This window comes from Manacus vitellinus, unplaced genomic scaffold, assembly GCF_001715985.3.
Source record: "Manacus vitellinus isolate BGI_N305 unplaced genomic scaffold, ASM171598v3 scaffold_15_pilon, whole genome shotgun sequence".
NCBI classification, from domain to species: domain Eukaryota; kingdom Metazoa; phylum Chordata; class Aves; order Passeriformes; family Pipridae; genus Manacus; species Manacus vitellinus.
Genome location: NW_021939122.1, coordinates 10,085,594 through 10,157,682, shown reverse-complemented (window position 1 = coordinate 10,157,682; position 72,089 = coordinate 10,085,594). Strand labels below are relative to the sequence as shown.

The window sequence follows — 72,089 nt, the reverse complement described above, 5'->3', positions numbered from 1 at the left end:
AGATTTCTAATGGGCTTCTATCCCTCATGTAGCACCAACTCTTACATCATGAACAGGTGGTAAGATTTCCCAGCCATAAAAGGAAGGGTCACACCCTCCTCCACCAAAAATCAATTTAGGCAGGCTGAGAAAAATCAAACAGCCTTGGAAAGTGCAGAGGTCAGCTCCTCCCTGGAGCCGCTGAACACTGCCACAGTAACTGGCACATGCTTCCCCATCGTAAGAAAACAGACTTTAAGACAGCTTGGTTTAAATGCAGGCAAAATTAAATACTTAACATGGGAACAATAGGGTTCTTTGTGGCAAGGAAAGATGTTTTTTCCTCTGAGTGCTGGCAGATTAGCCCCGGTCTATTCTGCTTCTCTTTTGCTCCGAGTGCTTTTCATTACTAATTTTTTTATACGCTGTTTCAAAGAACGGTCTGGAATTCAGGGAAAAGCATTACCTACCGCTGTGACACAGGCCTGCCTAGCTTTATGAAATAGGAAAATGCATTTTCCCAGAGTAACCTTTCACTTGAACTTATCAAGCTCCTAGAATTTCGGGAGGGGGTAGGGGGCTGGGTGGGCTACATGAGTATGTACAAACACAAACACTGCCAACCTCAAGCTGTTAGTCTTTTCTTGCATAGTTTCCATTCCCATCCTTCAGCTCCTGCCTCAGCAATATTTTTTCTTTCATTTTTTTAATGTTTCACTTTCCTTTGCTCCCTTCCCCCATCTGTTGGTTGCTCTTTCTCTTTTAAGTGCTCCCTTCTCTCATTTTCTAGTAGTCCTTTCCTACTGAAAATATTGCCTCCTTTCATATTTTTACATCAGGCTTTTTTTCACCTGAAGTTTTAATCTGTTTCTTTTCTCTGGAGAGGATTTTGGACTCTTTCAAAATCCTGCAGGTATTTAATATACTTATTTTTTTAAACATAATGATAACAGCAATGGACAGCTATGCCAAGCTGAAGATCTACTACATGATGCACCCATTTATGAAAAGTGTTGTTTGCCTGGATTTCTTATATAGCAAGACTTATAACAAAAATAATTTAATAGCTGCTTTGATAAAATGATTTATTTGTCACCTGCAGAAATATGGCATGTACAATCTTTAGTTTTTAGAGTATTTGCTAAGATTCTAATAACTGTAGTCATTTAAGCTACAGAATACTGTTCATATTCTCACTCGTAATTAATTCTTTATTTGCAGGAGACAACTGCAGCTTTTGACTTCTTCCCCCCTCTTTTTTCTCATCCTTTTTTCTCACCCCAAAGTATGAATCCAAAAGTTCTGCAGATTGACCCTATTTTCATCTTACTGCAGTACAGGAATAACAAAATGCAGGAATACAGTACTTACCTTAAAATTATATATTTAGACTCACATCTGTACAAGTTTCCCAATAAATGATAACTCTACTAGGATTTTTCCAGGTAATTTTCATCTTCTAGTGGAAGTTGGAAATTATGGTCCATCCCTTTAGTCTGATTTAATAAGGACAACTTAACCCTACCATTAATATATAGCCAGGAGGACAAGTCTCCTCACCAGTAATTAGTATCACCTCTCCAGACTCACCCAGTTCTGCTCACTGTTCCTTTTTTTACCTTCTTGATCTCATTTCATCACCCTTTTCCATGTAGTCTTCTGTACCTTTAGCATCTTCATGAATCTATCAGCCAAGCTTCTCTTGAATAAACCATCTTCCTTGAGTCCTTTCCTCAATTACCCTTTTAATAAGAAGATCTATAACCCTACACTGTTACATGACTACAAAGCAATAAAGGCAAGGATAAGACAAGCAACAAAAGTCCTGCAACACCAAATCCTAATGCCAACCAGCTGAACGCCACCCCTCAGGAACTGCTGCCCAAGTCCTGATCTTACACCCTCAACTGCAATTCAAAAAAACTGAGTTCAAGAGGAATTCAGGACTTCAGCCAAAATTCAGCACAAGAGTAAAATAATACTGGTCATTCAGGCTGCAGTTGGAAACTCAAAACAAATGGCAGCCACTCTGTGAGTGCCACAGCATTAGGATACTGACCACACAAACTGTGCTGCTGCCTGGGCACTGGGGGCTAGGCAGCTGCCCCTGGATTACTGTTGAAACAAGCATCTAAAAGCTGTGAGATTCATTAAGAATTCATTTATGTGGAAAAAAAAAATTCCTGCTGTAATATTCAAGATTCTTAAATATAGCAAAAAAAAAAAAAAAAAAAAGACTCAAACCCAAACAAACTAGGATTAAGCTGGTTTTGTAATTGCCTGTTTCTTTAGTTTACTAGTTCAGGGTATATATAGGTCTTTTAGTTTTTCTGCAGAAAAGATAAATAAATACAAAAAAAGCATTGCTGAAGTGCAGCTGAATGTTGTGAGTTCTTGTGACAAGACCACATGCGTCTATTGGGCCTTTTACAAACTGATTAGGTGGGATGGTACTTGAGAAGCATCTCCAAAGCATAGTGCTCTTCAGGATTGCCTGTGTCTCCTTCAGTTTTCCACAGATTTTTAAATCCTCACCGTAACAAAAATATTCTTTGTTTTTATCGGAGTAGCATTTTTGCAGTTTCTTGGAAAGAAACAAGTGTCTCATTGGAATTTAAATCACCTAGCAGAGAAACTCAGAGACAGGGGCTTGCAGGGGCTGTACAAATATATATTCTAAAGAGCTGCAATTATGCAATATACTGATATGAGCTGTATTGGTGGGGACAGCAAGGGCTGTATGGCTCATCCACTGCAAGCACTGTGTCCGTCGCTAACAGGCTACTCCAGTCAGACCTCATCTTTGGACAGTGAGCATGGGTGGGTTAACAGACAGCTGCAGTTCCCTGTTTTACTGCAGTGTAGGTATAGTCGGTCCCAAACTTGGCATCCCAGAAGCGATCTGGTCCCTGTCCTTGGGCATCTTCATGCTGCAAAACTCTCCTAGGCTGAGGGCTGCCCTGCAGGCTGCCCACCACTGGCCAGGCAAGCAGTGCAAATGATCAGAAATGCATGGAGAGATCTATCCAGACATTGTCTGTCTTAGTTTGTGCCATTGCCTGCTTCTGAAAGAACTGTCCCGTATAAATAGCTCCTAGATGTTTTGGTGTGTAAATACTTTCTGATGGGCTTTTACTTTAAGTCCCATGGCAAAGCAGCAAGAGTTTCCTCCATGCTGCTCAACACAGCCAGCACCAGCACAGCAGCATCAGTGAGGACATGACACTCTTGCCCCTTAGTATGCATTTCCTGAGTTAAATTTGGGTCTGTAGGAGCTCTGGAAACACTCAGGGTGTGCTGCTGCTTCAGTTTAGTTCACTCCAATAGCCTGCACTGAAATACATCACTTAAAGTTATGTAGATTAAAACTGGCCAACCAGATGTGTGATATTGGGCTTAGTGTTTTCAAGTGTGGAAATTACGCAGCAGCACAAAAGAGAAACAAAACACAAACTTGTTTGAACTGCTCAGATGTACTTGCGGAAAGCAACTTGCATGGATTACACGTGCACTGTTATGATCACATTTCAGAGCTGCATTTGATAGTTCCTAAAAGGCCTATTGCTTTTATGGAACAGACTGAGAATTACTTATTTATCCTGTTATCCTCAAGTACCTCATAAAAATAAAATTGCTTCTTAAGCTCGCTGCCTGACTTGAAAGGAATCCAAGTGATAGATGCTTCCCCACCCTGCTTCTTGCAGTGAAGTAAAAAAAGGTAGAGTTGCAGATGCAAGCAAATTAGAAATATTTCAAGAATTTTACTGTTAATATAATCCTATTTTCTTCAAGATGACGGCAAAAGTAAACAAAAAAGCTCTTGCAGATAGATAGGTCAGGAAGCAGTTTCAAACTGAAATATCTGAGATGACTTAGGACTCCGAGAAGTGGTTAAGCAGAAACTTTTCCAAATAAAGCATTTCTAACTATAGTGAAAGCCAATATTTTGAGATATTTAAAAAACATGGTGGTAGTTGAATGCTGACTTAGCAGTCTGTGTGCTGCAATGTTTAACTCATAATATTCTAAACTTCTTTGATGTGTGCTATGCCAAAATATTAATTCTCCGTGACAAGAGAAGCTAAAATGAATTGTGTGCACTTATATCACCCAGCAGAAACAGGAACATAAGCATTCATAGTTCTCCTTTTTCCATTCTGGAAACTAAAATATGAACATTGCAGGTTGAATACGATAGCATATCTCACAAAGTATGTGAACATCTATGCATGTTCACATAAGATTGTCAAAACTGAGGCAGTGATTTAGAGTGCCATGGTGATACTGGGCATGTCAGATAAAAATAATAACTACTCCACATAAGCTAATTTTTCAGCCATAATTTTTTGTCTTAAAAAATTAAATTATTTCACCAATGTATTAATTTGAACCATGTAAGGTTTTATCAAAATGTTTGCTCTAGCAAGTAATTTTATAATTACTTGATGTGCTAGGAACCCTCCCACCTCCAGCAGAGAGCTCTCCTAGTATGGTAGCACTGGGCACAACTCTGCCAGTACCGTGATAAGAAGGCTTTGTGATCTTTAGGCTTTTAAGTGCATGTGGTATACTAATAATTCCAGTGTTTAAACACAAACTGGTCAGCATAAACAGGACTGGTGCTTGCAACACTTTGCTTATGTAGTGCACAAATGTAGAAATATTGCTAAAGACTTGGTTTAAAGCTGATGTTATAAACAAATATTAATTATATGCAATTTTTTTTAACCCTAATGTTATTCCCAGCCTGTTCCCTTGGGCTTGTGAAAGTTTCCACTACACAACTTAGAGGGCTTTTTTTTAACGCCAGTATGCCATGCTTACCTTGACCTATAGCAGCAAAGTACTGCATTGGGTTTGACTTCAATTAATATTTGGAATTTTTTTTAATCACAGTAACAAATTTATTCCAGTTTGGGAAAGGTCTTAAAATAAACCATCTATGCAACACAAAGCAAGTATATATCTAAAGTTTAACAGTAGTTGTTTAAAAGTCAATATTTGACAGTATTTGAGCAAATAAATAGCTCCCCTAACTTTCATGTGTAAGTTTCTTTACAGGGGTTAAAGTTCTTGGAGTGTTTCCAGTTCTGTTTCTTTGAAATTTCTCTTACACTAAATCACTGAAGATAGTGACCTATACAAATCCCTGAAAACTCAGTGTGTCATATTTTCCCTGTTCATGTTAATTATACCAACTTCCTTATTTCCAATATTAATAATTGTCTCAAATTCTTTTCAAAATAAAACAGCGCCAGTGCACTGTTTCATTCCATATGAACTCTCTTAAGCATATATTAGAAAAGAACCTAATTTTATTACATCACTGATATCATGGAAAGAAATTATTCTCAAATAAAATTAGTTTTGTGGTGGAGCTTCTGTGTTTAGCAGTTTCATTTCACATGACACTCATTAAAATCTAAATGATGGAATTAGTTTTCCTTGTAGCTTAGGCAGTCTTTTCTTAATACAGACAGAAAGAATGAAAAGAAATGAAATTAATCTAAGTCAAAGCAAGTTTTAACAACATGTTAGCTGCTTGTACTGCATAAGTAAGCCAGAGTTTCCTATAGAGTTTACAAAGATAGAAATCCCACTCTGAACTACCCGAACACTCATCAACATTCAAACAAGCAGGATTATTTATGCAATACAGAGGTCTAATTAGATAAGTGGTATCTAAACACATCTACGAGGAAATACTTATAGTTACATAAAGCTCCTCCCTGAAACAAATCACTACACCTGTAACATTGGCTATGGACTGAACTACATTCAATACAGTAGGGGGAAGATTCAAATTTTACATTGCTCTACATATTTTCAACATCAGTTCATAGTTATTAAAACAACTTTGCGCCAGTAGCTTGTCATCTGTCCCGCTCCTGCAGGTGAATCAACCATTTTAAACTAAGGCGTGGTGGTGTTTCATACGAGCTGTGCCCATTACCTGAGCTGGTTACATGTGCCAGCACGCTGACCTCCAGCTCCTCATGCCTACCAAGTCAGCAAAACCCTTATACCCACCAGCTCCACAGGAAAGGAGTTTTCTTAAAAAACTAACATGGTTAATCTTTTTCTGGGCTTGGAATGACCATCCCTGGCAATGATAATGCTCACACTACCTGCCTTGGCCAATCTTTCATTAAAAACTCATTTTTTTATGGTTATTTACAGATATTGCCGTATGCACCTCACCTGGATCAGGCCTCCTTATATGATCTTTTTAAGGACTGTGAGCCCCGATCCCGGACTAGGAGAGCGCAGGATGACGCAGGTTTGCCCTCCGAAGTCCGGAGGCTGCTGAAGCAGCAGAGGGTTTCCCGGAGTTTGAGGACGGCACCACACTGCCACCCTCTGCAGGAGCGAAGTACCGTCCTAACAAAAACCTTTTCCTCCTTCCAAAAGGGAAGGATGAAATGAACTTGAATTAGATTTCAGTGAGTAATAAACCCACCTGCCATCCACTCTGTGTGTCACTGCCATGAGCAGGACTTTTTCTTAGGGAATGAAAACATTAAGTACCTGCACCAGTAAAGTTTACCATGCTCTGCTCAGGCTCCTCTTGGATGTGGGAAGACAATAGGTACTGAGGAACTGATAAACAACTACAGCAGTAAGTAATCTAAATTACTAAAAACCAGCTTTCATATATCTTATTCATAGATATACAGTGATTGAAAGTAAGCCAGAACTGAGTGATTCTTCTTTTCCCATTGTATAATCATATGGAAACACATACATCCAGAAAAAACAATTTTTGATACTATATAGCTGATATTAAAATATTACACTAGATATTCTGCTGACACAATGGACACCTTAGAAGTCCTTATCTTCTGTTCTTTAAATATTATGCATAATCTTACTTTTAAGATAACGCTCAAAGCAGTTCAGAAGAGCACATATTTTAATTATTGGAGTCAACTGTGTTTTCTCATTCACTGAAGTGTATGTCAACATCTGTAAAGATCAAAACCTGCAATTTCAGAAATGTTAAGTAATAGCTTACACTTATTTCAAGCCCAGATCCTTTTTCCTCCCTGCAGGCTCTTTCTCTAATCAGTTATTACATTTCAGGGCACAAAATAGCATCTGTACAGACTTTTCTGTCCACACTTAGGCCTGTACCAAATTCTTTGCTGACTACATTAAAAGAGACATTGGAGATAATTCATTCCCATCTCATCAATAACTGTATGATTTTGAATCAATGTGGCATTTAAGACCACTGTAGATGTTGACTTGCATTAACTTTTGCTAGAAGATTTTCATGTCATGTACATCTAAAACTCCTTGGACTGCCTTTGGCATTTCTGTTCTCAGAATTATTTTTTCTTCTAGTTTAATAGAAAGATATTATCTCTTTTGAATTACAGCAAGTCCCCCTGCACTCCTGAGGAAAACAAAAAATGATTTGAGCATTACCACACACTTCTCATATGGTCTTTCTGCAATTTAAAACTCTGTAGCCCCCAGAATAATCTAGATAGCAGTTTTTCTGTGAAAAAAAGGTCTGTTTAGACCTTTAGATTAGAATTTTACTCCTGACTTACATAGGAACATGAGAAAATCCTTTTTCATGACCCAAATTGCAGACATGTTAAGGTATGACAGCTATCTGTCAACCTCTTGTGAAGTTTTTAGAACATGGATATTTAGGCTTAAGCCTGGAAACCTAGTTCAATAGTCTATTGATTTCATTTTCTTGCTAATTAGCTCTATAATCTGCAATTCCAAAGTCAAAATCACAGGTACTGAGACACATGTTCTCCACCCATTGCACAAGATTCAGCATGAGGAAGGCCAGAACATCAGGTTATTCATTTCTTTACGGGGACCTGAGGTTTTGCCACTGTTGTGTTCCTCTAACCTTGTCTGGACTCCTGCTTACTGCAAACTGTGGGAGGCATTTAATGCTGAGTGGATTGTTTGTGTCCTCGAAAGGACTGCTGAGGCAGCTGGTGGAAAATGCCCAGATGCTTCCAATTTTCCCCTTGTAATACTCCTAGAAAAGGCCACATAGCTTATATCGAGTGCACAGTTTCTCAAAGTAAAAATTCCTTTTTTTTTCCTGTGAATTTTTGCTCCAAATATGACAGTCTTATGAAGAGGTATTCTCAATCAAAAATTAATGTTGTCATCATGTACTTAAAATGAGCTTGTAGAAATTTTAGTTTCACCAGCTACTGGTTTAAATACTTATGGGTTCATATTTCTACATAATGAGGTTCCTACCCAGTGTATTCATAAAACTGACAGAAGTGGATATTGCATTTTAATTTGATAAATTTAAGAGATCATAATTCAAATGACATAAAAAAGGCTATTATCCCTTGCTATTATTCTCCTTGCATAATTTTACAGTAAGTGAGAGCCTGACAAGTGCCTGTTAGAAATACTCTCTCCATGTTAGTACCTAAATTTTAAAGAAATATTGGTGAATCTTTTTTGTGTTTATAAGTAGCTACTAAGCCTTAATAAATTGCACATTGAAGCCTACATTTAATATAAGTAGGAGTTAGATTATGGGGTAGTGCAAAGCCAACTACAGAAACAGACTTAGTGTTAATTTCCTCAGCAAACTTTAAAGCTGCTAAAAGTACATTAACAGCAGAAAACTCTTTTGTGTAAAAAATGTAGCATGTAAAATTAAAGGAAGAATCAAAATAAGTTATTTCTTTAACAAATAAAATAAACGTTTTTGTTTGTTTGTTTTACAAGTTCTTCCTAAGCTTTAGCTCTGTAATATGATGTAGTATACTGGTATATAGTATAGTGGAAGAAATTAAACCATAAACAGGTGAAGCCATGCAGTTTATGTTCACAGCACTGTGCAATCCCATTTGGGCTGGAAAAAACCATATTTTCTGAAAAAGCAGATTTTTGGTATTATGTCATCAATTCTTTTAGTCTTGCTCAGATCACACAGCAGGTAGGGCTTAAGAAAAAAACTGTGATATATTAGTTCTTACCATTTCAGTATATCTGTGAGTTGATGATGAGAAGATAATCATTACATTCATGAACACTGGTGGCATCTTCACGCAAACTGAACATGGACAGGAAAAAGTGGCACTTTTCCAAGAATCATTTCTTTCATGAGGAAATGTAGGAAAGGTCTAGTCAACCCACTGGCTTCTCTTTGAGGAAGACAAGTCAACCTTTTCCCAGCATTTCAGCTTTATCTCTAGGACTACACAACAGCAACTCAAGTTTGTTGGGATGGACAGTTAAAGTGAGCTCGGTGCCTCACAGCTTTTCCTGGTCCTGCTTAAAACTGGGACGTGCTAACCATTGCCAGTGTATTTTTCTTACCCCATGTAATACCCACGTGTGATGTGATCACAGCACATACCATTAATGTCTGTACAGTTCCCTGTGGCAATGGGGATTGTGAAAACTGCTTTTTGATGTCTCAGTAGCACACTTGTTGAAAGCTTTTTTTAATTGATAGCTGAAGAGGTACATGTTGAAAAGTAAGCATTTTAGGCCAGTAAAAAACCCAAACCAAATCCTATCAAACCAAGTCTTCTAAAACAACAGGAGACATCCCAGCTGTAGGCTTACACATTTCCACTGTGCTACTGAAAATAAACTGGAAAATTTTATATGATGCAGGACTAGCACAAGCCTGCCTGTTCTTGACAGACTCAGTTAATCCACCTGGCCTTTCAGACACTGACAGCATCATGCAAAGAAAATCAATTACCCAAGATAATCAAATCCACTCTCTTCATCTCAGCTTTATCATTCATTTAATCTAGTTCTTGAGTATTGACATTATTCCAGGCATAATGGAAACAAAAGTGCTTCATTAAAGGCAACACTTGGACCTATTCAATAGTGTAGCAAGAGCTAACAAAGCTATGACAAGGGCAGCCATGGTGTTATGAGTCAACTGACAAGTGATACAATCAAAAATATGTGCTTCTCAAAACAACCTTTAAAGAAATAGTGGTTTCAGATGAAGATGCCTTGCTCCCAGGGAGGTTTCATCCTGAAGTGCTTTGTCATTACATGGGAAGAGTAAAGGCTAGCACAGTGCCCAAAAGTATGGTCTGAGCTGAAGATGTTTAGGTGCAAGGTGCAACCTGCAGCTCTCAAGGTAACAGAGCCACAGTGCTCCAAACTGAGAGGTGGTGTAGGAGGCCTCAATTTCATTAAGAATATGCTTTGATTTTGGCATGAGTAATCCTACAAAAGGTCAGATGAACATTAAAATAATTCACTGAGCTTCAGTTACTTCAGTGAAAAAAGGAGCAAGTAGTGATATAAGAAGTTCACTTGGCAAGTAAAGGCTTATCAAGAGGAGAAAAAATTCAAAAAAGACATCAAATAATTAATCAAAATTATTATATTTTAAGTGTGACTCTTGCTACAGTTAATTTTCAAAGAATTTGTTGTGTGACTAGGCAACAAGATGCAAAAAGGAAAGATATGAACCTTAAATTTGAGCCATTTTATATGCTTATTATCTTCCACTCAAATAATCTGCAAGGGCTGCTGAGTATGTAGCCCCCAGGTCACTGACTATTATTATAATAATTTAAAATGCAACTATTCACTATTTTTATATACATATATACATGTAGATTTTCATGGACAAACATTCGTATTTGAAAGTAGACCGTACCATGTATTAGAATGCTAATTGAGTCACCCTCTGCTTCCCACATAATTTATAGTAATCAGAAAACTTTATTTCCTAAAGGATTCTAGAGATGGAGCATATTTTATTGTGTTATTTTCTTTCTTTTCTTTACATTCAACTGGACCACTGAAAAATGAAATAGAATTGTCTATAGTAATTTCAAATCAATACTCCTCTATTAGCAGATTTTGAAAGGCCTCAACATTAGTATTACCTGTTACTTCATTAAAATTAGAAGATTTAAATCAAAACAATAGATCAGTAGGTATTTTCTCATTCTTTCTTTGCCTTTTGCTTAGATACAAACTGTATTAATTGGTCTAAATTTCAGGTCCTCACTCAATACTACATTTATTCAGTACTCATTTGGTCAGTATTCCAAGCATTTTTGATTACCTTAATATGTCCAAAATAGTATCCATTAAGTGTCAATGTAATCAAATTAAAAATGGGGGCATTTTGATTTATTGTACCTTATTTTATGTATTAATATAATATGTAAGTGATAATGCTAATGTTGGCTGATTTATAAAGGTTATAAATTGGGCAAAAGGTTATACTTGGGCAAACGGTTCAAGCACCAAATAATCTCACAGGCAGACTGCTGATCAGAATTTAACATATCTCCAGGTATCTCTGGAATACCAAAAGCTCAATGTGCTTTCTGTTTTTCTTGGCATTGCAGCTGTTGAAAGACTTTACAGAATACAATGCTGTTTAATCAGTGCTGCAATTGTTACAGCAACACTCTGAGATTACAAACTGTAAGGAAAGTCTACTAAAAAAGCCAGCCTACCCAGTATGGGCTCCAATACAGATGAAGAGGACTAAAGGCACAGAGGAGTTAAATGATTTCTTTACAGTGGACGTCTAAATGTTTTGTGTTCAAGAAGTCTTTTCTGCAAGTTGTTCTCTAGAACAATTTCATTACTCTTTACCAGCCTGAGGATGGAGTCAGCTGAGTTTCCCACCTGATGAATGGCTCTATTCAAAGACTTAAGATTTGGGTTAATAATTGAGCTGTCCTCTTCTGGGACTAGCTTAAAGGCAGGATGTGCATTTGGTACCTCAGAGCTCCTACTGCTGCAGGGAGCACAAAGGGGACATGGGCTTGCCAGGTGAGTTAGCTCCTAACCTAACATACTCCTTGCTGAGGATGCAACAGCCCCAACAGAAAATTAATAAACTGAGAAGCACAGGCACTCTGAAGGACTAGTATAAGCTTTACAAGAAACCACTACAAATTTTAGTTTTATATTAATTAGTTTTTCTGACAGCCTTAATATTACAGGCCACAGCAATTAAATTTTAATGTTGTCTTTTACTTGCTTGTCTCCAGCAGTCGTGACACAGGTGTTGCTTCAGATGATCTGGAGTCTCAGTGACCACTACAGCTCAGGGCTCCTGTATGAAGAGGAGAATGTGTGCTGCCCAAGACTTTCAAATGCATCACAGCTGCCTTAGAGCCTTGAAATACAGACAGGTGCTGAAAAAATAGTATCTTAAAGTGGGAATTCAGAATTCTCCATTTGAGCGCTGTGAACCGAAACAGGCAACAGCTCATTGGTGCTTTGAGTTTTCAAACAGAATATTTTCATTCTGTTTAGATTATGAGTTTGCAATTAGTGGGAACTTGAAAGAGGTTTTTAAGAAGCAAGTAGAAAGAGATCCCTAGAAATTTAAGGATTTCTAATACTGTCCATTATATGTAACCTGTGCTTGGAGTTCTGTTGGGAATAACAATCAGCACTGATTCTACTCCAGTTGCTAACAGAATTATCTTTAAAGCTGTTTTCTCAGTTCTAATACTATGAAATGCCACAAGAGACCAAACCTTCCGATTCTCTCACAACTGTTCTGCAATAGAAACAGTCAGGGATTTTTTTTTTTCCAGTAGGTTTCAAGCTTCTTTCTACTTGGTAGATGAATAAAAGATAAACACTACATATTTCATACAGTAGACAGACTGTTCAAGTGAGATGGGGGGGGAAAGTACCCCAGAACAGGCACACTCAGCACATATTCTTGGCTCATAATTGGATCAACATTCAGGAAAGAATGGTTTTTACATTCCTTTAAATTCTCTCACAGATGTAGTAACAAATAAGAGCTTTAAAAATAATTATAGCGGAAAGGCAAGCAGCAGTAGCGAAACCTGCTCTGCTTTTTGCCATGGAGAGATGTGTTCTTCCTCTCCTATTTTGGGTCTCAGACCTCATGTTCTGTAGCCTAGGGGGAGCTTCCAGTGCAGTCACAGCAGGTACATGATGTCAAAATAGCACCTTAGGACAACGTGTCAGTAACTAGTTTTAAAATAAAGTTAAGGAAAAGGACAAACTACAAGGAGGTAGATTCAGACTAGATAAGGAAGAAATTTCTTACAACCAATGGTGGTGAAACACTGGCACAAGTTTCCCAGAGAGGTGGTGGATGCCCCATCCCTGGAAGTGCTGAAGGCCAGGAAGGATAGGGCTCTGAGTAACCTGATATGCAGAAGATATCCTTGCCCATGGCAGAGGAGTTGGACTAGATGACTTCTAAAGATCCCTTCCAACCAAAATAGTTTTGTAACTCTGTGAAGAAGCAAACAACACATGCTTACTCCTGACATAAACTGCAACTAGCATGTTCTAGGAAGTCAAATAGGAGGGTTTTCATTAGAAGATACAGGATTGGTATCTCTCAGACTTTGCCTTCCTCAACAGTTAACAAATCTTTAATCCCCAAAACAGCACCAGGAGTTAAAACTGAAATAGTGGAAATCATCTTCTTTCTTCTCCTTCACACCTTTGACCAGTTATACCATATTTTACTACTGGCAACAGCGTCAGGAAGGGTTTGGTGTGTTCCTGGGGGTGTGTGCGTTGTCCCCCTGCCCCAATACTTTAGTTACAGGCAATGATTTCTGACAGCAGATCATAAATTCTGTCAGAAGTTGCTTTTCCTAACGCTGGTAATCCCCTAAGCCATCTCCTTTATCTTGTGTTGTGTGGAATGCTGTTTCCTTAGAGAAACTGGTACTTCCATCTCCCTGCAAACTGCCAACAGCTCCTGAAGTGAGAGGTCAGAAAGGAAGCAACATTTGCAAAACTAACACTTTTCTTCCAGCCACTCCTAGAAAGACTCGAATTATCTTACCTAAAGATGTCCAGAACATTTCCACAACAAATAGAGATCAAGGGTGGAAGTTTCTACCCTGGGTAGCTGGGATGTGCCAATTGCAAGAAGAAAACCAAGGCAATAAGCAGGAAGTTTCATGCAAGCTCTGCTACAGAGGCATGGCAAACAAAGAAGCCGTGGGGGAGACTTTTATCTGTCAGGGATCCCTCACCACTTCTCTGCCCAGCATCCTTTCCCCCAAACACACTGCAAACTGAAAACGGATGGAAGCGAGATTAAGCAAAGGAGGAGGGGCAGGGAAGGGGCAATGCTGCTTAGAGGCACCTATGGGGGCTTGAGCTACAATGACAGGGGGGCCTTCTCCCTCTGCCGCCCACTCCCGGCCGTGGGCGGGCTCGAACCCGCGTCGCGGCGGCCCCGCAGTGCTCGGCCGGCTGCCAGGCTGCGCGGAGCTCCCGCCGCGGGGCCGCGGCCCCGGCTCAGGTAAGGCGCGCTGGGCTCGGGAACGCGGCACCTCCCGCCGGGAGCCTGTCCCCTGCACCGCTCCTCTCCCGGGGCACTCCTGCCTTCCCTTCTGATCCATCCCCCTCCGCTCAGTTGTGTCTGTTTTGGTTTTGTTGTTGTGGTTTTTTTTTTTTTTTTTTTTTTTTTTTTTTTTTTTTTTAAATTTTTAATTTATTTTTTCCTCTCTGAGGTATGGTTATTTTGCTGGATTAAAATAACTCAGAATAACTCAAATGTCTATTAGTGAAATAGGTCAAATCGAAGAAGAGAGTGTCTCCCCAAAAGCCTTCAAAATCTCCTTTTTTAAGAACAGTGAATGGCACTTGGAGAAACTTCTCCCAGAAAGATAATGTAAGAGCCAGCTCCCATTTCCCCCCTTCTCCAATTCCCTAGCAAGTCTGCACATCTCACCTCAAATGAATATGTGGATGAACAATGTGCTAGTACTTAAAAAGATGTATAATATTTAAATGAAAGCAGATCATGTTGATTAAGCCTGTTGTTGGGCACCAAGTAATGAAGAAAGGGAATACTTGAATTGAATGAGAGCATTTTATTTCTCTAGCAGGCTTTTTTTTTTTTCTAATTATATAAAAAATCAACTGCCTATATACACAATGTCTATTGAAACTTTATAAATATGGTTCTTAAAGGTTGTTCTTCATCATGACAACTCCAAGTAGTTCTAATGACCTGTCATAGAATAAAGCTAAAGAAGTTTGTACTTAAAGGAAAGGAAGATCCTGCAACAGTCACACACTTACCACATGGGAAGATTAGTTAAATCTGTATCAGTGGAAAAAATATCAAATACATATTTTATTGGAAAATGCTATTTGCTTTCAAAGCTGCTTGTGTGATTTCCTCTTAGACTGAATTCCTGATTACTTTGAGCTCAGTTCCACATTTTAGTCAGAATAACTCCTCTGACTTCAACTTTAACGGTACAAAAGTGTGCAGCTGAGCCCAGGATATTTAACTTTGACAACATTCACATTTTTGTGTGGTCGTACAATTAAAAGCATTTTTTCCTGGGATTATAATTTGCTAAAATATATGATTCTTCTGAGTAGTTTTAATTATATTCATTTGTAATTTCAAATACAAGAGCTTCCTTGATTGTAAAAACCCTAAACTGCTTTGAAAATGGATTTTCTCCTTTCTGGTCTTTCATCCTGTTTCACTGCTGAGAATGGTTAGTTTGTAAATCTGGTTACAGGACATTTACCAACTCAGTGATGAATTAGACCTTGGACTCAAACTGAGAAGCGTTCGTTTCAGGACTCAGAAAAATAAAACTTTTTCTAGAAGGTTTCAGACATGCATAACAATAGGAAAACCAGAAAAATCTATGGTTCAAATTCACAACTTGCATGGAAAAAAAAAGGCATCACTGGGGTAGATTCCCTCCTTTCTTCCCCTTTCCCCCCAAACTAACAAGTCTTTGCAACTGCAAACAAAATTAATTGCAGACCAAGGGACTGATTTTCTGTCGTACATCTCAAAGGCACATTGCAAAATATTCAGTGAGGAGAGGAGATGGATATGATTGAGCCTAATCTGCTACCGCAGGGCTATTATTTTTCCCTCACGGTCTCGAGCATGTGTTCAGTGACATAAATTGACATGACCCTCATTCTCCCATGCCAGAGGCTGCATGGAAGGAAGCTGCAGGCACAATAGTTGGGTCCTGGATAGTTTCTGCAATTTGAGACTGTGAGCTTTGCTTAGGCATTCATCAGGGTCTACGTGGGGAGACTCTCCTCCAGGTTAAGGGTTAGAATATTCTAGATCTGTTAACTTTCATAAGGAACAATAATTTAAGCTGACATCAGAAAGACAGGATTTCATCTGTCTTTTCAAATCAAGTTGTTATTTTCTTAATCCCAACCAGCATATTCTGTCCAATCTTCTGGATTTTCAAATATTTATATTAATCATGTCTGTTTTGATAGTGCCCAAACAGAACTGTCTCCATGTTTGCTACAGGCTATAAAACCACGTTGCCCTGCTCTGTGTCAGTAGTGAAGTCTGGTATCAGTGCTGCAGTAGCTCTATATCTGCTCTCAGCCCACACTTGTGGGTAAGCTTTAGAAACCTAGTGACCTAAAGTGCTCACCTAGACAGCTGTGAGGTCTCAGATGGTTGATGGAAGACCACCCAAGCCATCAGTGTGAGCCACAGTGTTTGCACCTCCCTGCACAGTCAAAACCTTTGTAAAGGTGCCTTTGAGGTTTCATTCATCATTTGCAGCCTCTGAAGGTTACCTACCTCTGACTCAACCCAAACCCACTCATCCATTAAACTGCAGGAAAACAGCCTCTCTGCTCTATTGAAGCCACATGGGTGGGCTGTGACTTGTGACTGTCAGACTAGTGTGGCAGAAGATAATCCCTGTCTACAGGATTGGGTGTGGGGGTATCTGAAAGTATTGGCATACACCTTAAAAAGGCAGTGAAAGTCTCAGATTTTAGAGACCTGTAGTTTGGTACAAGAAGACCCAAACATTTGCAGAGTTATGTAGAGGTCCAGCTGCCCAGACAACAGAACTGTGATGTACAGAGCAAAAGATTTAAGTAACAAAGTCTACATACACGTCTAAACAACCATTAAGAACCCCATACACTTATGATTTGTTTGGATAATTACAAACGGCAGTAAACATCAGCCATGACTCAAACACCACTAATCTGCTAAACTTTTGATTGTGAGCTCCCTAATACCATGTTTAGGAACAAAGTGGAGATAGTTCACTGCCTTTTTTAACTAGAAAATAGCCTGTATAACACATTTGCTATAGATTTGTTAATAGATATAAGCAGAGTTCATAATGAGCACTAGCTTTAAACAGTTATATGAACACATTTGTTTCTTAAAATCTATTCTGTGAATGCTTATTACCACATCCATTTCTGTACATTGTTGAAACCTTTCAGTTCAGTGTTATGCTGGTTGGAAATAGGACATCTGGCACTTGCCTCATGAAGGTAACTCCTAGAATTGTATTGTCATCCTAAACACCCAGTTGTTATGCATCTGAAATTCATTTTCCAGAAAAACCGCATAACACTAACAGCATCTTTGCCAGTTATTTCCCAGCTAATCCACAATATGTAATCTGTTCAAAATGCACGGAGTGAAAACAACAGATAAACATATAAAATAATCCTATTATAGGGTATGCAAGTTACTCTAAGGCTTTGATGTTCATGAAATTGATAGTGCAGGGAACTTGGCAAGAAATACAGAGCTCAATCTAGAGCACCAAATGTCTCTAACAATTAGACAGTACTCATATACTTAATTATGTAAATATTAATGGCTAGTCCTTACTCCTTTTGTGGTTAGACGTGCTGATACTAAAAAAAAAATTTAAAATGGCTGCAACAAAAGATTTGTTTGACTTTGATTCTGACCTTCCAGAAGGTGTATTTTGAGGACAGTGATTTTACAAATAATGTAACTTGTACATTATTTGTGACATTGAAATAAGTGAGTTGTTGCTGATACAGCCTGAAATCTTGCTGTACTATTTTTTTTTTTAATAAACAAACATATTTGTGATACAGATTTATTTGGGAAAGTTTTAGACTCTCATGAAATGCCTTATACATATATAAATGATTTTTAATTATGGAGTTTCACTTACAGGCCATTTTACTACATCAGAGAAGCAGTTTTCATTTCTGGTAAATCTTAAATTCATTCTACTTATTTTAACAATATGACCTTCTGTTGTTGAACAATATCTTTGACAAAACATCGCAGAGCATAGAACTTGAGAACATGCTTTCAGATTGGAGTAACTTCCCAAGTGTTTCCTTGAGAAAGTGACACTTTCTATTACCTGGCACATGTGCCAATTGTATTGATCAGAACATTATAGCATAACTAGAATCCAGTATTTCACTTTGAACTATTGCCAGATACAGCACCAGTAGAGACCTAACATCCATCCAATTGCTAACATAACACTGTCATAACAGATGGCTCCTGTACTGCCTGTCTGTTAAGAAAACATGACAAGACAGCTACTTTCCAATCCTACTTTGATTACTTCCCCAAGGAGACCTACATGGTTTATGCCTATGCTAGGCAAGGTCAGATGTGCCTAAGGTTTAGAAACAAGCTAGCTGGTATGCCAAAAGCCAGTTTGTCAGCCAAATAAGAGGGTGCCCCTTGTAATAGGATGCACACACATGCATTTGTCCACTTTCATCAGTCAATTCTCCAGTTAGACCTGGAGTTTTGCTGCTGCTGTGTTTTATTCCTTCTTTCTAATTTGCCCCATTAAAAAAACTCTCTTGTTACTTTTTACTCAAGCTGCAGACTCTGCAGTATTAATCCTAAAAAGAAAAATTATTTTCATGTGTGAAAATTTTGCATTTCCTTCTCTTTCATGATCTGTATATTTCAGGGACACTTAGGAAGTATCACGAAACTACAGCTATTATAAACAGGCATCCAGATTAACAAAGACAGATAGCACAGCACTTTATTCCAGAAAGTGCTTTCTGTTAGTGGCTACTGTCAGTCTGTTGTATGCAGTTGACTTTTCCAAGCCGTGGTGGTTTTGGCTGGGGTAGATTTACTTTTCTCCACAATAGCTGGTATGGGGCTGTGTTTTGAATTTGTGCTGAAAACAGTCCTGATATTACAGGGAAGTTTTAGTTATTGCTGAGCAGGGCTTGCACAGAGCCTTTTGTGCTTTTCACATCACCCCACCAGTGAGGAGGCTGGAGGTGCACAAGAAGTTGGGAGGGAAAACAACTGGGACAGCTGACCCCCAACTGACCCAAGGGATATTCCATGCCATATGGTGTCATGCTCAGAATATTATGTTGGGGGAATAAGGGGTGGGAGATGGGTGGCACTCAGAGTGACGGCGTTTGTCTTCTCTAGTCACCATCACACATGATGGAGCCCTGTTTTCCTGGGGATGGCTGAACACCTGCCTGCACCCATGGCTTTTGCTTTACCTGTTAGATTCTCTTTATCTCAACCAATGAGTTTTCTCACTTTTATTCTTCCAGTTCTCTCCCCACAAGGCAGTAGTGAGTGAGAAACTGTGTGGGGCTTAGTTGCCAGCTGAAGGGAAATAAATTGTTTTCTGTGTAACTTGGAAATTAAAATAGTAAGGAAGACCGATCAGAACAAGAGAAGCCAATGAAAACGGCAATACAGTGTCAAGTGCCAATTTAATAAAAGCAAGGGTAGGAGTGAAGAATGATAGAAGAATCTGCAAGTGACAGTGGCATTTTGGGGCCATATCCTGTAGGTGTTTTTCCTTTTTTTTGTCTGCCTCTCTACTTTTAATCTTATCTTGTAGCTGCCTTCCATTTCCCCACTACCTTTCTCCCACTGAGTCCTCAGTATTTCCAGCTTTCCATCATTTCCCTGCCAGTTGGTTCATATTGATCTAACAAACAGAGGATGAAGTAAAGAATATAAAATCTCACTGGTTACATTGCAGTTCTAGTAGACAGTGCAAGTAGGAGAATCCAAAGCAGGGGAGGTAGTTGTACTTCCCTGGCACTGTGGGTGAATTGCTTCTGACTTCCTAGCTGCTTTTCAGTCAAGCATTTAAAGGCACTATCATTCAACAGTTTGGATCAGGAAGTAAAATGCAACTGCAATGCTAATTCAGCTGATATTCTAAAACCCACCATCTGCTTTTTATTTTAAGATAATTCTACACACGGTTTTAGATGCCTGCAGTAACAGCCATGGGAATTCAGGCATATGGCTACTACCATATGACAAAGTGTATTATCTAATAATTTTTAGTCTTTCCCATGCATCCACTTGCACATAAGATATTTTGGTATAACAGGCATCTCATCCTTTGATTCATTCACACAAAATTCACTTCCAGTGAAATTTTAGGATACTACTACTACCTCTGCCAGCTGTCTGCCTCATCCCATTTCAATCTCAAAGGTTTGTGAAACTTGCATAATTCACTTTTCCTGTCATGCTGAAGATAATAAATACTGAATTCCCAAGAGAAATGCCAAAACATTAGATAGCATTTACAGTCCTAATCTGATGTGATTAAAAGTAGAAAAGTGTTGTTGTCTAATGGTATGAGAAACTGGGGCAGATTTTTTACCTTCACCTCAATTCTTAATGATATGTTTAGAACATGAAGATGTGTCAATATATGTATAATAGTCTGGACATCATGAAGTCTGTCTAGTTAAACCAAATGGCTCAATATTCTTTGCAGAAAACAAGTTGTGTCTTTTTCTAGGCTCTGTGAGAGAGGAAAATATTATGGGTTCTGCTGAACTAGTTTTAAATACCAGTAGTTACATAGGTACACATAAGCAAGAAGTAATCCTGCTGTGAATGTATAGTATTTGACAAAGAAATGCATGACAGGAAAGGTCCAGATGTGCAAACATGCCAAGAGGCAGGCTTTTCAACAGAACAAACCAGCTCAGTAAGCCCCATAAAAAAGGGGCAGCAGAGAAAATGTGTGCGTGCATGCAAGCGTGTACACACATGCAGCAGAGATTTATATATCCAGGTTAAGTATTAGCTGTGAAACCTCTTAAGACTTCAATAGCTGCCCAGTCCTCTTCCGTGACTGGCATGCAGTGTCTCTTTGCAGTGATGCGATGCCAGTTGACATGGCAATTAGATCTCTTGATTAGTATTTCTTGTATAGAAATTACAGATGCTGTCCTTCCTGTTATTTCCACGCTCTCTCTTCCTGAGCATACAAAAGTAATCCATGCACTGTAGTATGGATTTGACCTTTCATATGTTAAAGACCAAAATTCTCCACCCCATCCTCCCATAAAATTGCTGTACTGGATGTTGGTAAAGATCTAAAGGTAAACCAGCTGCTTTAGAAAGAAATCAGTAATCAGCCCACTCCTTTTGATCTTCAGTACTGTAAAAGCTAAAATCAAATAAGTACGGAAATATCCATAGGTTCCCTTAATCTCTTTATAAAGGATCTTCAGACATATTAGGAGCTCATAGTAGCAATTTAAAAGCTAAATGTAAAAGCAGCTTTATGAAGTACTTATAAAGTCGGTAAGAGGCTTTTTATTTTTAGCGTATTTTCCTGTGAGATAAACGTAATGAATGTAGAAAGCATCCAAGCCCAAAATGAGACACACAAAAGAGATCCCACGATCTGCACCAGGAGTGTTACAGAATCAGCATGTAGAGAGCCATGTTCTGACAACACCATCTGCCCATTTGTGCTGTTTTTTCCTATTACCAGCTCTCTTCACGTCTCATGCGTGATTTTCTGTGGAAGTCAGGAGGAGTATATGATTTATTTTGACATTAATATTTATCAGGCTGGTGTATGCCTAAAGTATCAAAGATGCTGAGAATGTTTACTCGTTTTAAAAGCCATTTAAATGGCTTTCCTTTTTCTTTGGAGACATTAACAACTCATTTTGTCACTTCACTGTTACGTAAAAGTCATGTACCATTCACGTGGCATTAATTTAAGTAAATACCACTAGTATTACTCTTACTAGAACTACAGACTGAATGGAAAATTACTTTGGGGTTAAAAAAGTTTGCTAACATTTTGCATTGGTTACTAAAGGATGGTGAAACAAAGCTTCAAGTTGCGAAGCTTCAAATTCTTTACTAGTAGCAATTTATTGGGAAATTAAACTGCAAGATACTCCTGCAAAACTCATTCTGGACACTGAAAACATTATGTTTGATTGTCCCTTCCTAAAACCTGCAACAGATATTTCATTTTTATTTATTAACATTTAAATATTATTTTGCAGATTCTCGGTAGGTAACATTCCTGTCATGTGGGGTTTTTTAGAGTTTTGAAGCAAGTCTGAAAAATAACATTTCTCTGCTCCGATGAAATATAGCAAAAGTGTGCACAGTCTGTGAATTTCAGATCTGTTGCATGACTGCATTAAACTATGGATTGATACTCTTTTCAAGCAGAAGTGGATTACAGAGCTGACAGATTACTTAAAATAACCATTCTGGATGTGAATCACACTGACAAAAGCAAAGAAATCCCATTCAGAAGAAAACATCTTGCCTCAGCCAAACATTCTCAGAATGTGGATGCTTATATATGATTATTTATATAGGGTCAAAGGATTTTTTTTTTTTAATAGCTAGAGGTAGAAGCGTGTCATTTCATTTTTTCTTGTAAACAAAAGGATTAGCAAAGTTACATATCATAGGTATGGATACTACCCATGAACCTGAGATGTTGCTCTTAAACAGCTCTGTGTTCTGTGATGGGGTTATGTGTTTCCATTACAAGGAGTGCACTGACGTGCCAGAGATGCACTCATTTACAAGCATGAATAGGAAAGAAAAAATTCAGTGTTTGCAATTCTCCTGCACATGATTACATTATTTTTTATATATTTATGTATAATATATATATTTATATTTTTAGCAATTTTCTTAATATTTAAAGGACAGAGGCAAAAATGAAAGAGCTATAGGTTACTGGAATGCATGTTCTATTGGTAAGTTAAATAAATCCTGATGCCATCTCTTTTTTTTAAGTTTTGAGAGTTTTCTAATCGATGTGGATATTTACCAATACATTTATAGTAGAAGCCATTCAAGATACAAGTGTTGAAAACCTTGGGAAATTAGTGTATTTGGAAAGCAAATACGTTGTAGAACATTACCTCTGTACCTTTTGTTTTTAGGAGCCACAAGAACTTCTGAAACAACTTGTGACAATGTATAGTCTTAAGTGCTGCAGTCTGAGAGCCCTTTTTCTATTGATCCTCTATAGGTAAGAATTATTTGCTAAAAAATATTATTTCTTCAATTTATAATATTATCTGTTATTTTATAATAAATTTACCTATAATTAGAAAGATATCTGACCGGGTAACAAAGTTAAATCCTCTTGACAGTTGAATCTTGTCTCTTACAAATATTAAAGAACCAGGGTATTAATAACAGAAATACAGGACTGAACTTCATGAATCTCAGCTGCCTGGATTGAGTTACAGATTTTTTTAATTGGAAACATGGATAGGGAAAAAAAGAATGAAATTTAACTTAAACAAATGATCCATTGGATGGAGGATGACTGGGTAGAGAGTGTGAATAGCATTTCAGATGCTAAACAAATTTAGACGAGCACAAGGTCCTTGCCTGTAGCATAGTACCTTGCCCAAGGACAGAAGCACACCGTCCACCTGGATTTACTACAAGCTTGAGATAGTAAAGTCATCATTGTGCACTAAAAGGAGAGTATCTTAGAAAGAATTACCTCTGTAAAATACTGTTTTCTTAGTCTCTGTCGATGAAATTGTGAAGTCTTGAGGAAATCTGAGTTGTGTTAAGCTGGAAAGTGAAAATGATCCCTTCTGTGTACAAGCAACCCTTCTAAAAGTGTAGTTGCCATGACAAAAAAACTTAAGATAGAAATGGAGCACTTAAAATATATTGCTGATATAAAAATGGGGAAAAGTATTCTTTATAAGTAATTCTAATAAGAAAATGTAAGCATGGATGGTTAAACATTGTCACCATCAGCTTCAACTGAAGTATTTAAAGCCTGTGAGCCAATTCTCTATCTAGAATTGCCTAACCTACTTCATGTCTCACTAAATTCCTCAATATAAGATTCAGCCTGAGCTTTAGCTCAAGTGGGTGTGCAAACAGACTTTCACTCAGTTGTAGGGGCAGGTGGAACAGTCTGCTGAAAGGGAGTTTAAAGCATCTACTTCCCCCACCTTTTTCAGTACTATAAAGAGGTCTTTGTCCAGAACACACTTGCTCTAATTCCACTTTCCTTCCTCATCAGCTGAGACTCGCCACATTCTGTAATAACTAGATGACTTATGGCTTAGCAATAATAAAACATTGCTAGGAGATTAACAAAATTTCAGAAGCATCTAAGTAATAAGGAGGCAAAATTCCCCCAGAAGCTCAGCCTGTGGTATATAGTTGCCTTCATTATTATCAGACAGACTTTATGAATTTTCTTACAGCTTCATATGGCTCTGAGTATCCAGAAGCACAGAGTTCATTCCTGTGTAGTATCCATGGGAGTCACCTGAATGCACAACACCTGTTTAGCTTAGATACACGTGCACTGCACTGAGCTGATGTCGTCCTGTTGCACCCAAATCCAAACACAGGCCGAGAAGCAGCTCTGTCCCTTGGTTATCTCACAGACAAGATGATGCTTAGGTATACAAATGCATTTTTCCAGTGCAGAGGTGTTTGTGAAAGTGCTGTTTAAAACAAAAACGATCCTGCTTGGCACTAAAACACAGAAATATTTCTGAGCAATATCCAAGGGCTGAGGTGCACCCAAAGCAAGGAACATGATTTCTCCCCAAGTGGTCCCTTAGATAACCCACCTGTATAAGCTCTGGTTAATGTGTGAAGAGAGTTTCCTCTAGTGAGTACTTTATAATCAGTAATGGTGTGGGGTTGTTTTTTTTCCCTCTCTGTCTCTCCCTTCCTGAATGAGACTTCTTAACTTCACTTTCAGCACTTGACATTAAATTACATTACAATCACATCAAGGGCCTATTTTTAGTATTAAAATCTATATCTGGGGAGTAGCCCAGAAGTATTTTTAATTTTTTTTAAGTAGAAATGAAAAAATTGAGGCAAATTTATCTGAGTAGTCAATAGAACACGCAGTTCAAATCATTATCAGGAATCAGCTTAAGTAAATGTATGCTATGTAGTCCTAAGAAGGGCTCTCATTTGTTTCAGAAAGAGTGTTTTCAAATTAAAGAATGTTAGCCTGGGTTTATGGAGCCAGAGATAGAAAATTCTGTGGGATGTTTACTTCTTTTTTGTTTTTTGACTGAGTTTAAGAGCACATATGTCACTTCAGTGTTTGTTCCTGTATCTGGTAGGTGGTAGCATAATACTACAGTTTCAACCTCACCATTTAACAAAAAAATGGTGACAGTACTGTCTGTTTTGCAGAGAATTAATCAGTGATGTAGTAGATTTTGCTACAGTTTATCTATAAAGACCATAAAAAAACCTTATCGTTGAGCACAAGTATGAAACCAGAAGTAACACCTTTATTTACATCTGTAAACCCTTTTCCTGACAGTGAATTGCCTGAAATAAAGCTTTTTTTATTCTTGTTTTCCTGAGGGGAGTGCTTCAAAAGCTTGCTCAGACTGTATCTGGCATTTTGTTTATCTTCCCTCAGTTCTAAGGTGTTTCTGTCTCTTTCATGATACATAACTTCTGACAAAAAATAGCCAGGAAAAATATTCTCGTACACATGTCTAGACTGTACTTTTGTTTAAAGTGGTGATATATACTATGGTTTACAGCAAATGTTCCCTCTTTCCCCTCCAGTTACCCCATTCTGTTAAGACTCTAACTTGAAAGTGTCTTAAATAACAAGCAGTTGTTGTACCTTCCAAGTTTAGCCAAGCCCATAAAAATACTAAGTTTTTGAGCCATAAGAATAACTAGGGAAAATAAATAATTGCAATTCAGATTTTATGAAAGCAAGCATAGGTCATTGAACCTGATGAGTTAAAGCATTTAAAGCACTGACAGCCCAGAACAGATAGATATTCCCAGCTGACAAATATACGCAGTTTGGTTCTGTAAAAGCATGTTCTCTCCTCAGTGGCTGGAACAGCTGTTTCAAGGCAATTCCATACTTAAATGCATGCCAGTGTATCTCACATACATTAAGAAAATGAAGGAACTAAAACATCATCTGCATTTAACTATAAAACATATAGTTAAATATAACAACAGAAATACTGGGTAAAAGAGAAGCTTAGATGAATTGATGAGAAGATGCACATGCATAAGTGGAATCAATCTCAGCTTTTACTTCTATCCTTTGTGAATGTTTGGAGCTGTGAGCTCACTCTTGCTTAGCAATGAAGAGAGGACATGAATCAAAGAGCGCTTTAAAGGAAACAGAGCATCATCCCTTAAAACACAGAAAAGCCAAACCCCTTAAGGCACATAACTTCTGTAGATTCCTTGTCTTTCAACACTGACAATCTGCTTCTGAGCATCCCCAAAGTTACCAGGATGGTAACACCACACACATTTAGGAGGCATCAGGTTCCACTCACACCTATTGGCTTATAGGTCTTCTCAAAGGTTGTAGCACACAAGGGACAGTGCCTTGTTAATTCAGAGCCTCAATTACTGCACAACATCTTTCCCAGGCCAACAAGTTCTTACTTAACCATAACATTCAAAAGACCAGTGATACAAAGCTACACATCATGTTTTAATGAGGAGAATCATGAATTATCTCAAGTAATTTAAGGGAAGGACTTTCATAAAAAGTTTTAAAGCTATATTTCAGAAAATAGCTGTTAACGGTAATGAATCAGAGCTCTCTACAATTGCATACTGATCAGCAGAATAATATTATACCCTTGCAGTGGAAAAGAAACAAGTTTTCCTTTATGTTTCACAGTGTGTAAGACTTATTCAAGAACAATCCAGTTCTGCTGTGAAATTAAACTCATGCAGGTCACTAAACACTCAGCTAAAATCTATATGTAAATTACAAAAGCCTATATATCAATTAGAAGTACAGTATTTAAGAAATCAATTACATTCAAGTACATTTCCAATTTTAACACCTTTGTGCAACATAAAACAGGTGTCTTTAGATTCATATTTCAACTCAATTTGAGGTGTGTTTGTTTCTTTAGGACAAAACTTACAGGAGAAACTTCCCTTATTTCAATGCTGGCATTACTCAAGACCACTCTTAAGATTGAGTAAAGTAATAACATAGTTCTCTAGCAATACAGAAATAAAAAAAACAGGGACAAAATAAGGGAGAATATAGGACTTCAAATATCTAAACTATATGTATTACAAGGCAGCTAATGAAAAACAGCTACTTCTGTGGGAATAGGGTCTGGTGAGCAGAAAATTACACAGCAATAGCAGCACTTCAGGCCAGTGGACACCACATCTAAAACCACAGTGTGATTTGGCCACGCGCATTCAGTGAGATCATCTTAGCATTTAAGCTTTGCCAGTTTAAGATACTGGATTATTCCTAGTGGATGAAAACCACAGTTTCCTGACAGAACAACTCAAACTTTCTCAGAAACAGAACAAAATTAAAAACAAAAGATCAAACTTTGGCAAGCTACAGAAGACCGAGAACTATAATGCAGAAGAACAAGCAGAGTTTTCAGGAGTAGCTCTAAGAAAAGCTGGGAATAAGAAATTCAGTGAGGATTTAGCAGTATTAAGAAAGACCACAAAATACTGGTATCCCCTTACCTATTTGTTTCTTCTCCCCAGGGCCAAACCACCACAGCTACAGCTCTTGATACCTACTGTAGGAGAGCTAAGGGGCAGAGCTAGTCACTTTTAGTGACCACTCAGTTCTCATGCAAGGAAGTAAAAAACAGAGATCCCCTCTCCTGATAAATATATAGGTCTCTCCATCAGCAGAGACAATGCCTCTGCTTGCAGCCAGCTGAGCCTCAGTGAGTCAATCAGTTGTCTGCTTCTCACCTTCATAATTCGTACCCCACTTTTCTCAAATCATTGGCAACAAGTGGTCAGTACCATTTGTGTTTTAATTAATGAAGAGCACAGCCTGAATCTGTGATGGGTGAGCACACCCTGCTCACAGTCTTGGGGTGCTCACCTTAGGGGTTAGGTAGAAATTAAGAGCAAGGTTATAATATCTTTTACTGTGGGACTGCTTCATCATCAGCATCACGGCTGGGCTTTGTGAACGAAGATTTGGGAAGGGCTTTACCCACATTTGCTACAAGTGCGCTGGTGGCTAAAGAGGCCAATGTGAGATAGACAGGTCTGGTTGCAAAAGGCTGTGGGACTGCTACCTAGAGTGTAACAGCCCCTAATGGCCACAAGTGTCCCCCCACAGCTGCTAACCATTAAGGCCTATAAAAGGTGAAGAGGGATATACAAAAATGAATCCTGAGGGAGTCTGAGTAAAGAGTTGTAATTTTGGTATATATCCTCCTTAGACTCTTAATTCATCTAACGACTGTCATGTCCTGAACCCCCCATGGGACCATTGCAGGGACCCCAGGGTAAAAATGGGGTTCGTAATTCTTTATATTTACTTCTATGGATTGTATTTGTAGCTGTTTCTGAACAAACAAGGTATTTGAATTCTTACTATGCTTCGCTGACTTTGCCCAAAAGGATTATTTCTATAACCTATTTAAAAATTGTGTTGTGAAAGCAGAATTTTAAGAGTGTTTTTATGCACTAGTCTCTGACGTTGGTTTCTCTCTCTCTCTGAGAGCTAAATGTAATGTATTTCATTACGTAAAAAGAAGCTTAATTTTAAATACTGAAATAAACAGTCATTATCTCTTCCACATTCCTAGATTATAACAATAATGCTCTGTTTACAGATAAAGTATTAAAGTAGATTGTTTCTCAGGTGAAGAGTTAAGAAATAATAAAATTTAAAGAAGCTATAGACTTTAAGCTATGAAAGTGATATTTTTTTCCTATAAGAGACTAATGTAGATTATGAAATCTGATATTTTCTGGAATTTTTATTTTACAGTGCTGCAAAATGCTAACATGCATCTACTTCATAATATGTTGTCTGATGGACAGTAGTCAACAGTACCCTTGAAACTAATACAGCATTTTCTTGGAATGTCATCTCTGCTATAGTTGATAATGTCTTTTTAAAACATCCTCATTTTCAATTGCTTTTAGGTCAATGCAAGTTCCTGAAGCTGAAGGAAAAAGTGAAATTCTACCTCCAACTATACAAAAAATAATAAAAGGATACAACAAGTATCTACGTCCATTTTTTGATAGTAAGTAGAAAAGCTCTTTCAATAAGACTGAGCCATAACATAATGTGGTGTCTAAAACTCAGCAGTGAGAGCAAATGGTTTTTTTCTGTACTTTTTTCTTTCTCTGTGTTTTACAGTGACTGGTCTGATTATACATGTTCTATGATATAAGTGTAATAGAAGTGTAATAGCTTTTGTGACTTAAGGTGAAACTTATATATTCCAGGCATTCACAAGCTAAACTTCCAGACCCTGTTAGAAACCTGTCTATCATTCTACGTTTCTTTATGAAGTAGCTGTAACATCTTGCCTATTTAAAAGCATAATTTCCTCTGAATTCCTAAACAATAACTATAAAAATCTTTGATTAAAGATTAGAAAGCTTTATATATCAAACTGTTTCACAATAGCAAAGGCAAATCTTGTTGCTATGTGAAGTATGACATGCGTCAACTATAAGATCGCAAGAGAATTATTTAATAAATGATTCTTGCCTCAGGTCGTAAAGGTCACTGGACAGATATACTGCAAAACTATGGGGGAAAATGAATTGAAAATGTCAGTTCCCTGCATCAGAAGGCGATGGTCACCAAATTGGAAGACCCACATAGTCCACTGCACCAAGGCTGTTTTTACTGCCCTGCAGTGCAGTCAGCTGGACACCTGAAATCTCAGTGACAAACATCTTCCTTGCTTGAGTCAGGCTGTTGCATACACCAGAAATACTGAAGAGTTGTGAGGTGGCATGAAGATCTCTTTCTGGAGAAACTGCAGAACTCTGAAGAAGAAAATATTCTGAATGTTGAAAAGACGCTCAACAGCATGTGTCTGTCAGAAAATAAACTTGCAGGCTGAATGCTAGGCAATAGTTTTTAAGCTAGATATTCAGAAGTGTTCGAGGTTTCAAATGAAGATTTTTACATCCCTCTATATATTGCTTAAAATAATTGACTAAAGAGTTTCTCAAACCATACTGTTACCTCTTGCTATCTAAATACCTGGTTCCATAAAGGTACTCTACATCATGTGCAACTTCTGAATTTGTTTCATAAAAATATTAAGATACATCTATATTTTAGGATAAATGAAAACTATTTCATCTCTTTGTTTTTATGGTAATTGTCTCAGCTGAGGATACAACTGCTATAAAATATTTAATGCTCTAAGGAGATTTTCAGAAATATAAAAGTAACTCTAATAAATAAACTAACCCTTTCTCACTGGAGATAATTCATAATGTAAAATAACTGTGTTTGGTGGCCATTAATATATTTTATTCATTACTTAATGTTAGTACTAGAAATTCATTGGCACTGCTGTGATTCACGTGCTTCGGTAGACAGGAGAGTTTCATTGCAAAATCCTAGGATAGCAATTAAGACCAACAGTAAAGCACTTTTGAGTTACAAATCTCCCTTTCCTCAGGTTTTTTTTTTCCCCCCAACTGTTTTATTGCAGCAAGGCTGTAGTTCCTTTTTTCTGGCTGGGTGCTTTGTTCAGAGAGATGCTAAGGACACTGTTTGCCTGGAAATCCCAGAGGGGCTCAAGCACTGATCAAGTCTTAGTCACACACAGAGCCAGTCTAGCACCTCCAGACAGTGCCAGCGTTGCTGCATATGCTCACTGCAGCTCAGGCATGCAAACACTGCCTCAGAAATCTTTGATGGATCTTTATTAGCCCTAGTGCTGAAGGAGTGAGATGACACTGAAAAAATACATTTTATTGATGCCATTTCTAAATGCACGGTTGTTGGTTTTGTGAGAAATAAGTTTGTAGGAATAATTTAGGTTAAGTCAGGAAATGCTCATCCTAGTTTTTGAACCTGTAGCTTTTTGCAAGATCATTTGGGATCACTTTCCACGTGATAGAGGCATGTGCTTGGGCTGGGAAGTGTATCTATCCAGCCCTAGCCCCTCTCTGTTACTGGCAAGGTGGGCTGCACCTCTCATGAGATTCAGGTCCAGAAGCAGAGCTAGTGAACTACCCAAATCCTCAGTTTAACAAGCCTGCAGATCGTACTTGTCTGTGTGACTACAGCTATGCTACCTTTGTTCCATGTAATGTTTTCCTTCTTTATATGGATATGGTTATTTGCCTGCAGCTGGTGTACCTTGTGTCTGTTCTTTGTTAGAAAGATTTCAATAGAACTGTCTTTACTCAGAATTATATCAATGGCTACAGCACAGCTGTCAAAGAGTTGTTGAAGCCAGAGTATCAATTTAGTCACTGATATCTCTTCTGTAACTTCCCCCTGTCCTATTCTCCCCAAATCCTTAATTTCTTTGGTATGATATTTGCATGTTAATAGTAAGAGACTGACCAATTAGAGATGGATCTTAAGATCAAACTGCTGGTTAGACTTGAGTAGGCTAGTGAACAAGTACATGGTAAAAACATAGAGTGGGGTATTCTGGTGGAGATCATCAGCTACTGTAAAAGCCTGCAGAGTCCTGATATACTCTTAGAAGCAAACTTGTGTTTCTAGAAATATGAACAGAAAAGGATTGATATGCATATTAATCTGGAGATGTGTGTTTGCTGCCTGCAATGCATGAAGGGATTTATATATATGGGAAACTAATATGTGTATGTTGATATGCAGAAATATCCAAAAACAATATGCTAAAATCAGCCTTCTTAAGACACTTGATTTCCTTTTTTAAAATTTATTTTAGGCCAAGATCCCTTTGCTTTCAAAAATATGCATATTTCTGTTTATTTGTGCGTTAGATACGCGCTCATAAATATGCATGAAGAAATTTGTCATAAAACTAGATGATATTATTTGTTGGCATCTACAGTGCTTTGAGCTTACCATTAGCTAATCATAGTGGAACTATGAAATGTGATTTTTATCAAGTGTGAGAGGGCCAGGGGTTAGCTTGAATTTTAGAATAACATAATTCAAAGTAATTTCAAAGTTATTTGTCCTTGAAAATTTTCTTCAGTCAGGAAATGGGAATTTTAGAATCGATGCTTGCTGCCAAGATACAATCATACTCTTACAAAATCAGTGACACTTAACTCCTTAATATTTAGCAAAATGGGGGTTTAGTCCTGAAAAGAAAGCTTTAGGTATAAACAAATGATCATAAAATGAAACTTCATTTCTCCTAAAGCCAGAACAAACATAAATATTTACTAGTCAAGGCAATTTTATGACAGCTCATAAATTCTTAGTTTAATAAACCCTCCGTTTGCCTATTTGTTTGTGTTTGGTCCTTTTGTGCTGAGATTGGCAGATGACTGGAAATTACCCAAGCACATACAACTCAGCTAGTGTCATTAGCAAGGGGACCATGAAGATATGTTTCATTTGAATCCAGTGACTGTGCAAAACAACATAAAAACTGTCTTCTTCTCTCCTTGCATGAATTGAAACTAATGCTTTTCTAGATTTTGAGTCTGGATTAATCTCACCTTATTTTAGTCATCTCCTTCCTTGGCGGTCACCCTTCAGGCTGTTGCTACCCAAGTATTCCAATTTTTGCATAACACAGACTGTCATTTCCATCTTTAAGCACCTAAATTAGGTGCCCAAAGTTGGATTAGTTGAAGCCAGTCTTAGTATGACAGAGGTTTGCAAGTAAAGTTGGCTGAGAGCTTTATGTTTGTCCATGGTGGGTGGCACACACCAGTTGCCAAATCACTGTTTAGTACAGAGGAATCTCAGCTGACCTGGTTATTTAGCTCTGCCATCATCTGAATGTTACTATTAAAAATGTTCTCTTTCCTTATCTATAGCATTTAGTGTCATTCTTAGAGCTGGTTCATCAAGCAAGTCTTCATAAACTGAACACATAGTTCTAATAGTGAAATTTAAAAAAATTACCTATCTAGAATGATTTTAGCCATTCTTTTGACTGGAATGTGACATACACCTATACTAGATATTGCTCCTCAATATAATATCCATCCTATCCTTTTAGACATATATGTAATGCTTCTATAGAAAAGTTGGTGTAAGGGATTTAAGAATGTGCAGTTATTTCCCTTAAATATGCTACATAACCCTAACATTTTATCTCAGCCATACAAGTTGATTTCAACCTCAGGTTTTCTGCTGAAACTGTGTAGACCAATTTTATAACTTTAGCTGCTGTGCCAAGCCTCTCTGAATTAATGAGTAATTCCTGCTGACTTCAGTGAGCCTTGGATGAGGTTCATAGAGTTGTTAAAGGATGCATAAAATGTTGTAAATAATTTTATACAAATAGATTTTGTTCTGTGATTGAACGTGATAATTTAAGTGTTCTAATTAAAAAGAGAGCCTAGGAAAAGGTCACAGCTAAGTACATTTGAATATAGAAGCTGCTTTCAAGTGGTGTAGAAAGGTGTCATGCTTAAATCAGTTATTCTAAATCACATTTAAAAGATTATTTTCCTTAGCTTTGTAATGAGTAATACATTTCATGGTCTTAAGTTTTAAATGAAAGCAAATCAAATCTACGAGTCCAATCTTCTGTGTAAGGTCAGTCATCATGGGGTTTTTTCCTCAAATGCTGTTTATATTAAGTTCTATGAATTTATTTAGATGAAGTCTTCAGAAGTGTACAGTTTACCCCCAAAGAGACCCAGAGATATCACAATGTTAGCTGTGTCTAACACCCTTTGATTTATTGAGGCAAACTGACAGGATATGTGAGAAAGAAATACCAAAAAAATCATCATTTAAAGATGATTTAAATGATTTAAAGAGCATTTTATGTCCCACTTAGCCAATGTCTAATCCTTCAGAGAAAGGCAAAAAGCCCAGAATATGTAAACTTCAGCATGCAGATGTTAACGTAGATTTTCCTTCCTTTTCCATGAAACTAAGAGACACTATGAGACTCACTGCCACCAAACCCAGCTTCCTGCATACAGGACAGTTTGGATTTTGGTTTGGGATTTTTCCACCCCCCAGCCCCTAAATACAAAGTTCTAGAGGCTCTAACTTTCCAACAGTGATTAAGTTCAGTTAGAAAAAGAATCAATTTATTTGAAATTTCATGTTGTGTCTTGCTTCCATCAACTGTCATCTTGCTTTGCTTTGCCAAAGAATGTGCACGACTTAGTACTAGATCCATTTTGTGACATTGGACAAATCACTTCTCTGGCTTCTCTTTGAGGAGCCGAGTAAATGATGTTCCTTGATTTTTATGTTATATGCTCTGATATTAAGCTTCCAAATTTTTTGTCTTCTGGAATATTTCTTTCTATCACATAAACTCTGTCTGCTGTTTGCATATTTTTTTTTTCAAATGTGGAAAACGAATTGTGTCACTGTCATCCCATAACAGTCTTGCCAATACAGAATAGATTGCAAGATAGCTTAATTTTGTGCATTACTCCCCATTGCCAAAGCACAAGATGGAAAGAGCATGTTGAAATGATTATCTGTGACAACCTCTAAATCCTTTTCAAAGGCACTGCTTGCCAAGATAGTTTCTTATCCATTATGTACTGCCTGCATTATTTGTCTCCACATTAATTGCTTGCATTTGGCTATATTGAAATGTGTTTTTTGACAAGTGATTTAACAAGTCTCCACCAATTTTTGTCTTGTCCACAAACTGTACCAGTGAAGCAACATCACTGTCTAAAGGTTATTGATGTGAACAAATAGGATTGAAGCTGATTCCTGCTAGAAATGGGTCTGTCTTTTGATGTCTTTATATCAAGAATTACAGTTGAGATCTGTCAGAAGGCCTCTCTTAATCTGTCCAGTTTCTTAATGTAAATATTTGTCAAGAAAAATATCTTGTGGTGGGAAGTTTAATGCACTGGAAAGGGTCTAAGCATAATGTATCTCTTTATGTAAGTGTTCCATAATACTCTAAACCAAAGCAAAGCTGGCGATCAGAGAGAAAAAAAATCAATTTTTAGGAACCTATAATGAATTATTCTAGTGATAATTTTCCTTCTAATTCTCTGCTAGAGTTGCAGTATTTTATCCAGTGTTGCTGAAAAGATGAGATGTTCTTACAAAAAGCCACTTCTCTTGAGGTGTTTCTGAATGTCAGAATTGCTTTATGTTTTCTTAAACTGAATGAAAAAGAGCTCACACAAACAGCTCAGCACTGCAAGTTATTGATAGTGCCCATCCATTTCAGTGGTAGGTACACGCATGAGGCAGTGAGGGTTACTTTGTTACTACCAAGTGTAACAGGCTGGGATCTTTGCAGTGCTCCAAACTTAATTTTTAGGTATGCTGTCTGCCACTCTTCTGACTGCTTTCCCATATGAGATCACTATGAATACCTATAAAGTGCATAAAGGAACAGTCCCTGTACATAAATTACAGGGAAATTTAAAGTTAAAATGTATGTTGCTTAGATTGCACAGCCATTGCTTAACAAGGCACTCCCTTTGGCAAGCCTTTGCCATGCATTGAAGATTTCCTTCGCTAATGCAGGACAGACTGACTTTAGTTTTTTTCTGAAGGTCAGTAGATTTCTTCTGAAGTTGTCATTGTACATACAACTTCTGCCAAACATATGGAAATGTAGGAACTGGCTGCCTCATCTGGTCTCCTGCCCAGTTCTTGACACTGTCAACAGGAGACCATTCAGAGGAAGTTCAGGGAAAACCCTGGTGAATAATTATGGGCAGACTCATTCTGTTATTAATACTTTACAATTTATAGTGCCTTTCTAAAAAAGCATTTAGCCTCACATGCAAAAAAAGAAATCAGCATTTTACTATTAATGTTGTTCTGATTTGACTAACCGTTGTAGCAAATCAGTTCTCAGCAGCTTGTATGCTATTAATAAAGATCCTTTTCATAGTTATTTTTCTGTGGAACTCCTCCCATACAGCATGTTGCTGTATCTTAGGTGATATAATTTTCTGCTGAGATTTCAGGAGTGCTGGGCTTGACAGACTAGAGCACTTGGCCTGTGCAAGCTGTCAGCTGGGGCTAGTGGAACTGGATGGTTTTGCCCTGACTGGACTACCACTCCTTAGCACTTGAACTTCAAGGCAAGTCTGTGCTAGCACAATGTTTGAGCTTGAAGTACCTCTTAACCTGAGCTAGAGGTCTTGTGGTGTTTGGGAGTCACCCAACACTCTTTACAACTACCTGAAAGGAGCTTGTAGCCAGGTGGATATTGGTCTCTTCTCCCAGGCAACTAGCAGTAGGACAAGAGGATAAAGTCTTAAACTGCACCAGAGGAGGTTTGGGTTAGACATTAGGAAGAAGTTCTTCACAGAAAGAGTGGAGAAGAGCATTGGAATGAGCTGCCCAGGGAGGTGGTGGAGTCACCATCTCTGGAGGTGTTTAAGAAAAGACTGGATGTGGCTCTTAGTGCCATGGTGTAGTTGACAAAGTGGTGTTAGGTCATAGGTTGGACTGACTCCATGATCTCAGAAGTCTTTTCCAACTTAGTTGATTCTGTGATTCTCTAACACAGAGAATCACTGTAATACTGTTGTGTTACTCAGGACTATTTTGAAAAATACTTCAACAGGAAAGAAAGAAGGAAGAGATCTACAAGTTCCTGTTTGTGTGATTCCAGAAGAATTAAACCCTACTTAATTTCAGTAATCTTCTGGGAAAATCAGCTTTTCCTCTCATATGTGTAACAATAGCACTGATGATACTGTAATGCTGTTAGTGAACATTTCCCCATATCTGTATTACCTTACTAGGCAAGGATCAGGTGTTGTTCCAGCCAATAAAATATGATATAATAAAAAGAGTCTGATTATTCCCAGCCATGATTCCCACATAACCATCTGAACAGTGCATTGTCCTCTCATTAGGATGGTTGATCATTAGGCATATGTCTTGCAGGATGAGGCTCCCCCCAAATAATTGTGTGACAGTTGGTAACACTATGCTCTGCTACAGTCATACATGAGAATCTGTAGGAAGACTTGAAAAAATCAGAAAATGGATTATTTTAAAATTTAATGAATTTTGAGGGTCTGACATATGTTCTGGGGCTGGCAACATGGTACCTGTAATAATGATATAGTACAATGGTAAGCATAAGTATTAATTGTCTCTGTTGCTGTTGCACCCCAGGAAGTTGGGCTGAGTTTCCTGGAGGCTTGAGCTTTTAATCCTAGAGGGAGAAAACATAAATGTATTATTGGAGTATCAAAACCTGAAAAGAATGGAAAGAAACAGAAGAACAAGCTGTCAGTGATCTGAGAGATTTTCAGTTGCTTTCATTCCAGAGTCATCTTCTAATAGATAAACAATTTCTTCTAAATCCTATATAAAATTTTATAGTATATAATAAACACACGGGTTACCATCTGGGCATGCTGCAAACCTACAGTCCTACTTTAAGCTGGAGCTTTATATTTAAACTTTCAACTGAGCCCAAAACAAAGGATTTATAGATTTTTTCAGGAGTGATAGGTGCTTAATGACTTTAACATATGCATTGCAAATAGAAACTATTTTGGAAAAAATAAAAATACTAGTACAGTTATGTGACTTAGAATGATATATTTTTATCTTAGAGTTACTCAGGGCAGGTAGAGTTCTACTCCATCTTCCTCTGGGTGCCATTTGGGGCCATATAGGAGCTTTGCATATAATGCATTACAAGGAGCCATGAGGGGCTTTCAGCAGTGTGCCTGTAATATATGGGCACTATCAGTTATGTAGACCTTACCTAAAATATTTCTCCATTTCTCAGTACTGTATCCTTTGCTTCTCAATTGCTTGGAAAGATGCATTTATTTAATATTAATTTCCTTGTACAAGTGCTCTGTTAATTATTCTGCACATACGCAACCAGGAATAATGTTTCTGTGAAAGCTCTGCACAAATTCTGCCTTTTAAAATGCACAGCTGGTGATCTTCCTTCCAATACTGTGAAATGCATGTTCAGAAGGAAACAACAATCTGAGCATACTAACATTACAATAACAGCTACTTAGGTAAGGTATTAATCACACTGAATAAGCCTTCAGTTCATATTAATATTAAAAGGAAAATTAAATTACTAGTTTTCCTTTAGAAATGCAAATATCCCAAGTTTACTGCTAGTGGTTGAAAGCAAAATGTTAAAATGCAATGGCACAATATATACAATAATTTCCTAAATGGGCAGTTAATAAAGTCACTCAGCTGTGCCATCTGGATATTAACCATGTGACATGGCCAGGTGAAACTTCTTAGTCTACAAACATCTGATGGACCAGATGTTGCAACTGGAAGAATTCTTTCCACTGCTCTGCACCTCAGAGTAGAAGAGTGTGATGTATCATGGGGATTTTGCCTTCCACACCTTATTGTGTAACACTTTCCCCAGCTCATTTTTTCTGGGGAAAAATCATATAAACTGGGAAGTATTTAAGAAATAAAGCCTGTTTATTAAAACTAAGACACTGTTAGCCTGAAAGTATTACATTTTAATTACAAATATTAGAATTCTTGCATAATTTAAGTTTGAGAAATATTTCCTTTCTTAAGAAAGCTTCTAAACATTTAGAAAAAAAACTGGAAGATTTTGTAGCCAGTTCTCCTGAAAACTGAGTATGAAAGAACTATGAGCTACATTCTGACTTCCTCTTTTTTTTGCAGATGGTCCTGTGTCAGTTGGAATGAGTATGGATATTGCAAGCATTGATACAATATCAGAAATAAATATGGTATTGTAGCTTTTGCAGTCTTTTTTTGTTCTGCTTGATAAGCTAATGTCTTGTGCTTACAGCTGCTGGCAATGTGACTTGGGGCTTGTCTCCTTGTGAAGTCAAAGTGGGTTAGGAGCTGGAATCTTATTTTTTACTACAGATATAGTTTATAGCTCTATAATAAATATAGAAATGCAGCTGCAAATTACACCTCTCACAGATACAAACAGAACTTTGCTACTGAGTATTAATCTTAATGAAAGGCATGTGGATCAGTATTTATTTTCCAGATTAAATGTCTAAATCTTTATGCATTTTAGAAAAATGAAGATGTATTCATGAGCCTTTGAAGTCACTGTCTTTTCTTATGATTAGACACAGCTGAACTTAGACTGTTTTTCTCTTCTATTTTTACTGTCACACATTAATTTATTCCAGCTGTGTTTCATGAAATTTGTATAATTTGTTTTTGAACAAACTATGAAATGGAATATATTTTCTAATTAAAGATCTTCCATTTGTACCTAAAATAAAAACCAAAATTCATTAATCAGCTATTAAATATTAGTGTATTAGTAATTATTAGTTACTATTTAGAAAGGGGGAAGTAAGGTTAGAACTTCAGATGAATTTATAATATTGATAAAAACACTCCATAAAATCAAAAGTTGATTTAAAACATGTTAGGAAATAGTGTTATTTTAATGCAGGACTGCAAGGCATATCTCAATTGAAGGGGAATTGGCTGAACGTTATATTCAAGGTCTTGATAAATTTGGTACCACTGTTTCCTTTGTGATGCGGAAAGGATAAATTGTGCTAAAAGATGATGATTCTTGTTTCACTAACCTCTTTTGTCTATCTGAATTTATTCAATTTTTTCCAAAGTGTTCTTAAAAAAAATCATTATTTATTTAGTAGTTTATGCGAACAAAATTATGTTTGGAACCACTTACATAAATAATTCTAAAATTTAAAGATTTACAGAGCCAGATTATCTGCTTACAAAGTTCCAATGACTTCAGCTGATTTATAGCCCCAGACTCAGTCCATCAGCTTTTACTGTAAGAACAAAATCTACCACCTCACATTGAGTGCTAGTAAATTTGTCAGTATGAGAGTCAGTACAGCTGCTGTTGGACATGGAGAGTCACAGCTTATTTGTGCACAACAGCTGTTTCTTTATATTTCTGTAACACGGAATACAACACAGGCTTCCTTTATATGATAATTTTGGTTTTTTCTCTTTCAGGACTACACAGCTACCATATTTCTAAGGCAGCGATGGACTGATGAGAGACTTTGTTTCGATGGTAATAAGAGTTTAAGCTTAGATGGTCGGCTTGTGGAAATGCTTTGGGTACCAGATACATTCATAGTGGATTCAAAAAGGTCTTTTCTTCATGATGTCACTGTTGAGAATCGTCTTATAAGAATATACCCTAATGGAACAGTCTTGTATGCTATACGGTGTGTATATCCATGTGTCAGCCTTTATAATTGGCATCTACTTACATTTTAAACTTTCCGGGTTAGCGTATTTTTTGCTTAAGAAAATGGTTCTATTTGTAAAAGTAGAATATGCATGGCCTTGTAGTTCTATGAATAATAATATTATTGGCCAATATGAATAAATTATTAAATGTAATAATAGATCTTCTCTTCTTCCCTAATTAGACCCTTTTGCTTTCATGTAGACCAAATACAGGAATTGGATGTTGCAATTCCAGTTGTTTGCAATGAAGGAGAAGGCAAGCTGTGATGATTGACTTGCATTACTTATTGTGGATTATTCTTTATAATAGGTTTTGATAAATATAACCAAATCTTAAAATATATTACAAAATAACAAAGGAAAATGTGCACTGTAAGTGAGAAGGGAGCAAACAGTGCCCTTTTTAGACTGCTGCTAAACCCAGATCATCTGGAGTGTTTTCCTGTTTGGGATGCTATTACTCTTGCACATTAGATACCAGTAAATAATAGGGTGTTTTCCCTCACAGTAGGTATTTGCCTGCAAATATTATTTCAAGGAGGAAGCATAGCATTTTTTTTGTTTTTACTGGTGAACAACTTTATGCTGTTAATAATTAGCAAACTGGTTTTTTTTCAAGGATCACCACAACCGTATCATGCAGCATGGATCTGACTAAATATCCAATGGATAAACAGACATGTACTTTGCAACTGGAAAGCTGTAAGACCCTTAATCCTTATTCTTTTTATACAACTGGAAAAATATTTGTGGTTTTTTAATGCTAGATATTATCAGGGTGGCTGGAATTTTCAAAGAAGGCAATGGACATAATGTGACCAGTGCCTGTTGAATTACAATAGAATCTGTGTGCAAGGATATCTGCATGAGACATCACTGAAAATAGCATGGCACTACTGAAATGCTGCAATGCCATTAATGATTAAGCAAAACATTGGGAGATTCTCACAGGCTTGGTTTTGCAGTGCATCCTGCAGTTACCCTGTTGGTCTTCAGAGGGAGTTCTGTGAGCAGGTATTTTCTAGCACAGACGAGGAAATTTTTTTTCTCTTTCAGAGAGCGTGTAATTTTCTCCCCCGAGATACAATTCCTTTAGGAGAGAAAAAAATTAGAATAAGGCTTATTTGTAAGACATATAGTTCATCTTAATAATTTACTGTTTTCATACTGAAAAAATGTAATTGCATGGGCAGGTCTGAGATTGATGGAAACAGGTTTATTATGACTTATTTAGTTGCCACTGTACCAGTGCCCTGGGAGACAATGTTATCAATTGATGGACCAAGACTAAATATACTTTCTCATTTTATCAACTGATGTCCTCATATTATCTTTAAAATATACTCTCTAATACTTTGTAGACATGGTTGCTTTGCAAACACCCAAACACGCATTTTTATAGTTAACTGTTTGCTATTATTCATATGACAAGACTCTTCAAAATAATTTTTGCATGGAATAACATAAAATGATAAACAATTCTGTAAGATGAAAATATATATATTTAAATATGTACCAATACATAATCAAAATCTTTTGGAAGGCTTTTCAGTACTCGTCAAGTTTTATTCTGTATCTCTTCAGGAGTGTGTGTGTGTGTTCTTTATCTCTTCTTGATAATGACCAATTAGAAAATTGCTGTAAAATTTCATTTTAGACAGGAACACAAGGGAAATGAACCCCAAAACCTTCTTCACACAGGAGTCCCTCTAGATAAGCAGTTTTATAAGATCTGTTTAACAAATAATGATTTGAATTAGAATTGGAATTTATCTCTAATTTATTTTCCTTTGAAGAGCATATTGGTAAATTAATGTATATGGATTTAAATCAACAGCAATGCCTAATGAGTCATTTAGTATTTTCTCTAGTTCCATAATGAAATATATGTCCCACAGGAACTTACAATTTATTTGACAGAATTAAAAAAAAAAAAAAGAGAATTCCCCCTATAATTAAAACCAAGCATTTTTCAGATTGATTCCATCTGCTTTTTCAACAGCACACAAGTGTCTCCTGTCCAAAGGGAAAACACAGTCATGTCCTAACAAATGCTCCAATTGCAATGGAGTTTAGTTTTGAGGAAAACAGCTAGAAGCAATAAATACAAAAAGGAAAGAGTGTGCCTTTGGCTGTGGCCCTTTTTTTTCAGTGCACTACAGTCCTTTCTTTTGGGTAGGCTGGAAATGGGGGTTGTTTCCTCATGAGATAAGCTACGGTAATTTAGAGATGAATAATGACATCATCCTAGAATACTGCTTGCAAAGACCATTACCTGGATTTCAAGAATTGTGAGTGCAAACATACATGCACATCCACACACATACTGATGTTTATAAAGAAAATAAATAAAATGTAAAATATACTGCAAAAATTTGAGCTGAAACAAAGTGTTAGGCCCTTTATTAAGTGATTATCGAGATATTATGAAGTAATGGCTTTACACAGTAAAGCATCCCTACTGACCTCTACAACATACTATTCTGCTATTGCTAGTTAATAATTTTAATTGACTTATACTTTCTACATAGCAAAACACATTTTGGCCAAAATGCCTATTTTTTTTCCCCTGTTACTGCAACTCTTTAGAAGGTAGTACTGACATATGTTAGGAAACAGAAAATTGTCACTGAGTCTCTGTTGATATGGCTGCTGGGACATTTGGGAAACTGGAGGGCTCCTGTCTTGCTTGGTGCTGCCAGAGAGGTTCATGCTCTCTGCCATGTGGCAGGGAAAGCCACTATTCATTCATTCTGGGCTGAAGGTTTTTTCTCCATTCCACCCCCCCAAGGCCTCCAGTCTGAATACATATTCATGTCTTGGGCCCATCTCTGAAATTTTATTTCCTTTTTGAACTTGTCTTTTACCATTTATTCAGTGAAGAGGCATGTGAAGGCACTTAACTTGTGCTTGACAATCAGGGAAAATTAAAATTAGCAACAGAAAGGTAAAGAAACTAATTTGTATTAGGCATTATGAATGTTTAATTCCAAATTTACTATTCCTGTAATTAACCCTGTTGACATTAGCAGCTCATACTGTATCAATGATGTACAGGAAAGAGAATTTTGGGCTTGAGGAACTAGTTTGAATGAAAACTCAGGGTCATGTAAAGAGAATAAAGATTACTTGTAGAAACCAAGTAACATGGCTTAAGGATTTTGTCTCTATAAACTTCTAAAACATTTTATAATTAGTAAAATATTAATCCTCTGAATAAAAACCAACTTTGCACAGAGGGAGCACTGTGCTATTTAACTTTACTGTCTATTGGGAAGGCTCTCTTCATGAAAATTTGGAATTATTATTCTCAAAGAATTTTCATTGGAAGCATCACCAAAACCTACTAATTGTTCAGCTAATGAAAATATTTTGGAACAAAAGCAAGACAATCTCCATTTCGAGATATGCTTGTTATTGTCCGTGTGGGCACCAAAAACTTCTCCCGTCTCACACAACTTGGAAGACTGAATGTCTTGAAAACCAAAAAGGAATCTACTGTGGTTATCTCTAGTTCTTTGGACTCTTTTTAAATGTCTGCAGTTCATTTATACTGAAGGGAAGTAAAATGAATCCATGTCTGGAGTCATGCACAAAAACTTCTTTTATGAACCTCTTAGTTTTGACTAAGGACAATGCAAGCATTTGTTTATAGGTTACTTTTATTTTACATCTCCCAAATCTGGGAATTTTCCCAGCATGTGGTTTTAGGGAATTGAGAACTTAGTTTGGATACACATGCTTTTGACTTAGTCTTTTGACACAATGCTATTTTGGCTTTAATTGCTACAAATATGATAATGTGAGCAGAGATTCCAGATCATGATCCCTTTTCATATAAGTGCCAGCGTTAGTAAAACAAAATTTACTTTTAAAGAAGGAGTGGAGAAAGAATTTCCAGGTAAAATTGTCATTTTAATTGGTAACCAGTCCACTGTTTCCTTACAATGAAATTTCTGGACTTGGTTTTTTCCTACATGAAAGGGCTGTAAGAAATCAGTTTTGGTTTGTCATTGCAAGAAATAAAGCCAATAACTTAAAAATATTAGAAGGCGCTTTTTAAAAAAAAATTTAATACATCATTTTTTCTGTGATTCTAGAGCTTTGTTCTTTTTGCAGCATATACCCTTGTGTAATGTATTGCCTTATTGTCTCACTGTAATTTACTTACAGTTGACTGATGTCTAAAAATAATCATCTGCTCATGTTTCTGTTCCCTAAGCTTAGCTATTAACTTGCACAGTATAAGTCTGTCAAATACAAGAATGATTGATCTAAGTAAGCTAAAGAAAAAGATGTTCAAATGCTCCCTGTTAACATGTAAATTACATTAACATAATCTTGAATTAATCATATACACTAGTCTGTAAAGTGTCTGCCTTTCATATAATGGGGAAAAGCTACAGAGGTATTTTAGCTATGACTGTGCTGCATATTGACAAGTGTGTGCAAAATACAGTTGCCTTCTGATAGATGATTCATCCAGCTCCTAATTACTATTTGAAGGTTAAGAGGAAACCTCCTGGGGCCCCTGAAGCATGCCACGCTGTTGAGCCTGCAGAAACATCAGCTTCTAAGCTGGTGTCCTTGGGAAGTATTCAAGCTCCTAAGCCAAAACATCATCTCGAGTGACGATTCAAGCCCAGGTCAGAGCACAGCACCAGCAATCAGCAGCTCTGCTGCTCTCCTCACCCCTTAATTTCTGTGGGAATGAGGACCAAATGCACTGCACCACAAAATAACATCTTGGGATGCAAGAGGAGGCACGTTTCATGTGTAGTGCAAGTGCTGGCAGTGCTGTAATTCATAAAAGCTCCATTTCTTTAAAGCTTTTGCCTTTAGAATACCATGTGGTACTAATCTGTTTTATTAGTTTGTCATCTATCCTGAAATAAAAGATACAAAAAGACCACCTCCAAAAATGTCAGCTTTCAGCTTATAAGACTTTGCATGTTATTGGGAGTTTTGTTGTGAACAGGAATTACATTCTGCCAAAACTTGTCGTTGTTTATGTCTGACTGTACTTTCAGGCAGACAAATAAGAAACAGCTGAACCATAAGTGTGCTCAACACAAATTAATTATTGCATAAAATAAACACTCTTGTTGGCTTGTGTATCACTACAGGGGGTTATAACATCAATGATGTCATGTTTTACTGGACCAGAGGAAATGATTCAGTTCGAGGTTTGGACACACTCCGGCTGGCACAATACACAGTAGAAGACCACTTTACCTCCGTGTCTGAGGCTGTATATGAGACAGGTAAAAACAACCTTATAGCACTTTCTAGGTACAGTTTGTGATATGGCTCTGGAAACAGAGCAGCATTAAGGAACAGAGCACACTGCTTTCTGTTAGGATGACAGTTTTCATATTCTAATAATTACATTTTTGAAGCCATACTTTTCCAGATATTACAAGCAGAGATCCAGCTAATGTAAAGACTGAGAGTTTTTGAGCATTTTCTTGGAGGCTACACATTATCTAAAGGATTACAAACAAGTAGTCTACTACTTCTTCCATTTAATGTCAGGGAGAGCTCGTGTGAAAGAAGAGTTGTCTGTAAATTGAGCATCTAAATTGGAGACAGACCAGGGACCCTGGGGTACCCAGCTCAGAACAGCCACTCTGGCTTTATTAGGAAAGTCAAAAGTCTCTTCATCTATGCAAGTTCCAAGAATATGCTGGGTGCTTTAACAACTGCAGGAAGTTGAATTTCATGTCTACTGCTTGTAGGAGTTGTTCTTTATCTGTGGCAGCCTCTGCCCAGCCTGGTGGCAGCAGAGTGCAGTTTGCTCAACCTGAGGTTCCTCTGCCCAGGGAAGGGCATTTCCACAGATCTGCTCTTCTGCCAATCTTAGGAAACTGCTCTAGAAAGTTTCCTCTGACTGCAAGACTTAACCTCAGGAAAAAGTGTGTTCCTATTTATTTTCCAGAGATTTTGAAAGGGCTTTTGGAGATTTCAAGACCTGCCAAACCTGCCTTATGCTCTTTGAGTTACTCTTAGGTCCTTCATTGCTGCTCTTCACTCTGTACTCAGTTTCTCTCTCTCTCAAGTCAGCACACACACCAAAAGGGTAATATTTAACTCAAGACACACACATCCTTCAAAACTGCAGTTTCACCAGAGGATATGTTACTAATTCCGAGTCACAGAAATATAGTTTCTCTGTTCTATTATTGGGTATTTCTGCTTTAATAACACAACATGAAGAAACCTGTGATCTAAATTCAGGCTAAAAATCAAAGTTCTCTAAGTGGATAGAAAAGTAGAAATTAAATACCTACTAACAGACTCTAGGATTACAGAGTTTCTCAATACTTACATAAATGACATCTGCCTGCCTTCCTCCTTCTTACAGCTTGTGGGTAAGCAGCATCAGGTTCAATCAAAGAAGAATAATCCTTACTGCTGTTCTGGCCAGAAGGTTATTAGAACCTGTTCACCATACAGGAAAGTGGAAGAGAAAACCTGCTTAATTCCTGCCACCTCTATCACAGAATCAAGACTCTAAAAAAAAAAAAATAAATAATTTGGTTTGGCTTTGGTTGGTTGTTTTTTTGTTTTCGTTTGTTGTTGGGTTTTTTTGATTGAATAGACTAAGGCCAGTTTCCAATTAGAGTTGACCAGGTGTGACCAGACGAACTGTACTCTTGTTCCAGTAAATGATGCTGTCTTTCTCTCTTTGTGTTGGCAGGAATCATATGTATCAAGTCAAAAGCCACTTGTTTTAATTATGCGTTTTAACACATGCAACTTAATTCGATTTAAATTTCTCACACCTCCTTGTTTCAGTTCTCCTGTTCAAGAAAGCCATGCTATCAAGTGCTAAGTACTACATACTGCATAAAATTAAATCTCCTAATCCTCTTAATTTTCTATTGAGTCATTCTGAATTAGGTGTTGTTTTGTACAGATTTTTTTGGAAAGCAGTGCCTACTGTAGCCCATATTAAAAGAAAAAAGTAACCAAATTATGGAGCTATGTAGTCAATTTTGAAGTGAAAAATTATGCTTTGCATTTCCTTAATGCCATTAATAGATGAGAGTATTTCATAAATAACAATTACATTATAAATAACAGTTATTTATAACTGCTAAAATTCAAAAGGCTTAAGCTAGTTATGAGAGAAGAGCTGTGTGCAGTATTTCCTAACACAGCGAAAAAAGCAATCAGGATTTGATACTCTGTGAACTTGAAGAGACAGTACAGCTGCTGTGCAAGTGAAATATTGTGCAACAGTGCAAAGCCCAAGTTCACATACAGCCACTGACAGAGCCAAATTTAAAATGCAGTCAGCAGAATTCCTGCATAAGTAACTTCAATAAATTTAAGGAAAGGACACTGTGAATTAATCTTGTTTGCAGAACAGCATGTACCACATAATAGTAATCACATTATTGTAATGACATAATAGTAAGTCACTTTAAATAATGTTAGGTAGATTGCTGGCTAGGGTTTGGTGTTGACTTTGTTTTGATACAGAACAATTTCCTTTTAGACATGGGTAAAGTAATTGTTAGAAACACTTCCCACATGTCTTAACTATAGTCCTCATTCTGTATACACTGATACACTCTTACACTGTGTATCTTCATCAGGGGGTGCTGGGTTTTTGTTTTAGGTGTCCTGCCAACACCACCTGCACTCTCAGAGTAATAAATACTGATATAAAAAGCTTGCTTTTCTTATTGGAAAAACATAAAAGCAATGAAGGACTGTTACAGCCTAGCTTTTTGTCTAAACAATCATAGAAATAAGGCTGGAATACACTTTAAGAATTCTCATGTCGCCGGGCAAGGTCATCTATATCTATAGCCTACTTCCTGACAGATGTTTCTAGGAGTAAGTCAGACAAACCTCCAAAGTGCCTGCTTCACAGCCTCCCTAGATGATCTTTTTTTCCTGGTGTTTATTACACACATATTTTCCTCATGTCTAATCTTGATCTCCCTTGCTGCATTTCAAACCCATTATGTGGATATTGTAGACAAATGCCTTGCTATTTTTCAGTGGCACCTTCACTGTTTCAACACAGATACATATTTTTTCAGACCAAAAACTCTCCTCTTTTTTAATTTATATAACCAATTTTCTAGATATCCTCTTTTTGCTATTGTTCTCCCATCAGATTTCTCATATCTTTGCTGATACGGAGCAACCAAAACTGGGTATCCTGTTCCCATCAGATGGATGGAAGGGTTTACTTAATGTGTTCCATGAACTCTGTTCCTCTTTATCCATTCTAGGTTGGTATTTGTTTTTGTAAAAAATAATCATGCATTTTTGACCTTGTTCAGCTTGTGATTCCTTCTACTTCTCTGTCTTCCTTATTGCCCTGAGACCACATATTTCCTGATCTCTGGGAATGAGTAATGCTCATCTGAGTGCAGGACTTTGTACTTGCTTTTTTGAATTGCATCTTGTTTTACTTGGTTTTTGATAGTTCAGGTATTTTTGAGCTCTAATCCTGTTCTCCAGTGTGTTAATGTAACACTCCACTCTCAACAGACACTTGGTATGTCATTCTGTTTGCTAGTGAGCAGTACTGGGCACAGGACAGACCCCATGTGTTCCCACTCAATAAATGCTTCTATTTTCACAGCAAGTGATAGCTAATTAATCTCAATTACCATTTTTAGTTGGAGAAAGAAGCAAAAACATAATTTAAAACTTCAGGCTAATTGGCTGTTGATAGCTTTTTTCCAGCATCTTTCCTTAAGTCTTACTCTCGCTACTGCAACCCTCCTGCTAATTCCTCAGTGGCAGCAGGAATGAAGAGGCTCAGCTTGCTCAGGTCTAGTCTAAAGCTAAGTCTTCAGCCCAGAAGGCAGAGAGAGACATGTCAGGCAATCAGGGCTCTAATTGCACTTCCTCACTTCAAAAACGTCAAGTCAACAAATTGCCACATTTAAAAGGTATTATTTTGGCAGAACAGAGGGAAAGAAGAGGCAGAAGCATAAAGTAAGTCTCGGCTCCTTGATGCACATAGACAAGATATTTGCTCTATTAAAAAGAGAGCACAAAGGCAGCTGGCTGCTGTTCTTGTCCACAGTTACTGCCAGGGTTTTGATGTCTATCACAAATCCTGTTTTAGCCTTCTCAGGCTAGAAGCCCATCAGTTCTCATTTGGCTATGCAGTGCTGAAGCTCTGTGGTCCCCTGGCCACCACATTATGAGCTTCTCAGGGGGGAGGTCACAATTAAGCCAGTAACAAGTTGCTGTCACTTATAATTAGTGATCTGAAATCAAAATGGATACAAACTATATATAGACTGCAAAAGTTGTATGAGAGTGTATAAATATAACAGACTCTACAAAGAGTGTATGTTCATCAGTCAGAGTCTCTTCCTCTGCAAACACAGGCACTACCTTGCTTTGTCCTACAGGCTCATCTTCAGTTTTCTATCCTGAGTTGTTTTTGAGATAATTCTGCAATGTGAAACAATTTAGAAAAAAAAATTGGTAAATGCATTGAAAAAGTTGCAGTAACATAAAAACATATTGAAATGCAATGAATGAAACAGAAGGATACTAGGAGGAATTTTTTGTTAACTTCTGCAAAGTTCCTTGTAGTATATATATACATAGAGATGGACACTTGGAAAACTTCCCATGGCATAGTTTTTCTGTTTTTTTTATAGGTAAACTAAATGGATAAATATACCTGCTGACAAACACTACATGAAAGGGTTTGCTTCATTCTTAGGAAATTTGAATTTCAAACTTACTTTTTGTAAGTCTCAACACATGTTGAGAAGCCTGGCCTGAGCTTTGATTTCCTCTAGTTCACTTCTGAAAAGTAAGTAAGAAAAGAGATAGTTTATAAGATCTAAACTATGAAGAACAAAAAAATGATTTTTGTCTGAGGGGGGACAAAGGAGCTGTAATAGCTTATTAACAATATGTATCGACACATTTAGCATCCTGCAGCAGTCAGAGAATTGTATTTCAGTTGTACAACTTATTTGTTGTGTAAGATTGGGGACATAATAATTCCTTAATGCATATGTTCATTGTAAACAAGCAGTAAAAAAATTATATACTGAAAACTACATTTTTAGTGTATAGTTAAGCCAGTAAAATCTATTTAAAGCTTTCCTGTAGCATGCCCTTAAAAGACGCAAGAAGAGAAGAAAACGATGCATTGGTAGAATTCTACTGACGTGCTTGTGCAAGATGTACATCACACAATTTAGCAGACACCCAAGGGGTTAGCATAAATAATTCATGATAGAGAAAAGTATGCTCTTTGTGCCTGACTGCATGCCCCTGTGCAGGATACCAAAGTACTTCTTACATAAAGAATGATGTGGAGCAGTCTTTTACTGGAGTAGAGTTCAGCAAAAAGTCCACGGAAGTAGCTGTGGGGAAGATGCTCCCATCCCATAACACTCAGAGTGGAAGTTAGGAATTGCTGACAGCATTTATAGAGGATCAGTTCTTCCTTCAGGTGTCTCCGTTGGGACCACCTGCTGGTGAGAGATGCTGCAGAAAAGAGCAGAGATACAGCATTCTGCCATCAGCTGGAAACAGATGCCAAAGAAAAATGGCATTATCAGAAAATGAATGACCTAGCATGACAAGGAAGCCTATTTAGGTTTATATCTATTTTTCAAGCAGTGCAGCAGTAGTCATTGCTGATAGAATCATCAGTGGAGATTCTATACAAAGTGTTAGATAATCAGCACTATATATTAGAATATAATTTTAAAAGACAAAAGCCAATCTTCAAAGCCAAGTTATAAAACAGAATAAACTAGTTTTTACTGCCTTCATAAAAATCTGTCTTAGACCTGGATCTAGACCTGCTCAGCTACTGAGAAAGAGGCTATTTGGGTATAATTTTTATGATACTGCAACAAAAGTGATCAGCTGGATCAAATTGTACTTTTTTTGCCACCTTTTTTGTCACCTGTCACCTTTTTGTACTTTTTAGGGTACTTAGCAGAATTTACTTCTGCCCTCTAGTAAATTCTATAAAGCCCCAAAATAACTCAGTTTAATCTTCTTTTGCTGTGAGGTGACCTAAGTAGAATACCCCACCTTCTGGTGTGTTTAGCATATATATATTGACAGTCATTTAAGTTCAGAGTCATCTGAGAAAGTGTTAAACACAGTAATTCAACACTTTGGTAAGTGCTAATGCTACGCCTTTGCTGCAGTTAGCTATCTGCACAGAGATTAATTCCATCACATTATCACATTTAAATCAGAGGAGTCTCACACTGACGTGACACTCATAATGGGTGAGAAACTTGAATGAAAAAAAATCTTTTCATTTTATTGCAATTATTTTGTTGTCAATAAGACTCAAGCAAGGAGTTAATTAGAGTTGTACTTGAGTTAACTCTAGTAAAGCCAGGACTAGGATTATATAAATCTGTTTCAATTTTGATTTGGCTGATGGCACTGTAGTCTCAGCTGTGCAAGGCAAAGGCAATGAGATACTGCATTACTCTCTCATATGCAGCTCACACAACTGGAGTAGCAAATCTGTTCTTTTTAGAGATGATAACTTCTGGTACGTGTGTGGTGTAGATGAAAAAAGGACTGTAATATTTCTCTATCTTCATTTTATCCCATTGCTCATTTCTTTAGCATGATAAGTATGCACTGAATACTTTTTCTCAACTACTGCTTCCTTCAGTTTATTACAGGAGGAGCTCTGATGAATTCTATATATAGGTTGCTTCAAAATTTCCATTATAAAAGCTCTTCTGAACTCTTTAGAGAAACGCTGACACTATTATTATCATGTCCATGATGTGTCTTTGGATTCTGGCAAGCAGAAAACCTTAAGATTAGAATGCCTCTTCTTTGTTCCCCAAAAAGCCACTCAGCTATAAGCCATTACATCTCTATTCCTCTTGTTCACATTACTTCAGAAATTTCTGGCATCGGGAGAAATAATAACATCGTAATACCCAAAAGGCTTGTCTACACTTGGAAATTGCAGCAAAGTGGCAAACTGTGACTTTCAAATTTGATATTTTGGACTAACTTCCCATGTACACACTTGCCTTTTATACTAAGGTAAATGGGGATACAGTTGTAGGGCACTACCAAGGAGATGGTATTGTTGTATGGTTACATTGGCTGTTTCAGAGTTTTCCTTCCTAAAGACAAGTTCTTCTAAGGCTGAACCACAGGAACTCCCAAGTGCCTGTGATACTCTGCAGGAAGTATAGTCCAGTCTCTTCACTCCCCTTTGCTGAGCATGTGGCAAGACATCCTTCTCTATGGTCAGCACAGAAGCACAAAACAAATTACTTTTGTGGAGTATCCAGTCCTCTTTCCCTAAATATGCTCTATGCTATAGCCTTTTGTTGTCCAGAATCAGTGTTTTTCCATAGCACTAGTGCTCAGTTTAGTGCAAGGATGAGTGCAGACAGAAGCAGTAATGCTGCACAGTCAACTGTAAGTTTTTCACGTCCTAACTTTTGAGTGCTTTACTTTGGTCTGCTTACACTTAAAATCAGTTTTGGTGAGCAAAATGGCATTTATTGAAACAACTGCAGTGGTAAAAATCACAGCCTTGATAGAGGTACATTGGTTAATGTTCCCTGTTTCACATAAAAATGATAATAATGGCATAAAACATCTTTGTATTTCTTGCCTCATGGAGATAGTTTAAGTCTAATGTTCATCTTTGTATCCTTTCTTCTATCAGTGAGACACTTGAGGATCTTAATATACTGAACTTACAAAAAGAACCCTAAATACAGTGCATTTTTACCTTTGAAAGGAGAAAGAACTGACTACTAGAGGACTCTTTAGTTCACTAGAGAAAAGGCAGTCAGCATGGCAGAAAACTGAAGTTAGATCAATATTAGAAATTAGACATTAATTTTTAACAGAATTATTTGCTGAGAGAAATGGTGGATACTGTGTGTCTAGATATCCTTAAACTAAGTCTACATGTCTGTGTGAAAGGTGGGCTCTATTCCAACCAAAATGACTGAGTTCAAAGCAGGGGATAATTGGGGAAATTTAATGGCTTGTGATTAGGGTCAGACTACATAATCTAGCAATTCTTTCTGGTTTTAAGAATTCTGTGAATCCTTATTGTTCTCTTGATGCAATATATACAGTTCTTTCAAAAATGAAGATTTAACCATTCATTTGTTAGTCTGGGAGCAATAATACATTCCTTGGCATCCATTACTTGCACTTCAAGCTTTTCAGTGTTCTTCTTTGACTCTGTGTCTCACAGTGCACCTGAGGGATGCACAAATAGCCTATCTGTGTGTATATTGTTGTTGCTAAAGTGAATTCACCGTTCTGTACTTCTGTCCTGACTTGCAGCACACAGCACTGGAAGCAAACATAGGTCCCAGAGAGCATAACGTTTTGTATTAAAATAGCTGAAGCCAAAGCTATCTGACTACAGAGCATTACACTCTCACTGGTATTCTGATTTTCTGTTGTTAAAATAACGTTGTAAAAGTTTATTAACAATTTTGAACTTGGAACTCCAGAATAAGAAGTCCTTTGTGCTCTTTTAAATTAGTAAAAAGAAAGATTTTGCCTTCCTGAGATTCATTGAACTGGTAACAATTTCAGATCCTGTGCTTCAACACAGGCAAAATTTTGCTTGGTTATTGAGCTGGATAAAAAATTTGGGCTTTGCTTACAAGTGTAGTGTCCCCTCATGAAAACCAATTCTGTATTTGACTCTGTGATCCCAAAAGTTCATCTTCTGGAAATCACTCACATAGAAGCAAACCATTTGTGCCTCAATAGTGACACTGCTCAGAGTAACACAAACACTGTAATGCATTAATATAAAGAAAAAATAAGTAGTGAAGATACAAAGATACTGCTCGGGTTTAAGTGGAATATAAGAGGTAGGTAAGCAGTATCAGAGCAGGTACCCTTAATCCAGATCTTGAACAGTAGTAAGTGAAAAGAAAAGCAAAATAAATGAGATATGTGAGACAGGTAAATGTAAGAACCCATTCTAACTTTGTGAAATTACAATTGTTACTATGTTACTTCATATCATAGCTCATTTATTGTTATGAATAGTGACAGCTAAATACATATGTGACTTAAAATTTCCTTGTGTTATATAATGAAACATCCTTTCCATGCATTGATGGCTTTATTTTTTCCTTCGCTAATCTTCATTTAATTTCCAGTTCAAGGGACCTTTAATAAAACTCTGAATATGGTGACTGGGTGTTACGTATTTTGATTGTTAATTTTAGAGTATTCATCTTGAATTTTTCAGCGCTGTGTTTAATTTTTTCCAAGCTTGTTTGTTAAGTTTTTACTGCACTGTAGTGCACCAAAATAATACAGGTTGCTATTTCAAAGAACTTTTTATGAATTACACCTTCACAATATTTTTCCCTGCTCTTTCCACAGGACGTTACCCAAAACTAGTGTTTCACTTTGAACTCAAGAGAAACATCTTGTATTTCATATTAGAGACATATGTACCATCAATCCTACTGGTTGTGCTCTCCTGGGTATCATTTTGGATAAGCCAGTCATCAGTTCCAGCTAGAATCTGCATAGGTGAGAAGCCAATAAACCAAACCAAACCAAACCAAGAGCTGGATCATTAAGATGCTTTTTTTATTACAAGTACATGGCATCCATTTCCCAAACACTTCTGAGTTTTATGGAATAACTTTTTTGGTTTGCCATACCTAGTATATGTGTGGATCCCCTTGAAGCCTTGCTATTCTTTAGTGAAGAAAAATGTCTTTGGGAGCTACAGGAGACTTAGAGGCAGGGGAGGGTGCTGAAAGCAAAGGAAAAAACTGTGTCATTTTGGAAATAATTTAAATTTATTAAAACACATGGCATGCACAGACAGAATTGTGAGGCTTTTGTGAGGTCTAATATACATACTAATTAACACATGAATAATAAGAGAATTATAAGAGATTAAATATAATTAATTTCAAATAAAGGATATTCTGAAAGGGAAAGAATGCGAATCAGTTTTGATCAGGCTGCAGGTGGGGTGGGAAAAACACTCCTGCAGAATAGGGTAGAAAGATTTCACATCAAATGAGCCATTGGGCAGCTACACTGAGCAAAATGATATCTGAATATTTAAAAGGAGCTTTTGCATAGATTTGCAATAATAATGAGTTAATCATAAATATACATTCCACGACACCAAAATCTCTCTCATTTTAATTTCTAGTCTTCTCAGCTTTACTAACAGTTTTCATTAGTATTTTTAAGCATTTAACTTCAGAATTATAAGTTCGTAAAAATTATAAGTTCATTGGAAAGCCTTCTTTCTAAAACATGACCCATTAAATGCTGTGGCAGATTTGGTGTTTCAGAGCCAGGAAAAACTCTCTTGTAGTAGGGCCCTTGCAGTGGAGGCCTTCATTTCTATGCATGTTATATCAGAACATATATTTTTGCGTTCCACAGGTGTTACCACAGTCCTTACAATGACAACACTGATGATGGGAGCCAGGACTTCACTCCCAAATGCTAATTGCTTTATTAAGGCAATTGATGTGTACCTCGGTATCTGCTTCAGCTTCATCTTTGGAGCACTGTTAGAGTATGCTGTGACTCATTTCTGCACTCTGCATCAACTCAGTTCAAAGGAACTTCCAATGGTATTTTAATTCTTTGGTTATTGTTCTATAAACTAGAATTAAATTATACCTGGTAAAGAGAATTAATTCCCTTAGAAATAATAGTAAATGTATTTAAGGAAGTTTCTTTTTTAGAATTAGGACAGGAAAATAAAATAATCTTGAGAAAAAGAAAAATATTTGTATTCCTGGATCTTATTTAGAAGAGATCAAGCAAACTGAGGCACCCTTCCATAATGATTCTCTCTTTAGGCATGGACTTTATGGCCATTTATCAAACAATATGCTAGACATACCACAAAAATCATAGACATTTGTTGTCTTCCAGGCAAAAGCATATAGTTACTTACGGTTCAAAAACTCGACTGAGCTTGATGACTTGACCTGATTGCAAAATAGAAAAAAAAAAAGAGTTTATCACATTGCATTTATGAAACCTTCATGTGCATGGAACACGAGTCAGTATCCTAGCAGACAGCTTCACATCCTGGGTCTATCAGATCCCTATTGCCTTCTGTTCACATCTTCTCTTTCAACAGCTGCAACTGAAACTCAGGCTGGGATTCACTTTCTCTTCTGCATCGTTATTATAACAGCGCTTTTTGCTGCTCTAATGAGTTTCTCACAACTCTGAAATACTGTGAAATATACTTAAAATAGAAATGGATGAAATCAGCGTAGGCATTTTTCACTCTGGTGGTTGTCGTCATGCTGAAATAATCAGGACAGGTTCATGAGGTTTTGTCACATCTTCCATCTCCAGTGTATAGCACTGCTTTCATAAGCAATGAAAAAGAAATCACAAGGAAGCTGGAAGATGATTGTCTTGCAGCTTTTAATTATGGAACTGAATCTAATATGCATGAGAGAAAAGAAAATGTTAAGCAGCTTATGAAATTTCTGGATTAACTGAAAAATGTAAAACATGAAAAATGAGAATAACGGGAAAAAAATGCAGAAGGAGGTTTGGTTGAGTGCTGTAGGGTTAAAGGGCCAGAACAAGAAAGTTTGTCAACTGTTTAAGCCAAACTAGAACAGAGCATCACAAATGCCTAAGCAAAGCCCCTCAATAGACTCAAGGAACAGGATATTGAGTTGAAGAGGAGGAGCTTCAAAGCAGTGAAGATCAGCCAATATGTGGAGTTTTTTATGTCTAGATAGTTCATCAATTAATATGTGATTTTGGGTGTTTGGATGAGAGATAAGTCCTGTAAATATACAGGAATATGTTCAAAGCTCTCATTAGGTCTAGATATGTGGAGGAACACTGCAAAATGGACACGAAGCTGAACCACCCAGTGGGTTTTATGAGATCACATCTATCAGGGGATTGTCTGCAAATGGGCAAACACTCATTTTGAATGAGGATTTGAGTGGAAAGCCTGAAAGTAATTTTTCTTGGCAAGGTAACATCAGTGACAATTCCCTCAGAGCATATCCATCTTGTGAAGTAAGTGGCTGTCATTTTGCGCATAGAGCAGGGAAAAAAAGAGAAAGCTTATTGGAGGTTTGGGTAAGAAAGTAAAGTGTTTCAGTGCTTGGATGATTAAGCATCTTTGGATCTATGAAGGGCAATCGTGACTGCCCTTGCCTTCACCTACCCGTGTCAGATTTGCTTTCATCTGGAGCACATACTAGTGCTTCAAATGGTGTGGACATGGAAACTCATAGACTTCAAAGATCTGCATGGAAGTGGAGGTACAGCCTTAAAATGAAGAAGGAAGAAAGACTTATGGTAAAGTTTTGTGATGGACTTAATGACCAAAGGGAATAGTCTTTCACTTTAGGAGTGTTTCCTGCTTCACATCAGAAGTTTTTTTCCAGTTTTTCTGCTGTGCATCAGAAGTGAACAAGCCATCCAAAATCACTTCTTGCCCACACAAAGATAAAAATATAAGGGAAAGGGCAGTTTTTTGCTCCTAGATCAAGACTCTGTAGAATAGGGAAAATGCCTGTCATGTCCTTTTCCTAATGTAGCCAAGGACAAGCACTGAGCAGGGTGTCATGGAGAGCACACCTGACTTGTATTTCTCATTGTAAAAAACAGAACATCACAAGGACAGAAGTACCAGCTAAAATTTCGTGTCACTGTCTAGGAGGTACTTAGCAATTTATGTGTGAGTATCGTCACTGTAAATGTGTTGTCCTCATTATCGTTAGGTTAATTGGAAATCTCACTTTCTATTTTGTTATTCCCATATGTGAGCTGATAGAAAATTTGCATTCAGAATTATGTAAATAAATGTAGGAGGAGAAATGAAAATGTCACCCTCTCTCTTGTATAGGAATTAGTTGTACTCGCTTGCTTTCCACTTTGCTCTTTAAAGCAGGTGGGCACTGGCATAGCAAATCCTTCTGAAGCCCTTGGGATCTTCAATTTGGAATATAAACTGGTGAAAGACCTCATCATATCCATGCTCTTGCAGTGTCTCACACCATGTGAACCAGGACCCACAGAGACAGCTTCAGAGCTAATGGCAAAAGCAGAGGAACCACCTGCTGCAAGGAAGGTCAGGCAGAATGTGCCATTCACATCAGCTCCATAACAACAGGCTGCTTAAATGGAGAGTTTGCCCCTCCCAAGTTTCTTCTGTTTTGTACAAAATTGTGAGTTGTGCCCTCTATAAAGAAGAGGATTCCTTCTTCGACTTCCTCTGTCTTTCACTTAAATCTCTACGTTTTAGGCAGAATGGAGAACAGTTTGAAAACTGAAAATAAGGGTACAAGGGTGCTGTTCAGCCTACCTGGCATTTCTGTGCAAGCATTGTCCAGTCTTTATGAGCACTGCATAAACTCCAGGTGTGCAACAGTCTGGGTTGAAATATTTTTAATCTTGAGCAGCTTTTTTATCCGCTGGAAGTGACAACGTTCCTCAATTCTGTTGGCTGTTGGATGTCAGCAAACACTTCAGTTAGTATGAACAGGAGCCACAGTAGCAGGTGCCATATACAGTGCTTTTCTGGTGGTGTACAGCACCTTTCCTGGATATTGCTGATTTGGTATCTAAATAGAGCCTTTCTTAGTGCCAACTGCTATTTCCTCATAGCTGGAATCCAGAAAAAATCCAAGTGTTTAAAATTAGAGCCACATTTGGACACTCACAACACTTTTTTTTTTTTTTTTTTTTATGTATACTGTAAACCAGCCTAGTCTTTCATGATGCTCAGTTCTCCATAATAATTTGGAAAAGTCCCTCAACAGTCCCACTTAATAAGACTGCAGCTTTTTATGAACTAGCAGTTTTTATGGTTCTCCTCTAGACTAGCTTTCTCCTTTTCAAGCAATGTAATACAGCACTTTTCTGTAAACTCTTCTGTTCTGCGAGAGCCCTGCCTTGTTACACTGCAAATAGAATCCAGTACATGTGCCCTGCATGCAGTATTTTCTGCTTAAGTAAGAACTGCCTCTTGGGGAGTAGAAAGGAACCAAGAACAGCCTAATAATGTATCAGCCTCCTGCAAGTTGCTAACATGCGGTTGTGTGAAAGGAAAAATGGCACGTGCGCAATGTCCTGTTAATGCTCTGATGTAAAACTAATTCTGAACAACTTATTGCCAGCCCTACCTAGGAGAAAAATAGACTCTTACACTGAGCAATGCCCCAAATCCTGCCAGTTTTGAAGTACAGATGTTGTTTTGTTTCCCCCCCCCCTTTCTAAAATATGAGAACAGGGGAAAAAAGTCAGGACTCTTCTGTCAGGTTCCTTTATTTTATTAACTTTTGATGTGCTGAGTGCATTCATTAGGTCGTTGCTCTGGTGCCTCGTTTCAAGTGCCAGGCACTGCTGACAAAGGCTCCTCTGCCATCCCCAGCACTCCCCTCACCTACCTGAACTTTTTGAAGCAGAAGAGAGGTATTTATAGCAGAGTCAGGCCCCAAGTAAAACTCAAACCTTGAGTTTTAGTACTACCCTGGGGATTGTTTAAGGTTCAGACTGGAATTTTATGGATTGATCCTCTTAATGCTTTATAGGCAGATTTTTATTCTGGCCTTTGGTTTCAAAATTCACACAAAGGTGCAGAAGGCTGGATGGGGGATGAGCAAGATTTTTTGGTCAGCATATTTTTAGGATGATGTGTTGAGCTACATTTATTTCTCACAAATAAAATATACCAGATTTTTTTTTTTTGCTTGAAAGTGAAAAGCAGTAATAATCCCTTTTTTTGTTCTGCTTCACCGATTCCCAGCAGTTTGAGGACAGACTCCACATTAATTTTCAAGGGTGTCACTAATTTTAGATGAAGAAAGACTCAAGGACTGTGCCATCTACATGTACCCTGGGCAGAAGAGCAATTTTGCTTAATGAGCTTTCTTTGACTTTAATAGCTCAGATATTTCTAAATGAGCTTTTTGTCTGGCTGCACATAAGGCTGTACATTTTAACCTTTACAAAGTTTGACCTTGTGGAATCTGTTTCTTCTCATGATCCAAATGGAGAAAAGCAAATTGGTCAGAGGAAAGAGATTCTGCATTCTACATTTCACAAATAAATTTTTTAGACTTTTCTTGCTTTTTTGCCACTCACTGATTTGGAAGACCATACAATTATCAGGAGAAAATTAAAATTATGCGTATGCCTACCTGAATTAAAATGACCCCTTCTCCAAGTATACATAATAAGGTTCAGTTTAGATACAAAATTGGAGCCCATCTTTGTAGCTTGGATCTGCTGGTGTCTCTGCAACATCCCATACCAAACTAAATACCCCAGGTCTTTCAAGGAAGTTTTAGAGCTGAAGCTGCAGCTGATGTCTAATCCCATGTCCTCTGAGTCAGTAACAGAAAACCCGCTGACATCAAAGGGTGAAGATTTCATACATGAACTTTATGGCTCTTAGCCATTTCTAATCAAAGAAACAAAACCCACCAGAAGGCTTATACAACATTCTCCAAAGACCTGTCTTGATGCAGTGAAGCACAGAAAAATATGTTTAACCCTAGCATAATTTTGAACTTAAAGCATGAGTTTCAGGACTTGAAAGAAAGTAGCACTAACTATTTAGTTTTAAATTAGCTATGGAGCTTGTCCCTCTTTATTTTATTTCATTTTTTAAAAATTAACTTTTGTCACAAAGCACTGGAATTGAGTAGCGAATTGCACAGAAAGAGAGTGTCTTTTATCCTGGGGTACTTGATTTGGGGGGCAACTAGCTTGACTAGCTAGTCTAGAAGCTCCCCAGCCTTCTCCATCTCCAGACTGGGGCTTTGCTTTATCCACTTTCTAGGCACTAATTTTTGCCAGTATTTGCCCTGAGCAGAAGACAACTTGCTGTCATGCCTTTCATGAGTTTGCTGCTGTTTTAAGTAAAGTTAGTGGGCCATATTTGAATCCAGCTTTTCTTGGTGATGTTTAAGTCAGTGTTTTTTCCACAAATGGAGGCTTTGAAAGCTGAAGGGAGCTGTCTGGTGCACGTAGGTGCTCGCCCTTGAAGTCAAGGAGTGAGATAGAGGAGGAGCTGAAAGAAAAATGCCATTTGCTGCAGCTCTAAAGTCAATAGGGGATGAAACATGCACTTAAGTACCTGCTGTTTGGTTTCCTTTCAGGATGATGATGAAGATGATGAAGAAGGCAAGAACAGAGCCCTGGCAGCAATCTCTAACAATTGCAGTGCCCCTGACAATACGAATAAGATCAATGCAAACAAGAGCAACCAAACCAGCATCGATAGAAAAAGTGAGAGAAGTAAACACAGTGTGTGTAGTTCACCAATGTCAGTAATGAAAAGACTTTTCTGTATCTTTGATTGCTTCCATGTTAAAAATCCTTACCACATAGACAACTATGCCCGATTTTCTTTCCCATTATCATTCATCATAATTAATGTACTTTACTGGGTATACTATTTGTATTTCTAAATATTCTATGGTGTAAAATTGATTTAAAGTTTAGGAAGTGGATATGAGAGGGGAAGTTTCAAAGAACAGAGAAGTTGTATTTGGATAAAGGGATATGAAAGGACTTCTTTCATGACATCTTTTTAAGGGTGTCTACAAAATTTCTTGTTAACTCGCTTTTCTGCTGTTAGATGTCTGTCATCCAAAACTGACTTTCCTATTAGCATGCATGTCACATATTAAACTACTTATCAAAGACCAGTAAGTCCTTTTTTAATATTTGATGGTCAAATTTGTGGGATAAGAGTTATACTTGTTTCTGAACTGCATTGAATAAACATAAAAATAGAACCAATGAAGTTTTCCTGCTATGCTTTCCATATTCAATTCCTTGTAGATTTGTCAATAATGCATAAATTTTCCATATTACATAAGGAATTTTATAATTGCAGATCAAAGTGGTTTTTCTACACAGCAAGAAACAGTTTTGAAGGCATGGGCTACCAACACAAACCAAGCAATCTATTCATCTTTGTAAGGTCACAAAGATGTCTTGAGACTCTTCTACATCTGTAGACGGAACTCCCATAGGCATCAATGGCTTTTCTGAGTAGGTGCAGGGCAGACTACAAAAATGGACTGGGGCCAAAAGGTTTACATCCAGAGAGTTGTATTCCCCTGAGTGAGGACATACTTAGTAATGTTCGCCAAGCCATCATGGACTATGGCCCTTCATCCTGACATCTGTACTATGCTCAGTCACAACTGCCTGGCTAACTATTATGCAGAGGAACAATTTGATGTGCTTAATTTTCAGCTTAGCAAATTCCTCTTGACTCACTTGCCATTAAAAATTTTCACATAAAGGTGAAAAAGCTTCTTGAATAGAAAACTCTGGATATGCAATAGCTCTTGATGCATTAGGAAAAGTTTTACACCGATGAAATTATGACTCACATGAGAGGATGGTTAGACTTGATGAAAAACCATAACAGTCTTTACAAGTGGTTACTTCACTGATAGATATTACAAAAGTTATTGGTATGGCAGCCTGTTTCTTATACTGCAGTATGTAAGTTTAAAAGCACTTATTTTTATATCTTTCTCCTGACCATACTGTATGTGTCAGTTGCATATATATGTATAAACCTGTATATGTGCTTTTATACTCTGTGTATCTTGGCATTTGTGATGATGCACAGAAATGCATTAGAAAGCTCCCCAATCAGTCTTTGATACACCTTTTCACCAGCGTGCTGCCTGTGCAGAACATCATTACATAAGAAGCGAGAAAGTGCAAAATAGCAGTGCAGGTTGGATTTGCCCTTGCTCACATCTAAATCCATAAAAATGATTGCACGCTGGCAGACAATTATTAGGTCACTAAAATTCCCTCAGTGGTTTTATTTTCTAAATGGGTTGACTACTGAAAATTTGTTTCTCTGCTGTTATGAGTAATGCCTTTTGTAAGACTTATTGATGCAATGCGACTTCAAGAACGGTCTAGTGGCTCTTGGTACCTTGTGGGTCTTCTGACTTTCATATAAAACCAAATACATTCAAGAAATCAAACCAAGATTGCCTGTGTTAATGAGCAGCCAAAAAAGCAATCTATTCTTTTTTTATTTAACGTTCTGCTGTTACATGTTTATGCTTAAACCCTTTATTCAGGAACAGATTGTATGACATTTTTTCTTGGAAATGAGACATGAAACTGGACCCTCAGATCTCTTTCCAGTTTTTTCTCCCATAAAATTCACAGAAGGCAAATGGTAAAGCTCTGTACTTAGTTTCTTAAATTAGAAGTTTGCATTATTCCTGAATCTTTTCAAATAGTTATGCACATCTTGCAAGTTACCTGTCATGTTAACACTAAATTTGAGATTTACATTTACTACAAGCATAAAGTAAGCATTTAGAGTTTTGTAGCTTCCAATTAATTTGGAGATAATTCACCTTATATATTATTTTAGAAAGCTGTTGAAGCTCTGGGCAGCTTTATTTACAGTGCATTAACTGATAACAGGGCCTGTTTTCCCACCAATGTGCTAATTGTAAGCAGATTTAGATGCTGAAGTCCCCCATGTTTTCATGAATGGACTGCACAGACAGATTATTTATTACTCTGCTTTGCACAATTCTGCATTAATTACTAATTTCAAAAACAAAACTTGTTTTGACATGAATTTGTTGTAAAAGATGTCCCCAACAGATTTTCAATGTGGTGTATGAAGAATGAAGAATAACATTTAAATTATCCTATTCAAACATAGTTTCTGTCCCTAGAAACTAACAAATTCCTTGGAATTAGCTGGAAAGGTTCCTCTAAGTGGAATTCATGAACATGTGACTGAAGGTCACAACTCAGAGGTAAATTAGAGATGAAGTCTCTTTCACTGCTAAGAGCCGGGCCAAAGTTGAGGCTGAGGCAATGACAATGGCTTTGGCTTCATACCTGATGGAAAGGGGAAAGACTGGACTTTCTGCAACCGTTTTTTGGTTGATAGTTGTGTTTCCTACTTTGATTTTAATGTTTTCTAATCAGAGACCTTCTCAGATTCATAATTCAGAAATGTCCTCTCATTTTTTGAGGTCACTTGAGGCAGATGTACAATGAATGAGGGACCTGAAGCAGGTGAAGGGGGTTAGCAACAGGAGCTGATGATGCATCTTCATGTAGTTCACTTTGCTGTTAGCAGGAGGTGCCCTGCTTTCGACATATCTGAAGGCAGCAGCCAGCCCAAGCAAAACATTTCCTTCCTCTGTGGAATGCCTGCAAGCCTGGTCTTTTTTTTTTTTTATTCAACAGCCATCTCACAGGTGTTTAAGCATTGTGCAGACTAGAAACACGTCTCTGACCTTAATAAGTTCTTTGATATTATTTTCTTTCTTAATGGAAAAGTGTTATTAAAATAAAACCCTATGCTGAGATATTAATCAAATATAACATTAGTTTTTTTGAGATTTTAGACATATGAAGGTATTAATCCTTGCTGTATTTCAATTTCAGCAATTATCTGGTGTTTTTCTGGTTCAGTTATGTCATAGGTAAGTATCTCATGCAACCTACTTGTTACGCTAGTTGGGGTATTTTGAGAGTGTTTGAAATACTCCACCTAAATCAAGAGGGTAACACTAAGGAAGATGATATTTTAGAACAGGCATTCATTAACCCTCTCAGAAACTAAGAAGGCATTTTAAATCACCATTAGATAATTTCCTTTAAAATGTAAACAACTAAATATCCCATCTGAATACGGTAGTCAGCACATATGGCAAGCATAAGATAAGGGCATCCATCTGTTGATCTGAGTACCCATTTTCAGCACAGTGGCCTTGTTTATAACAGTGCTGCAGTAACTTAAACAACTCCCTTTCCTGCTTTGTCTCTTCGTATTTTGTGCTAATTATTTTAAGGGGACTGGTATGCCTTTTGGCATGGGAAAACATATTAAAAAAAACCAAAACAGATGTTCCACATTGTCACCCTGCAATTCAAAATGAAATTACCAAAAAGATTAAGATTAAAGAAAACCTACATAAAAGTAAAGCTGATGACAGAAGAACAGAAGAAGAAGCAGAAAGAGGTGAATCTTCTGCTTTCAGCTCTTGCCAGTGCTGTGGTGCAGCGGAGTGCTTGGAACGTCTCTACCAGTGCAACCTGAGGAGGTTCAGGGGAACTGGCTCTGCTGGTACAATTCACTTCATGCAGCGGTAGATGGAGCTCATTAACTGCTCTTCATCATTGAATGAGCAAATGTAAATGGCAAATGCTACTTAAGGAGGACTCTAAGGAAAAGCTATTACAAGCTGACATTCATACTATGGTAACTAGGTCATGTTTGTAGTGACAGATTCATTAAGATCAGGTAAAACAGCATTGTCAGGTGGACTACTTTTTACACTAAAGTTCAGGCTTCTCAGACCCTGACTGTTGTTTCCAGCATTTTAGCCACTGAAATCATTAACATATTTTGCCAGTTCACAAAGTAACTTCATTACTACAATATCTTGTGTTTTAAGCATAAATTTTCTATCCTTGTGTCAAGGTTTTCTCCTGCAGATTATAATATTTCAAATAAAAGCATCACAGTACCTCAGTATTTCAAGGCAGGCAGAATAGTGGCTGTACCAACAGTTTTCCTATAAATCTTTATGAATCCTAAATAAGTGTTCCCAGCTAATTCACTGGCACACTGCTAACAGTTGTCACAAGGATTAAATTAATTTTAAAAGTCAGTTTAAATAATTTGGAAAAGTTTCCCTTGAAAGAGGGTTTGTTGAAATGGTAAGAAACTGAGCTGTGAGAGTTTTCTGGGCTGGTTAGTGCAAGAACAAGCTATCTCAACCCCAGAGCTGAAAACTGGAGTGGATGCTGCTCACTGCAGAGAAGTGGGTGCTTGACAGAGCTTAAGCAGATAAGCTCAACATAATTTTGAACTCTGTAATGGATTTGCCATCACTCATTATACAACTTTATAATTAAAACCAGGGGTCCACTTTAATAATATTGCCAAGTTCAGCTTTTCATCACTTTCCATCTGGAGACATCTTTCTTACCCAGTCCCATCTGACTGTCAAACTTTCAGTCCTTAGAAAGAGAAGGATAAGGGGGCATTTGGGGGCATTTCAATCTCTTGATGTGAGTTTACTCATATAATTTGAGTTCTGGGTTTCTTTCCAAACTGGAATGGACCCTATTTTCCTACTCCAGATCAAACACAGCCAAAACTTCAGAAGACAAAAAACCCAGTAAGATTTTAGCGTCATCGCATGTGCACACGAACCATAACCCTGATTCATTTTGAAACTCTGCTCTGAATTTAAGTTTAACCAAGATTTAATCACTGGATAATTTGGATAACACTGGACAATCTGTATTAACACACAAGCAGCTGCACCACTGTTGTTTCCCTTGCTATAGCAGGTAACTTTGGAACCTAGACAGTAAAAATATTTGATGACAGGATTATTTGATTTCTCATAAAGTAATTTAATCTTTCTTTAAAGTCAGGTCAGGACTATTCATCCAGAATAGCAGCTCTGGCTCTAGTCAGGGCTTGGTCACTTTGGAAGCAGAACAAGCCGACAAAATTAGAAAAAAATTAACCTGAGGGTATAAAATGGAGTTCAAACCTGAATTACATACTGACATTCTCAGCTTGTATGCCCTTGGTCCTCATACTGATGTTAATCATGTTTCTATAAACAACATTCATTCTATCTCAGAAACAGTAACAAACTTGAGGGATTTGCCACCATGGGCAAAGCTTGCATTGCATACACTCATGTATTCCTGGAAGATGCAGGAGAAGGGATTGTCTCCTCCTTTTCTATGTCCCAGTTTCATTAAAAGCCAGTTCATTTTGGTCCGCTTCCAATTTTGGTTTATTGAGCACCTGCTTTGGATGAGTGCCATTACGAGGTGAACAAAAATCACGTAACACTGCATTAACTCTTCTAAATGAACCATCTGTTCAATTATATGCACTTAAATGCTATTCCATTAGACTCATATGCTGAACTATGTTATGCATGTCACTAATTCAGTCCTAATCAAAGTGCTTTCTATTCACAGCAATACATTTTAGATGATATTCAATATTCTACTGAATAAAACTGTCCTTTTTTGTGGTGTTTTCCATCCTCGTAAAGGAAAGAAGGCCTATAGGAAAAGCTTCTACTCTACATTATCAGTGCATGAGTTGGCCATAGGGATCTAGTCCAATCATTGCTGTGGTTTTACAAAGCTTACCTGGTGCATTTCTGAGAACAGAAGAACTGGCAGTGTTGACCTCAAAATAACAATATAGCAGATTAAGTCTGAAGAAATTTTGTAACTAGATAAATATAAATCAAACCTTGTTCTCCACCTCTTTACCAGAAAGGAGATTGAGCATCATTCTTTATTATCTCTGTATAAGTGCTGAGCCGAAGAATCATTCTAAATACTTTTTGAGATTCTTTCATAATGAAAGATTCTGAGAGCCTTGTCATTTTTTTTGTTTTGTTAAAAGCAAAAAACTAAAGTATGATGTGCAAATAGCCAAAAACTTTGAAGTCTGAGGCTTCCTATGCCCCAGGATAATTTTAATTCTACTGAACAACCTTTTTATCTAGTGCTGGCCCACATTTTGTGAATACTGATAATAAGAAGTCATAACTCTGGAGATTTTCATAATTTCCTTAGAAGATCCCTTACGGATGCCAACTATGCGGCTGACCCTGCACCATTTCAAGCCATACATGATTACATATGCTAGGGTCTCATTTTGGGTGTAACAAATGACCAGACTCAAAAATGCAAACTCCTCATTCTGTTACTATCCTTTCCAGCACATTCTAGCTGCTGGGTAATGGCAAAGATTTTTTGTGGTTGGTCATTCCTGCTATGGAGCTCCAACCGAGTATTCTATCATTTTTCATGTCGCCTTCATAGAAACCATTCTGTGATTCTATATGCACCCAAAAGGAAAAAGAGACAATTCTGTTATTTCTACTCTAATAACCTAAAATCCCAATTTCTAAATTGCCACTTCTGGGCCAATAACTCAGTTGCATTTGCCTTGGGCTGCCACACATTACCTTTTAAGGAGACTTGGACAGTGACTGAACCTTTCTTTCTAAAGTGCAGCTGTAGGTAACCATTTCTGTAAGCAAGTGCACATAATGGCCTGAGCTGCATTTCATTCCTGTTCAACACCTTAAATTATGATAAAGCTCTTTACCAGCAGAATCAAAAGCTGTTCCTGTATGTTTTGCATCTCTGCATATGCTTGTCTTCTGGCTCTAGCACCTCCCTTCCCAGAAGGCTCTACACTGTTCTGTGATAATGTCTGGTCTCCAGATGCACTGCCCTGCTGTACTAAAGATGACAGACAGACAAGCCAAAATCATCAATTTTAATGATATTTCAGCATCATCCTGGTCCTGTGTCATTCCTGTGTACACTTCAGCCATCAATCTGTGTTTGTCTAAAATGGTTCATGCCAGAATTTTAAATGTAGAGAAAGCTGAAAATGCTAATTTATTATATTTTGACAAGGGCAAGCCTCATCTGGCAACCCAGTGTGGCTGAGTGCATCTGGTGAATAGTGCATCCACCTTCTTAGATCCAAATTGCTCTGTTAGTTTTCATGACCCTCTTATCGCTGTGCTGTCTCTATCCACCCTGCTTTCCTTATCACATAATAGGATTGTGCCTGTATCTTCCAATTTAATTTCTATTGGTTTTCAATGTGTGTGATGCTGAGAGTGCATGCTGGTACATAAGCCTCTCTTGCTGAGAGATGGGATCACTCACCCTGAAATGTCCTGTCTCATCTGCACTGCGGGAGACTTCTGGCCATGGCTGCTGAATCCCTTTGTCTCTCTGGGCTTCATTTCTGATTTGAATCCCTACCTACACCAAGGGGAAACCTCTCCCACACCTCTGCCTATCAAGGGCTCTCTAGCAAAAACCTTCAGAGACTTAATTAGATGGAGCGAAGTGTGCATTAGGTTAAATGTATCAGTATATATCCACCTTTAGTCCATGCTATCTAGTTTTTTGAACCCATTGTTGTATTTTTATGAAATATGATAGAGGAATAGAATTCTCAGAGACAGGACGTTCCTACAAGCTTTATGAAAATAGATGTCCAGGTCAGAGAGATATCTGACTTCTACCCACTGAGAAAAGCACTACAGTGTGAGCTTGAGTCTTTTTAAGCCCCAGAGAACACATATTGAAGAGAGCACATCTAAGTACCTCAAATGCAGAACAAGGTTCGGTCACAATTTACGTCTTCCAGACGTGAGAGTCAATCAACACCGAAACACAAATCAGGAGAAAATCAGGCTTCATTAACTCTAATATTCATGAGTTACTTCTCTTCTCTGGTTCTCGGAGTCTGAAAGTGAAGTACAAGGTCAGAGTCACTGCTCTCTTTCCTTTTTTTTCCTGAATTACAGTGGGAGTTAGAATTTATGTCTTCAGCTTGGTCTGTTTGAGAACACTGTACAAATGATGCTGCTATAGCTATAGAAAAATATTTATGTTCCTAATCTTCCTCTTGTTCTTATTCTCCTGCCATCCTCTGCTCCTTTTTTCATCTTTGTAAATGCACTATTTCAGTATTAGACTAGCTTTTTTTTTCCAACTGAATTTAAAAGTCCTTCAATGACGTGAACTAAATAAAAAATCAGCCTTTTCCCTGCACCTCTGGCCCAGCATGGCCTCATGGAAATCAAATTGAAACATACAAGGGGATACTGGAAGAAATGGTTTCATCTTTGAAAAAAAAAAGAGAACAACTAAAGTAAAAATATTAGTTTGTAGCTGAAACAAATTTATTTAATTAATTGCTTAGGCAGATTATGTATTTCTGATCCAGATTAAAGAGTAGGTCACTGGAATTTTACTACATACACAGAAGATATTTTATCTGGAACTTGAAAAGCAAAATAATGATCAGAAGAGGGTGCTATCAGCTCATGTCCTTTTGGTTTTGTTTTGAACATTTTGGTGGAATTCTTCAGAGTTTTCTTCTCTCTGTGTTGGGATTAATAAAAGGTCTTTTTGTAAAATATTTTCTGAGAATTTTTACTAAATAGATTGCTCTTCATACTGCAACATGTAAAATATAGGCTGGAGTTTTTGATTCTAGACTTGTCTATATGCTTCAGAAAGCTTTCTGACAGAAGTCACTTCTCAATGAACTTTCTGCCTGGGCTTACCTTGCTTTTTATGTTATGTTTATTTTCTCATGCAGTCACACTCTGGTGAAATTAATATTTACAGGAATTGAATTCCTAGCACCCCTGACTGAGTGCTATGGAAAAATTTAAAATTTGAAAGAGCAGCAATGCATTCCAATACCACTTACATTTTTAACCAGGAATGAAAAAGTGGCAATAACATACAGCTTCAGTGATCAATTTCCAATTATCGAAATATCCTACATACTTAAGTATTCACAAAAAAAAAAATTGATTAATTAATCTTCAGACAAGATTTTATTAAAAATTAGTGATGCCAATGAGTTTTTTAGCAATGCATTTGAGCATAGATTTCACTTCAGGCAGTATGGTACACCAGAAAATACCTCACATTGATAAGTTTTATTAAAGCAGTGTTGATGTCGTGGATAAAAATAAGCCTTTTAAAAGTTAGTTGATATATGTGTGCAGTTTCTCCATTTTTTTGAGGATCAGTCTTTTAAGGTGATGAAATTCTGCTGTGCACACAGCACTAGAACACAGGAATAAGTGATGGCTATAATCCTGGATGTTTGCAGACTCACTTTCCTTGTCTGAAGTGGTGAAGCAGAGGGTAAATTCAGGTAGAAGGAAGGCACCCTCTTTTAGTTGGTGCAATGCAGCATTGAGCTCTGGTCCAGCCTGCTCATGAAAGAAATATTTCTGACTGATTCCCACTATTTCACTTTTTGTAGCAATACTTACACTTAAATAAAGTACCATGTAGCCATCTTCTATAGGCACATACAAAAACTGCCTGAAGGGGGAGGGTCATGCTTCTTGTATTGAACAGCAGTGATTGGAATGGATTATAAAAGGATTCTCACTCTTTGTGCTTATGTATATATTTTTATATATGTCTAATGTGCCTGTGTATATATATCTACGTATGTCTATATATCCGTACAAATGAGTCTTGAAAAAGAATGATTTTATCAGTTGATTCCTTCTGCACTTTTAAACACTGCTTTTCAATTATGTGCATCAATGGTCAGGTCAGGTCAAAAATCAAACCAAGTAATAAAAAGGGCTCCTGCAGGTCCATGTGCAGAGAAGGCTCCTCGTCAGATTGGCCTTTTGGAAAAGATTTAAGAGAGGAAGCAAAGGAAAATATAGCATCCCTGCTATATTACAAGTCATTTACATTTGTGGAAAAATGGTTGATGTTTGCCAGGACCCTGATTAAGGAAAAACTGTCTTCCACCATTTTAGATGTAGGTTTACACTTTCATTTTTTTTACAGAAGAAAGGACAGAAATGAAAGTGAGAAAACACAAAAAAACCCATCGGCTTTCTTATGAAAAGTTTATAGAAAAGCACCATACTACAAGGAGATAACCTGTCACTGCTATTCTAACAACTTCTGAGTTCCTGCTGTTCCTACGCTCCTCAACACAACAGGTAAAAAATGAAGGAACCATGTATCTGGGCAGTACCATCTCAGCTGTCAGGAGAGCAGCTCATTTCTGGCCTCACATGGATTACTGTAAAGTGGGAACTGAAGGCATATGAAAATAAAACGTGAATTATTTCATATCCACTACATAGTGAAGAAGTGAAGTCAGAGACCATAGGTCATCCTTGTAGATATTTAGGCTGGGAGAGTGTCTGGCTGGTCAGCAATGAGTGTGCACTAAGGAGGTACAGGAAAAAGCAAGATCAGAGCCATTCGGTCAGCAACAAGCTAGCACAGATAGAAAGGCCATACATACCCTCAATCACACTGGTTGTGAAAGAGACACTAACATGTGGAAAGAAACTGCAGAGGGATGTTCACAAATGGCTGACCTCTCTAGACTTGGACAGGGAGCACAAATATAAATGATCTGCACTGCAGCTAAAACACTGC

The 72,089-nt window shown here is 37.4% G+C and overlaps 1 protein-coding gene across 1 annotated transcript; it reads left to right on the top strand.

The window, feature by feature from the left end:
* The first annotated feature begins 14,202 nt into the window (after positions 1-14,202).
* On the top strand, positions 14,203-61,522 carry LOC103766962 (gamma-aminobutyric acid receptor subunit pi-like). The gene is made up of 10 exons (XM_018068919.2): positions 14,203-14,239; positions 22,933-23,021; positions 28,931-29,034; positions 38,541-38,608; positions 39,843-40,060; positions 40,705-40,787; positions 45,212-45,349; positions 54,462-54,614; positions 55,494-55,687; positions 61,211-61,522. The coding sequence occupies exons 2-10, from the start codon at positions 22,966-22,968 to the stop codon at positions 61,520-61,522; spliced, it is 1,326 nt and encodes a 441-aa protein (XP_017924408.2). The 5' UTR covers positions 14,203-14,239; positions 22,933-22,965.
* Positions 61,523-72,089: the final 10,567 nt, after the last annotated feature.

What these genes read in the sequence shown, in the direction of transcription:
- LOC103766962 (XM_018068919.2), top strand. Translation starts at nt 22,966, where the DNA reads ATGTATAGTCTTAAGTGCTGCAGTCTGAGAGCCCTTTTTCTATTGATC. An exon ending in CAATATCAGAAATAAATATG is followed by an intron (nt 38,609 to 39,842) that starts GTATTGTAGCTT and finishes TTTCTCTTTCAG; the next exon opens with GACTACACAGCTACCATATT. An exon ending in TACTTTGCAACTGGAAAGCT is followed by an intron (nt 40,788 to 45,211) that starts GTAAGACCCTTA and finishes GTATCACTACAG; the next exon opens with GGGGTTATAACATCAATGAT.